Below are 72,089 nucleotides of genomic sequence, written 5' to 3'. Positions count from 1 at the left end.
AAAGATCACCTCTTCATTTCAGCTTTAAGTTCTGTTGTCAAAACCCTGGGAACTACTTCATTACACTGGAGACAACCTCAGCGTCTCCCAAATTAGCATATTGTTGTCATCCCGCAAGGGGGTATGTTGTTCCCACAGCCCATTGGTACCACAGCTTATTCCTGCTGATCCACGTTCCCACATTTTTAAAGAAATTATTCAAATGTAGGCCCTATGTTGCACAACTCCATGTTCCCACATTTCTGAGTAATCTAAGAGAACGTGCCTCTCGCCCCGCCATGGAACATAGGGCCTAAATTTGAAAACATTCTTAGAACTGTGGGAACATGGGGCAACAGGAATATGCTGTGGGACCATTGGGCAGTGGAACCAATGGGGCTAAACATTTATGTTAAAAGTCTTAGTGATGTGGGACAAATAGGTTGTGGGACCAAAGACACGCTCCAAGTCAAGTCAAGTCATCTTTTATTGTGACTTTCTTCATATGCACAAGTCATACAAGGATTTGTCTGCAAGACAAATGTATCAATGCCATACCACTGTGTTCTGGTGAAAACAAGACAACATTGGCAAATCTGTTTCCTAATGTAAACTGAGGCTGGTGTCACCACCTTAATAAATGTTCAGGCTTCTCTATGGACTCACTAGTAGTTGGTCTGGGACTTGTCTTGGAGTCGTCCACTTGTCTTGCCAAATGTGGCATTTGGACTCGCCAGAATCTGTTTTAATTTTGTCTAGAACACTGACCATCATAGATTCTAAAGTGGACCTTGATATCCAGTAACACCCTAGCTTATCTCCATGTACATAACATCTGTGTATCCTTCAAACATTCATGTTATTGTCGTTCATAATTGATTGAATTAATTGATTTAAATGGACTGACATGTGACTCTGTCTTTTTTTTTTGACATTTTTGGCCTCAAACCTCTTTGAAGCCTGACTTGTGTCGGACTTGACCTGTCCTGGTCTTGGGCTGTACAAAGGTGGACTCAACGCAGTCTCACCCCAAGTAGTCAATTTCTGACTACCTTGGACCAGAATGCAATTTTTGACGTCTTGGGTTTACCTTCCACGTCACATATTGACTCTGTGGCCTAAACCTAAACCTATCCCTAAACTTAACCTCAATGACGTTATGCTGCCACAAGGGGGCACCTTTGAGGACAAAGTCAAAATGTGACGTGGAAGGAATACCCAAGACGTCAAAAATTGCAGTCTTGGGGTGTCAAAAATTGAGTAGTCAAAAATTGACTACTTGGGGTGAGACTGTGTAGCGTGGACTTGACGACAGCCTGGTGTGATGTAATGAACGCAGGTCAACCAACAAACTGGCAACCAACTAAAGCCAATGTTGCTGAGTGGACAGGGGACACGCCTCAGCAATCAATAGATATCAAATAGCTCCAACAAATTCAACCTCTGTATGTGCGCACAAGAGAGCTATTTTGCGCTTTTTCAATTAGTATATTGATCGGAGCAAATGCCGCCCTTTGACAGTTCTTGGCCTATTGCATATTTTATTACTACAGTGCAGGAAAATGGAATTAAATTTAAATAATCCATGGAGGATCTCATTCTCTGTTCAGTGTACATTCATTCAAAAAATTGGCACTGACAGTTATCAATAGTTTGCATTCTTTTATTTAAACAAAATTAAATGTTTTGCAAATGGCTCTTTACAGACTTTTGACTGTCTATGTACGTATACTGTCTGTAGTATAACTGTAGTAGTTGACCATTCCTCGTATGTTTACACCAGGGGTCTCCAACCTTTCTGGATCTGAGGGCTACTGAGATGTCTTGACATTCCCATCACTCTATGATTGAATGATAATTTGCTTATAGGTTATAAAGAGATGATCACATATTTAAATTAAGAAAAACATTAACTGTGACTAAAATCTTGTAGTCGTCACTGTTTACTAACATCCTTGGTGGGCACATCAGAAGCTAATGGAGGGCTACCTGACGCCTGCGGGCACCACGTTGGTGACACCTGGTTTACACTGTTTCAAGTAATGCAATGGCAAATGTATAGCTGTAGTAGTAGATATTTAATCCCTCAAACTTTGGCCCCGAGAAATAAGACATGAAAGGGGCTGTGCATCTCCTGCTAGGTTTGGTGTACTGTACTTAATAAGGGTGCTATTTATTAATGATCAGGTCATCACTTCAACCACTTGTTATAAGTGTCCAGCAGCTTGTTGACCTGGGCTACGTTTCCCAAAAACTGAAGTAGTTCTTAAAGGGACACTGTGCAGGAAATGGTCAAAAAAGGTACTGCAACTATGCTGCTCATTGAAACTGGGCTGCCTATTGCCAAATTTGATCTTTACATGAAAGTTTACTAAGTATTAAGCAAATATTTTCTAGTATGGTCCAAGTACAGTCATTTTTGCAGCTAAAAATGGCTATTTTTGGACATTCAAAATGGCGGACCATGGAGAAGATCCCCCTTTTCATGTATGAAAAGTGCAATTAATTAAATAATAAATTAAATTAAATTAAAAATAATAAATAATTAGAATTTGATGCTGGTGGTAAGTATTTATGAAAAAGGTAACATTATGGGCAGTCATGGGTGAGCGGTTAGGGCGTCAGACTTGCATCCCAGAGGTTGCCGGTTCGACTCCCGACCCGCCAGGTTGGTGGGGGGAGTAATCAACCAGTGCTCTCCCCCATCCTCCTCCATGACTGAGGTACCCTGAGCATGATACCGTCCCGCCGCACTGCTCCCACGGGTGAGGCATAAATGCAATTTCGTTGTGTGCAGTGAGCACTGTGTGCTGTGGAGTGCTGTGTCACAATGACAATGGGAGTTGGAGTTTCCCAATGGGCTTTCGCTTTTAACATTAGTGAATGGGCAGCAGCATGAATTCTGGAAATGAACAACTACAAATCTTACACAGTGTCCCTTTAAGCACAAGTAGTACTTAGGTGTGAGGTGCCCCTATAGGCAATATGTATATCAGAAATTAGAAAGGTCTCACATCATCACAGAAGGTTATACATAAACTTAATTTACCTCACACATCCACTTCATTTGCATGTTTGATTAGAAAAAAACTACTGTACGTAGGTCTATAAAATTATTGTATGTATACATTTCTAGTGATGTGGTATATTGCCTAGAGCAGTGGTTCCCAACTTTTTTCTTCAGCGACCCATATTTTTACCATTGTAAGCTTTGGTGACCCAATCGCACGAGCGCCCGCACGAGAGGGAGTCACATAATACTCTGTTTCCTGCGAAAACTTATTAGTTATTTTATTCCTCAATTTGTCTTCAGTGAAATATAGAATAACTGTTTAATGTATCACTTACATTTTGTTGCTTCTATGCATATATTAGTTTAATGTTTTGTCATTTATTCAACATGGCTTATATATGTTAATAAAATTAAACCCCTTAAAATCAAGAGGGCTTCGCGAACCACTGTGGATCTTTGGCGACCCATAGGTTGGGTCCCGACCCATAGGTTGGGAACCACTGGCCTAGGGGGCACCTCACACATAAGTAGGCTACTACTTAGGCGTAGTACTACGTAAGGTTTTTTTTTGGGACACACAGCCCAGGTTGTGAGCCTAATGCTGAGAAAAACCCCTTTACTCCCTGTGGGTATTCTGATAACATGTTCAGAGTAGTTTTCACAAGGAAGAGCACGACACTGCTTCTTCATCGTTCACACTACATCAGCGGTTCTTAACCTGGGGTGCGGGCACCCCCTGGGGGAGCGCAGAATTTTGTTTGTGTTGAGGTTGTGACCAGGATTCTGCTTGCAAACATTATAATTAGGCTAGATTTAGAGCAAATTAAAACACATTTTGGTCCCCATTTAAAGACATTATGGTATTGATTAATTGCTCAAGCAAGAATCATTGTAATAAATCACTTAAAGATTTTTTTCGTGTGAATACACGTGTAGAAGTTTGGGTTGGGGGTGCGCGGCTTGTCTTCCTCACAGGTAAGGAGGTGCGTTAAGAAAAAAAGGTTAAGAACCACTGCACAACATGACTGAGGTACCCTGAAAAGCTACACCTGCTGAAAAAGAAGCCTTCGAGGTGTGCGGGCTCTCTCAAAACTTTGTCAAACATGTTCAGAGTAAAAAACAGTATTTGAAGGAAAACCGTCTTCAGCAGTGTTTAGAGTTTGATTCAGGGGCCGGCCTCTATGGTATCATGACGTCAAGTTGTAACTCTTTAGCAGGAAGAAGGATGACAAGGGGATTGTTGATGTGAAAACAATACAACAAAAATGTATCACTTTATTTCAATGGTTCACTACTACAGTGGATCTACCACATTAGGTACAGTGTAATAACCAGTGTAACAATAGGCCTATTTTATAACATGTAATACTAGTGTAACAATTTTGTAACTTTACATCTAGGGTTAGGGTTGGTACATGGTATTACACTGGTATTGCATGTCATTAAATATTGTCAACCTGGTTATTATTACACTGTACCTAATGAGGTAAATCCACTGTAATAGTGAACCACTGATACCAAGTGATACCAAATACATTACTATGAACTCAAGCCAACTTTCAATGAAATAATCATTTTGAGAAGCCTCCTTCGGATGTCCGGTAAGTTCAGGCCATATAGCAGTGGATTTAGTAATGGTGGAATCACAATAAATTCAAGGGAAATGATCAAAACTAAAACATCTGCAATTTGACCCGGTTCATAACGACTGAGTGTAATGTCAGAAAATATTGCACATGAATAGGTAACAAAACTGACAATATGCGGTAGGCATGTCTGCAGTGCTTTGCCTCGAAACTCAGCTGTGCTTTTTCTGCAGACAATCAGAATCCTAATGTACGTGAACAATATGAAACTTGCAGGCAGAAAGACTGTGGTCAAAGTAGCGAACAATCCCCAGATGTTATTAATAACTGTTGACACGCAGGAAAGTCTTACGACAGACCAATTCGAGCAGTACACACGTGGTATCTGACTGTCACACAAAGGCAGCCTTGCAGACAGGTACACCACAATGGTCAAGAAAAAGACTGACCAGGAAAAGGCACAGAGAACGAGCCAAAATGTCTTTCTCTGTGTCATGATGTCATGATATCGCAAAGGGTCACAGATGGCCACATATCTATCATATGCCATAACAGTTAAAATAGTGTATTCAGAGGTCCCATAGGTGTAAATAACAAATATTTGTGTGAAACATGCAGTGCGTGATATTGTATGCATTGATGACAGAAGATCAGCTGAAAGTCTTGGAAACAGTGCAGAGCTGCCGTACAGAGAGTTGAATAGCAGGCAACACATCAACAGATACATGGGCTGCTCATGAAGAGATCTGTCCTTGAATACAACCAGCAGGATAGTCACATTGAAAAGAATGATGAGAAAGTATGATAATATTGTTAACAGAAAGTAGAGAATTCTTACATTTTCATAACCCTTAAATAATGTGAAATAAAAGTATGATGGTCCTGTGTTATTGTCCATTCATTATCGTTTCGGAGGGCCTCTGGAAAGCAAAAGGAACATACAGAAGCATTAATGGCTGATTATTGGATATACAATGCGCCGTTTTTACCGTATTGTCATTCATTTCCAACGGTATTACATACTCATGCTCATACAAATGGCAGCTTATGCTAACTTCACATATGAATGTTGTTAATGATCAAATAGGCAATCAGTGCTGGTACCTAGTGGTGTAGTCTACTTTTTTATGGTGGGTATACTGTATATGTGAGCATTTTTTTTGAAGTGGGTATACTGTATATATTTGTGCCATTCAAAACAATGGATCAATCAATTTTAAGTGGGTATACTGAAATCCCTGAAATTTAGAAGTGGGTATACTCCTTATCCCCGCATTCTGTAGACTACACCACTCCTGGTACTCAGTAAGCACAACCACAATAGTAATGCCAATGATAATACCCCACACAGTCAATCTTAAACAAATGACAGGTGCAGTATAACAATATTGGTATATGATAAACTGACCTTTAGATAGTTAGCAAGATATTGACGGTAAGGCATGTTTCAGCCTCTGCACTTTAAAAGCCACTCTGAAGAATCTCATCATCAGTTCAGCTTTAAGTTCTGTTGTCAAAGTCCTTGCTAGCTGTAAACTACTTCATTACACTGGAGACATTCACAACATCTTCTGAATTAGCATATTGGCATCCCCCAAGAAAACACATGTACAAATCTGCCCTACATAGGAAATATGCAGTAACTGCATTGTTGTGGAAAAAGAATTAGGCCTACCATGATTTTAATGGCATATAGTATATCGAAATATTAAGTTAAATAAAATGATTGATCTGCAAAAAATGTGATGATGTTGAAGCATCAAACCTACTTGGTTCTACAGGGTATTATTATTATTTTTTAGTATTTTTTGGGGTACCTGGGTCCCCGTGGGCATGCAAGCCCAAATGTGGGGGCCTTAGCGCGCTGAGCCACAGCGCCCCCCCTCTACAGGGTAATTTTAAAGTCTTTTTTCCCCAATTTGGAGCTCTGCACAGTTACTGCCCTTTTTTCTTGTAGAGCAGAAATGTCATGTCTACATTATGCTCTGGTTGAATCAATTCAACAGGCATTGGCCGTGGCCCAAACAGTTGTGGCGTTGACTGTAACGCTGGGGACCTGAGTTCAAATCCGTGGATCCGGGATGAGCGTCTGCGGGTGAAAACGGGAAAATTTGGCCATTTTTTCAGCCGTTTTGTGCCCATAGAAGTCAATGTAATTTGTTGAATTTGGGCTGAATTAAGCGCATTTTGGCGGTTTTTGATACTAGACGGTGGGCTAGATTTCGTAGCTCCTTTAGAAAACGAGTTTCGTTCTCACTCTCGAGTGGCAACTTGATTTTTCTAATATGACCTCCTGACAATATAATAATAATTGCCACACTGAAAAGTTGCACGTTTATATTAAAAAATAATGAAAATAAAAAAGACTGGGGGTGACGTCACATAAAGCACAGTCAATGGGAAGTCTCCGCCCCTCAACGTTGAAAAGGGAATATTTATCCGCATATCGGGCTTTTTTCATGGGCAGATAATTCACCTAATCATTGAAACAACGTAGGTATTTCATTCCTGACCATTTTCCTGTTACTGGAAAAAATAACACAGCTTGCATTTCTTTACTGACACGTAGTTTTTTGGCGAATTGATCTACCCCCCGTCACCTCATTGCTCTATTGCTTTGAGGGAACAGACCTGTCCTCTTTTTGACATTTATCTCTCGTTGCCCAATGATGGTCAGACAGTCGAACACTAACAGCGAAAAAGAGCACTTCTGAAAGTTTGAGAAAAATATATATTTTTGCATGTACACAACAAGTGAGCCCACTTACCCCCCAACTTGTAACTTTTTGCCATGAAATCTGACGGTTCCGGGTAGCATGCACGCGCTAGCTGTATTCTGCCTTGTTGACTTTGCATTGACGTGACGTCACTCGGTCGGCTATTATTTGTTGTCATTTTTATAAATCAATGTGCAAGTTTTGAGGATGGCAACAGCCAAAATATTGATTAATGGGTTGTCAGGGCAGGGGTTATATAAGCAAAAATAAAGCTGCCACTCGTTAACACCAACGAACTGACAAGATATAAGACTGGGCCCACCACCTATAACCCTTTGGGCGGCATTTGGGCAAACACATCTGGCAACACTGCACACAACAATGAGAAATCTGTTCACTGATGTAAACTCTGGCTGATGTTAACACCATGCACCTAAATAACTCTAAAGCTGCTTGGTATACAGTGAAATCAAGAGTACGTTGCTACACAGTCTCACCCCAAGTAGTCAATTTTTGACTACTCAATTTTTGACGTCTTGGGTATTCCTTCCACGTCACATTTTGACTATGTCCTCAAAGGCGCAGCATAACGTCATTGAGGTTAGGTTTAGGAATAGTTTTAGGGTTAGGCCACATAGTCAAAATGTGACGTGGAAGGAATACCCAAGACGTCAAAAAAATGCCATCTGGTCCAAGGTAGTCAGAAATTGACTACTTGGGGTGAGACTGCGTTGAGAGTACTGGTAGGCTACAGATAAATGCAACCCACTGACGATGATACACCTGAAAACATTTCCAGCAATGATGCAAACAGATTTAAAGGAGCACTCCTGCCAATTTCAATCTGCTGTTGTATTGCTCACGCTACCCTTGACTTGTCAGTAGCCGGTGACGCCGCAGCTTTAAGCTAGCTGTAAACTACTTTACACTGGAGACACTCACAACATCTCCTGAATTAGCATATTGGCATCCCCCAAGAAAACACATGTACAAATCTGCCCTACATAGCAAATCATCTGTTACTGGTAACACTTTAGAACAGGGGTAGGCAATTAGCGTCCCGGGGGCCAAATCTGGCCTGCCATCTATTACTTTCGGCCTACGAACTCACTTTAGAATAACATGCGCAAAAAGCTTTGTAAATGGTTTGTAAATGCTTTGCAAATTGTGTGTGGACATTAAAAGATAATTTCAACGGAAATTGTCCATAGTACATATTACCTCGAAGAAAGTTTTCGTACATGCCTTTGTGTTTTCACTTTAGAATAACAGGCGCAAAAAGTCTTGTAAATCGTTTGCAGATTCTTCGTAAATAGTTTGTAGACATTAAAAGATCTTTTCAACGAAAATTGTCCATTGTACATATTGCCTCGACAAAAGTCTTTGTATGTGCCTTTGTGTTCTCACTTTAGAATAACAGGCGCAAAAAACTTTGTAAATAGTTTGTAGATTCTTCGTAAATAGTTTGTAGACATTAAAAGATCTTTTCAACGAAAATTGTCCATTGTACATATTGCCTCGACAAAAGTCTTTGTATGTGCCTTTGTGTTCTCACTTTGGAATAACAGGCGCAAAAAGCTTTGTAAATAGTCTGTAGATACTTTGTAAATAGTTTGTAGACATTAAAAATCATTTACTAACACTTTATGATAGCTTTGTAAGCAGCTATATAAATCATTTATAATAGGTTTTATATTTTATTCCTTAATCATTTACAAACATTTATAAATGTTTTGTTCATTATGAGTTCATCATTAACTAAGTGTTACTAATACTTTATAAGTGATTTATAGTTGCCTGTTATTCTAAAGTGTTACCAAAAAGAAAAGCTACATGCAGGCATGAAATAATCACAATCTGTAACAGAAATTCTGTTAAACAGCATGTGCCCCATTCTGATAAAAAATGTTTCTGTAAGATTCATTCTGCTGAATAAAACTGACTTGACTTGAATTGACAGATTTGCTGAAGTAATATACAGTTCACCGCGGTCATGTGGACACTGTGCAGGAAATGGTCAAAAAAGGTACTGCAACTATGCTGCTTATTGAAATTGGGCTGCTTATTGCCAAATTTCATCTTAACATGACAGTTTACTAAGTATTAAACAAATATTTTCTAGTATGCTCCAAGTACAGTCATTTTTGCAGCTATTTTTGGACATTCAAAATGGCGGACCATGGAAAAGATCCCCCTTTTCACGTATGAAAAATGCAATTCATAATGTCATAATGAATACTTAGAATTTGATGCTGGTGGTAAGTATTCATGAAAAAGGTAACATTAGTGAATGGGCAGCATGAATTCTGGAAATAAACAACTAAAAATCTCACGCAGTGTCCCTTTAAAGCAGGGGTCCCCAAACTTTTTTCTCTGGGGGCCACATTATCATTCCTGACTGTGATCAGGGGCCGGGATCAATCATGTGGGCTGTATACTAGGCCACTGCCTGTTATAGCCATAATTTCTAGCACAAAATAGTTCATCATTACAAGTGATTTGCAAAAGAAGTGAGTACTTCACATGTTGTTCAATTTGAAATACCACAGGTAGTACTTTTCATTTCTAATAACCATGTAAACATAGCAAGGAAAGGTTACAAAAATATGGTGATTGGCAGTTCATGAGTCTGATTCAATAGAAATGGTAGGTCTGTTTACAGTGAGATGTGAAACTATCAAGACAAGAAACTTGTGGTTATTCACACAAGGTACGTGATAATTTAACTGTAGGAAGGCCTGTTGATAAACAAAATAAAATATTTAAAACATATATTTTATCTTTTTTTTCTCTGTGAGGATTGCTTCTTTGGGCCAGTTCAAATGGTGAGATGCAGAGAGGTGGAGGGCCGGTCAAAGGGACATGGCGGGCCGCATCCGGCCCCCGGGCCTTAGTTTGGGGACCCCTGCTTTAAAGGATCCCCATTAGCTTATGCCGTAGCAGTTCGCTAGTCTTCCTGGGGTCCTAATTCCAAATACATATCACACATCACATTTCAGATTAATAACCATACAAATAGACATGCCTTGCAAAAATAAAGAGTTTTTCAAAGATTCAAGTAAATAAAGTACAAGAAGACCTCAAAAGGTCAGGAACAAGTCTAGCAAAATGCAATGCTGCCACATTGCTGAAAGTTCTCCTTCACACATTTAAAACCATAAAAAAACAGACCTTAAAGCTTAAGATGACACCTATATCAACCATTCAAAAGATACCTTTTTAATTTCCTTTTAAAGGTTTTTTTTTTGCATTCGTCTTGACGGATATCCAATGGCAATTTGTTCCATGTCATAATTGTTCTATAAAGCACAGTCCTTTTCAGTGAATTAGTTTTTGGATTTGGAAGTACAATGTCACCCTTGCCCGCTTTCCTGGTGGCATATTTGTGAGTCGTGTTACAAAACACTACTTGCTGGATCAAAAACTCAGGTCTATGTGTTTTTATTGCTTCATTAAGACATGTCGCTGTGCTTAAGGCCAGTCTCTTCTCCACGCTGAGCCATGACAGCGCAGTGTGCATCTTATGGATGCCAGTTCTCGGTGAACATCCAAGGACAAGTCTAGCAGCTCTGTTCTGAACGACTCAGTGATGTAGTATGGCAGGGCTATTCAATTAAACGTCACGAGGGCCAGTTTTTCGAATTCTTCCCATCAAAGGGGCCGAACATGAAATATATATATATATATAAATTATGGTTGCCAACTGTCAATGTAAGGAACACAGGACAGTTCATTGAGGCAGGGGTTTTGGGGTCCTCCCCCTGAAAAAATGTATTTCTTAGATGTAATTTCCTGCATTTTCTGGCCCGTTTCGGCTCAATATGGAACCCGTACTTTTATCTCTAAAAGTTTGCATTTTGTTCTGACCTCGTGGGGGCCAGAGGCTTGCTGTCCAAGGAACACATCTGGCCCCAGGGCCGCCATTTGAATAGCCCTGTAGTATGGAATACTTTGGCCATTGTATTTATTTCATCATTGTGACCAGTGTCAGCATCTTGACTTCTATCAGCATTTTAAGTAGTGGGCCGTTATCAGCGTTAACATGCTGCGATAATATGAGACTCTTATCGGGCGATAAAGAAAATATCACACGTTAATCTATTCTCAAAATATGGATTTGGGGATCGGGGATGCGCGTCACCATAACGTTCTATTGACAGGCGCTTTCAGACTGCCCTCCAGTCGCTTCGCCTCTCCACCTGTTGCTCAGCAAACCTACTAAATATGAACAGTGTTTGCATGCTGTAAACATTAATCTCTCTGCCGTGGTAGGTGTTGTTTTAGTGCTTTTTCATAAGTGGTAGACTAGAGAACAGTCCTGTTCCAGAAATCTTGCCTGTGCCATAATTGCAAAACATTCCGTGTGATATACATTTTGAAGATTATCAAACTGAAACTGTCAATATCTACTCTCATTGAATGTTTGTGTTATGATCGCGCATTTGCGACTCATGTCAGACGTTAATACACCTCGCGGTTGTTGCGCTTGATATAGCCAACCTCGCGGTCGTCTTGCTTGACTTTTTAATAATAGGCCTATATATGGTGGTCATTGTATTTATTTCATCATTGTGACCAGTGTCACTATCTTAAATCCTATCAGCATTTTAAGACAAGTGTATTTGAGTGACATCGTCAACACCTTTCATTGTACTGTATATCTGCCAGAAGTGATAGTAAAAGGCAGGTGATACTGTATGTAGCCTGCATTAACATGAAACCCCATAACCCCTTAAGACACGGCATTATAAATTAGCTGTTACCAGAATGGCAATGACCAAGTTGTAATGCATCTCTAAAGGTCATAGTAGTGTAGTACTATACAGTAGTAGTTAACTTTCAATGTCTATTACAGCGTGCCACAGGAGGAGTTAAAGGTGCACTGTATAATATTTTTAGTGGCTCATTTCCCTGATGCATCCCTGCTGCCCATTCACAAATGTCCTTTTTAACAAATATTTACCACCATCAAAAAGGCAGGTGGTAGGTAACCTGCATTAACATGACACCTATTAACAGAGTATGCAACAATTTTAACACAACAGTAACAGCAACAGTAAGCGCTAACATTACACAGCTTTCTCGAAACAACAGTTTAATATAAAATAACCATAACAGATTTTGCATTTCACTTAAAAACATTACAGAATGTGGAGTTTCTAGCAATCATTTTGCTATGTCTTATGTACATCAATGCATTTCTACTGTTAACTAAATAAAAAATACATCATACTGAAGCGTGAATGTTATATCATGTTCTGCATTTCAAAACGAGTACATGATGAAATATTTTTTTACGTGCATCTCGGATTTTAGTTAACTTTAGTCCAAACATAATGGGATTGAGGAGTGGTGTAATTATTAAAAAATACACAGAGATAATTATGCGAAATATAGGTGGCACATTAATCTTTGATACCCTGCCTTGAAACACTTCAAATGAAACAGCAATTGAAAAATTTAACAATGACACAATATGAGGAACACATGTATTTATAGACTTCTTGTTTGGTCCCTTGCTAAAAGTAACTTTGAATATCCTGATGTACGAGAACAAAATGAGTGCTAACGGACCAGGAATGATAACAATATTCATCAAAAGGCCGTATATGCTGACTATAGTTGTGTCTGAACAAGCCTGCCTGATAAGCAAATAATTGTCACACCAAACTTTCTCCATGATGTTTCCACACAATTTCAAACCGACACTCAGAGACATGTTAACTGCAAACTGGACAAATGAAAACAGCCACGGAGCCACAATTAGAGAGGTGACTTTGGTCGGTGTCATGATGCTATTGTACTGTAGAGGATGACAGATAGACACATATCTGTCGTAAGACATCAGTGCTAAGGTACAAAACTCCACTGTTCCATAAGTATACAAACAGTAAACTTGCAGGTAGCAATATGTGAGCTGGAGTTCATGGTTATCTGAGAGCATGTTAACCAGAAGACAAGGAAACAGACCCAGGCTGCCGTACAGTTCATTGACACACAGGCTGAACACAAACAAGTACATGGGCTCATGCAGAGTCCTGTCCATATAAATAATGCTAATCAAAAGGACATTGGCAACAATGATGCAAACATACAACACTAACAATATAATAAAGTACAAGTATTTCACATTTCCAACATCAAAGTATGCCGTTAAGATCACAGAAGAAAATTCCGTTGAGTTCCGCATGTCTACACTTTCAGGCCAGGGGCGCCTATTTTACAGCGGCACGTGCCTGGGTATTGATTTGCTGTGCCACGGTATGAGTTTCACACACAAAAGAACCTTGCTACCTTGGAATTTAGCTCAAGTTTAGCACACAGAGTAATCTACAGAATGCGCACAAAATAGTGCACATGCACCACTTGCAATAATATAATTAGTTTACGAGCTTTTTTTAAAAATAAATAGCTGCAAAAAAAGTCTTATTTCTTGGTGCCCTACTGTGCCCTTGTATAGCATTGGGTCAGCTGACACCCCTGTTTCAGGCCACACATATGCTGTACATGCATCAGGAGCAAACTTTTACAAGTGGTGTGTTCTTGCTCCTCACCCTACAGAAATGAGCAAGATCAAATGTCCATTCATTTATACAGTGTGTAAGGCGTCTGATTGATTCTAGGTGCCAAGGAAACACATGGTGACGTCAGTGGCTCAGGTAGCGTTTCAAGCCATGCAACACCACTTACTTCAGTATTAGGAATCGTATGATTCCCAAAATGGTGTTTGTAAAATAAAGCATTCCCACAGTAATAAAAAAAAGATGGTTGTCGTATTTCACAGCCGAACAAAAGGGTGCTACTGTGTGGTGAGTGAACCTTGCCGTAGCCCCTTAATGCACGCCATAGGCTACCATCTGAGGCGTCAATAATCGAAAGGTTAATTATAATAGTACTACCATACTCTACTATTACATAACACAGGGCCTTTACTGTAGTGATGCAATACGACTCGATCAGTGACATTCTGGTAACAACAAATGCATAAGGCCATGTTTTAACGAGTGTAGGCCTAGTGAGTAGAGCAGCAGAGGAGGAAAGCAGCAGATAATTACATGGTGTCAAATGACCTTTTGCTTTCCAGATGGCTCCAGTTTGGAGCAGTCCTCAGGGGCTGCTGTTGGTAGAGCTTGGTGTACAGCTAGACCAGGGGTTACCAAACTTGACCATGACAAGGCCGCCCATATACCGGTAGATTCCAGCCAAGGCCCCCATATACAGGTAGATTCCAGCTAAGGCCCCCCTTAAATGGGTCGTAGCACACTATTTTTCCAGGCATCTCCTTTCACAACCATGGGTCTGTTAGTCAGTGCCAGTATACAAAATAATTATTTAATGATAATAATAGTAAAATTCAGAGCTGCAATATATTATTACAATGCAGTTCTTAACTTGTTATTGTTTTATTTTGGTGTACGTTAATTTTTCCATTGATTGAAATGTTTATTTTGTTTTGCTATGCTCCCCAGCGCCCACTTTGAAAACCACTGCACTAGACAGCCCATCTGGCAGGAAGCAGCCAAAGCCCACATAACTGATGGAGCCGTGACCTGAAGGTTATGGAGGTGGCCTTAAGATCAGAGGGTTGCAGGTTCGAACCCCACCCTGTACACCTCCATCAGGGCAGGTGTTGTCTGGGGGCTGCTAAATCCCTACTGGTCACAGGGCAGAATTTGATTTCTCCAATTATGGTACTTTTTATGTCCCCGACGAATATTTTGAAAATTAACTACATATAGTGTTTCACCCACATGTAGTACTTATTTAGGGAACTTGTAAAAAATAAATCATGTCATGGTGCTACAAATTTTTTAATATTTTATACATGATTATAGCCATTTAGGTGCTGTTTCCACGTAGCAGGATATTTTTTAATTTATATTTTTTTCTCCTGTAAATTAGGTGTAAACGCAACAGGTGGATAAAAATAAATCCTCCATTGTAACAAATGTGTTTCAGCCCCCTAAATAGGATATTTTTTTCTCCTGCTTTTTATCCCTAGATTTTAAATATCTGCTACGTGGAAAAGGAAGGCCAAAACCAATGCAAAACCAATGCAACCAGGAGAAAAAAATATCCACATATCAAAATATCTAGCTACGTGGAAACAGCACCTTAGTCTCTGTCCCTAAGCATGGCTTTTGGCCTTTGGCCTTGTTTACCTTAATGATAAAATTATAGACCAGACCACCTCCTGCAGAGGGTTTTTGAAGATGTGCCTTAGCTATGCGTGCTGGCTTGTTACCCCATATGAAGTGCATGATGATGTCTAGCGTCTTAAAGAAAGGGGATGTGAGGGAGATGGGCACAGTTTGGAAAAGATAGATACATTTGGGTGGGTCAGGAATATGAGGGGGGTCCAGACCAATGAAAGAGCTCACAATGCAGCACAATATGTTCAGGCACATTTGAGCAACCATATTAGAATGGAGATAGTGAAAGAAATTTAACTCTGAGTATTGAGTACATGCACGCACACTTTTAGTCAACTTTTAAAATAAATATTAAGTTCGGCCCACAACTTGGTTCCTGATTTTGATCTAGGCCCTCAGTCAACTTGAGTTTGACAATCCTGTATTGTATTGTTACCATATGGCGTACGCAGATAGGGGCGAGATGGTGGTGAAGCACCTGCTCCTTTGCCCTACTGGACTGGGCATTTGCGGGAATTCAGAAAGTACTTGCATTGCTCTTGACCTGACTAGTTGCAACGCCGAAAGTGTTCCGTCACTTTGAGGGTGCGGCCTAGATAAGACGGAAGTTCCACATGCCCTCCACACCAGGGGCGCAGTGGGACGACTTTTCCCACCGGGACAATTTTCCCCTTGGCTGCCCTTTTTACCCCCCCCCCCCCCTCCCAAAAAAACAAAAAAAAAGCGAACAACATGGTTCCCTAACCAAAAAGACAAAAACCATGAATGAAATCTGCAGTCGTACTACATGTGGACATTAGTGTTGTCAAAATATCAACCTGAAGTGAAGAATTGTACCCTACACCTTGATGAAATACACAGCCATCATCACAGTCCAAAGCAATCACCATAGAACATTGGGGTCATTTCACGTGAAATCAGACACTTTGGGACCCGACAGACACAGATTTCAATCATACTTGCTGTGCCTGTTTAGTCGCAAGGTAGCACCCCAGAACTGCATTTGTGTGAATCTGACACCAATATTAAGGGAGAAACAGACTAGTGAAGGTTTACATATGAGGGTAGGACACTAAGCATTCACAAAAATGTGTCCATGGTGTAATTTGAAAGCTCTTTTCTGGCTCTACAAATTACACAAACAGCATGGAACACAACAACCCTCAGAATATGAATTATCATGAATTGAAAAAATGAAAATTGAATATCAAAAAAAGTTATATTTTAAAATGGCCAGTTCCTTGTCTAAACATAGCCTGCAATATCATGAACAGCACCTGAAATGCTGGTGTTTGGTTCTTTTTTCATTTCAGAGACAATGGGACTCAAATATATGCCATCATACAAATCACCTAGTAATAATATGGTGATACCATAGCAATATCACATGACATCATGTCTATGAGAATATTTGAAGGATGGAGATGGTCCATGAGGATGCAGGAAGTTCAGTTTCACCTCTCCAGTGCTCGGCATACCTTCCTCAACACATGCTAGCCACTAGTTGACATCATATACAGCTACAATATACCCTTTGATGCTTGAACATTTAAAAAAAAAAATCCTTTACTGAGATTATTCTTTCAACCCTGCCTTCTCTGAATGCTTAAAATGGTCTAGCTTCCACTGTGTCCATTGACAATGGGCAGAAGCCGTGTAGTTTTTGAGTACCTGGAATAAGGACCGACATGGGTGCAGGGCCCACTGGGAAAATGTCCGTTATGCCAGATGGCCAGTCCAGCCCTGTCCCTGACACTACTCTATTACTACTAACGGTCATGAAGCAGCTCTCAGATGGCCTGGCGAGGATAGACCAAAGCCAACTCCCGGGGAAGTACAAGGTCTGGTGCTACCAATTCACTCTCTACCAGAGAGTAATGTTGCCCCTGAAAATGAGCGAGATCCCCTCATCGACCGTGAGTAAGATGGATGGGAAAGCCAAATCATTCATCCGAAAGTGGTTGGGGCTGCCACGGTGCCTCTCTGACACTGGCCTGTTCGGGAGAAACATGCTCCAGCTACCATTGAAATCTCTGCAGCTGGGGTACAGGCAAGAAAAGACCAGGTTGGTGCTCGAGCTTCGGGAGTCCACAGACGAGTCAGTGAGGAAAGCCAATGCCAGGGTCCTAACTGGCCGCAAGTCGAATGTCCAGACAGAGGTCGACCAAGCTGTCAGTCAGCTGCAACACAAGGAAATCGTGGGAAGAGTCCAGGTAGGAAGAGCAGGCCTAGGATGGGGAGATGCACCACGCTTCTGGTCCAAGGCCCACCGCAAGGAAAGGAAGGAGATGGTGGTGGCGGAGGTGACAAGGATGGAGGAAGACCGCTACAAGATCAAGGCTGTGTCTCAGGGTCGGCAAGGAAGCTGGACAACCTGGGAGGGAATCTCAAACAGAAACATCAGTTGGTCAGACATATGGAAGATCCCACAGGCAAGACTCAGCTTCCTTATCCGCTCAACGTATGACACGCTTCCCTGTCCTCGCAACCTCAGCCAGTGGTTCGAAAAGGAGGAATGTTGTGCACTCTGCAGTGCTCCCAGCGCAAGCCTCCAGCACATCCTGTCAGGCTGCAAAATTGCGCTCTCTCAGGGTCGCTACAGATGGCGCCATGACCAGGTCCTCAGAAAGCTAGCCGAGGTGCTGGAGGAGTGCAGACAGGGTAGCAGAATACCATTGCCTGCAGAGGACTCTACCATCTTTATTGCGGAAGGAGGAATTGGAAGCATCAGGCAAAAAGAAACAAGGTCCTTCACTCCCGGCCAGGAGTGGAGCATGAAGGTTGACTTGGATAGAAAGCTTCACTTTCCCACAGAGATCACCACCACATCTCTCCGGCCAGACATAGTGGCTTGGTCTGCAAAGGCAAGAGCGGTAGCTCTCATAGAGCTCACTGTACCATCGGAGGAAGGGATTGAGGCAGCCTTTGAACGGAAAAAGGCCAAGTACACCGAACTGGCTGCAGAGTGCCGGGAGGCTGGCCGGAAGACTTCCATATATCCAGTCGAAGTTGGATGCCGAGGCTTTATGAGGCTGTCGACCATACGCCTTCTGAAGGATGTGGGAGTCACTGGAGGAAGGCTAAAGAAGGCAACAAAGGAGCTGGCAGAGGAGGCAGAAAAAGGTAGCTTTTGGCTCTGGCTGCGGAGGAAGGACAGGAGCTGGGGGAATAACAACTAACCCCCAGAAAACAGCCGCAGGGATAACATCTATCAGCTGCAGGGGGTGACAGGGAGACATCCCTGTCACTGCCCCGCCAGAGTAGACGTTTCGGGATTAAAGGGGCGAAACGTTGATGAAACGGTGGTTCCCGACTGATGACCCTGCAGCTGACCCATGGACACCGGAGTGCCCAGCAGGATGTAACACCTTCCTGTACAAATCCTTCATTACAACTCATTTCAACCTTTATGTCCCATTATCTCTGAAATGAATAAAGAACCAAACACCCCATTTTCATGTGTTGTTTATGACCTTACAGGCTATGTTTAGACAAGAACGCAGACATTTTAAAATTAGAGTTTTTTATATTCAATTTTGAATTTTTCAATGAATCATAATTCATATTCTGAAGGTTGTTGTATTCCATGCTGTTTGAGTAATTTGTAGAGCCAGAAAAGAGCTTTCAAACAATACCTCAGACATCCTTTTGTGACTTACACTGACTGATATAATCAAGGCTGAATGCATAGTGTCCTACCCTCACATGTAAACCTTTGCTAGTCTGTTTCTCCCTTAACCCTTTAACGCATAACATGGGTCTAAATAGACCCGGCTGAGTTTAAAATTTCTATATCTTTGTAAGAATACAATTTTCTTACTCAGCACTCCATGAATTCCTCAATTGACTTGTTTTTGTCCCTTAGATGACTTAATTTATTTTTATGCATCATAACTTTTTGCGTGAAAACACTTTTTTGGTTACTACCCCTTTAACGCATAACATGGGTCTAAATAGACCCGCATTCATTTCCTATGTAATTTCATCACAAGCTTAATGTCTCTTAGCCATATTGAAAAAGGATTTTGATTCTTTTACTAAAAGTCCAACTTTTTATCATTTATGGAGTATTAGCTCCCAACATCAATACTTATTTTAAATACTTGATGGTTATTCTTTGATATAGAAGTCATTTTATATAACTATATGATATTTAGACACATGGGTCTAAATAGACCCGCATTCATTTCCTATGTAATTTCATCACAAGCTTAATGTCTCTTAGCCATATTGAAAAAGGATTTTGATTAATTTACTAAAAGTCCAACTTTTTATCATTTATGGAGTATTAACTCTCAACACCAATGCTTATTTTAAATTCTTGATGGTTATTCTTTGATATAGAAGTCATTTTATATAACTATATGATATTTAGACACATGGGTCTAAATAGACCCGCATTCATTTCCTATGTAATTTCATCACAAGCTTAATGTCTCTTAGCCATATTGAGAAAGGATTTTGATTCTTTTACTAAAAATTCAACTTTTTGTCATTTATGGAGTATTAACTCCCAACATTAATACTTAATTCAAATACTGTATGGTTATTCTTTGAAATAGACATATTTTTATACAATAATATGATATTTAGTCATGGGCAGTCATGGGTGAGCGGTTAGGGCGTCAGACTTGCATCCCAGAGGTTGCCTGTTCAACTCCGGACCCGCCAGATTGGTGGGGGGAGTAATCAACCAGTGCTCTCCCCCATCCTCCTCCATGACTGAGGTACCCTGAGCATGGTACCGTCCCACCGCACTGCTCCCCATGAGGCGCCACTGAGGGCTGCCCCCTTGCACGGGTGAGGCATAAATGCAATTTCGTTGTGTGCAGTGTACAGAGTGCTGTGTCACAATGACAATGGGAGTTGGAGTTTCCCAATGGGCTTTCGCTTTCACTTTACACACATGGGTCAAAAATGAACCGCATTCATTTTTTACATACACTGTGTGCAGAATTATTAGGCAAACATGTTTTTTGACCATATTGTCTTTTTCATGCTTATTTCCCAACAGGAATCTATATGAACTTGAAAACCTATCGGATATAAGAATTCCAGGCCATGCATATTGTATAAAAATATGGGGCTGTGGTTGAAGGTGCCCAACACTTTATATCAGGTGTGCATAATTATTAGGCAACTTTGTTGTCTTCTTGGAAAATGGGCCACAAAATAGATCTAACAAACTCTGAAAAGTCGATTAACAATTTTGAAGTCTTCTAGAGGGATGTGGCTGTCGTGAAATTGGCAAGACGTTGGTCACTTTACCACAGAATTATGAAATGCATCATTACAAAGTCATCAGTCTCGTAAGAAATGTCACTGCCAAAAATTGAGAAGAATTTAAGGTGGAGCTACAAGAAAGTATTGCCCTGCAGTCCTATAATATTACACAACAGAAACCTACACCAAGTGTCCAGAAGAACAGGGCATTGAGCACTCAGAGATATGGCCAAGGTAAGAAGGGATGACACTAGACAAGTTAATTTAGTCAAGACTGGGTCAAAAATACCTGGGGACAGAGTTTTCAAAGTTAGGCCTATTATGGACTTGGGAAAGTGACTCTTGACAGACAGGGTGGATGAGCCCATGGCTGGATCATTGAGAGGAAGACATTTGCATCTTTTGAAGACCATGGTATTTATGCTGTACTTTGCTGGCATTTGAGTGGAACTCAGGAACTCATGTAAGTGTGCACATTGCTGATCTAGCCATAGACTCATCTACCTGGTCCATTAACAGTCACCTTCACTAGTTCATAAAACCATTGAAAAAACTGTCTAAAGACATTTTTTGACCCAGTCTTGACTTAAGTTTCTTGTTGAGTGGTCTTCAGGTTTCAGCCTGTTTTACCTTGGCCATGTCTCTGAGTGCTGAATACAATGTTCTTGTGGACACTCAATGTAGGTTTCAGTTCTGGAATATAACAGCACTGCAGGTAATAGTTTTGTGGTAGTTTCATCTTCAATTCTTCTAAATCTGGCAGTGACTTTGTGAGCTCATGTCATGTGACACTGATGGCTTTGTAACAGTGCTTTAGACGGATGTGACCAATATTTCAAGACAGCCACACCCCTCTGGAAGACATCAAAATTGTTTATAGTATTTTTGGAGTTTGGTAGATGTCTTTTGTGGCATATTTTCCCATAGGAAAGCAAAGTTGCCTAATAATTATGCACATTAATTATGCCCTGATATAGGCTATTGGGCTCCTCCGATCACACCGTCTCTTATTACACAAATATGCATGACCTGGAATGCTTAAATCCAATAGGTCAGCAGTGGTCAACAGTGGTCAAAAACTGTCCACAGTTTATTTGTTCCTGACTGGAATCCTTTTAAATATATTTTAGTTCCTAACGTGAAACACTTCAGACTTAGGCTATGCCTGCAATAATGGGGAAATTATTTATGTGTTTATTTATATAAGATACAAAAAATAACACCCAGTTTGTGCTTTAAAAACAGCCTAAATCACAATTTTTAATCCATTAGCTATTAAAATACATTAATTGTGGGAGTTATTATAGTGAAAGATTTAGACTTCCATTAGAAATGAATGTGGGCCATTTTCGATCCACGTCTAGAAATTAGTGATTTAATCCAAATTCATGTTTATTTGTAAAATACAAATATGAGAACATTTTTAAAAAATACTTTTTGAATTAAGGACCACCTATGTAATTACTTTTAGAAGAATTATGGGATAAAATGTATTGGTTTTAGAAGTTGTGTGAGAGAATACATGATTAATGCTCAGAAATACATTGGAAATGAATGCGGGTCTATTTAGACCCATGTTATGCGTTAGTGTGAGTCCAATGGCTTATGCATTAAAGGGTTAATATTGGTGTTAGATTCACAAAAATGCAGTTCTGGGATGCTACCTTGCTACTAAACAGGCACAGCAAGTATGATTGAAATCCGTGTCGGTCGAGTCCCAAAGTGTCTGATTTCACATGAAATGACCCATTGCAGGTTAGGCTAGATCACGCTACTGTTCCATGAAAATGTGCACTCCACTGTCATTTTGACAGTTTGTAGGCCTATTGAAATATCGTTTAAGGAAGACAGGATGAGCACGGGCACAAAGTTTTGAGTGTGGGGATTTTTAGAAGAGTAGGCTATAGCTTACAAAAAGTCTGTCTACATTGTGCAATAAACCCATCATGCAGCAACTAAGCCAAACCTAGGCTAATTCAAAGCACAACCATAAGTCAACAAAATTAATAACCAAACAGTGTAGGCCTACCTTAAAACGCTGTCTTCGTCGCAGCAAATGTCTTTGTTTCTTGCAATTAGGCTACACTTTAATCCACAGTTTACACACCCAGCACTGCTCACATCAGTATCTTGTGTGGTAATTATTTTGTTCCATTTCTTCAGACATTACATAGGCTACATTCTAAATGTGCCACATATCAATATATGTATGATAATAACATTATTTCGACTATAAGGAGATATACCAATAGTTCTAACAAATCAATTCCATCACATCAAAACCAGCCTTCTGTGGTGTGTATTCCTGCTTAGCTGCAGTTCACTTCCTTACCAATTGATGGAGTCTGTTCGTAACCCAAGTCTTATTAATTTTGATTAATATTTCCATCCCTTGATAACCAATCTAAATATCGCAGGTTCTTCTAATACTGAAAACGAAACTAAGAGCTAGTAAACTTCGGTGTATGAACATTATCAGCATGATCACTGTTTAAAAGTTCACACCTCACGACTCACGTCGCAGAGTGTAAGCCCAGCTTAAGGAAACTTTAGGGCTGGCAGAGAAAACAATGTGGCCTCTTTGATACATTCCGATGGCCACTCCGCGCCTGCTCCACACCTCCACACCCCCACACTCAGCACCTGCCCCCAAAAATGCCTGTGCACCAGGCTTGTACGAAATTCCGAATTGAATGAATTGAAATTCAAAGTAATGCCATAATATGAACACTAGGTGGTGTCATTGTATTGAATTTCTTTGAATTTAATCTATACCACCCATTGAGAGTACATAGAACACCACCACACAGTGTTAATATTATCGCATTACTGTGAATTTCAATTCATTCAATTCGGAATTTCGTGCAAGTCTGCTGTGCACGCCACTGATTGTTACTGCATGTTACTTACAGAAGTGATTATAAAAGGCAGGTGGTAGGTAACCAGCATTAACATGACACCAATTAACAAAGTATGCAACAATTTTAACACAACAGCAACAGTAAGTGCTAACATTACACAGCTTTCTCGAAACAACAGTTTAATATAAAATAACCATAACAGATTTTGCAATTGACTTACAAACATTGTGTGAAGTTTCAATCAATCATTTTGCTATGTCTTATGTACATCAATGCATGTCTACTGTTAACTAAATAAAAATACATCATACTGAAGCATACATGTTACATCATGTTTTGAATTTCAAAATGATTACATGATGAAACATTTTTTTATGTGCAACTCGGATTTTAGTTAACTTTAGTCCAAACATAATGGGATTTAGGAGTGGTGTAATTATTAAAAAATACACTGAAAGAATTATGCGAAATATAGGTGGCACATTTACCTTTGATACCCTGCTTTGAAACACTTCAATTGAAACAGCTATTGAATAATTTAACAATGAAACAATATGAGGGACACATGTGTTCAAAGACTTCTTGTTTGGTCCACTGCTAAAAGTAACTTTGAATATCCTGCCGTACGAGAACAAAATGAGTGTTAACGGACCAAAAATGGCAACAATAGTCATGGAAAGGCCGTATATGTTGACTATAGTTGTGTCTGAACAAGCCTGCCTGATAAGCAAATAGTTGTCACAGCATACCTTCTCTATGATGTTACCACACAATTGCAAGCGGACACTTAGACACACGTTAACTGCAAACTGGACAAATGGAAGCAGCCACGGAGCCACAATAAGAAAGGTGACTTTGATCGGTGTCATGATGCTATTGTACTGTAGAGGATGACAAATCGACACATATCTGTCGTAAGACATGACTGCTAAGATGTAGAATTCCACTCCTCCATAAGTATATAAAATGTATAATTGCAGGTAGCAATATGTGAGCTGGAGTTCATGGTTATCTGAGAGCATGTTAACCAGAAGACAAGGAAACAGACCCAGGCTGCCGTACAGTTCATTGACACACAGGCTGCACAGAAACAAGTACATGGGCTCATGCAGAGTCCTGTCCATATAAATAATGCTAATCAAAAGGACATTGGCAACAATGATGCAAACATACAACACTAACAATATAATAAAGTACAAGTATTTGACATTTCCAACATCAGTATATGCAGTCAAGATCACAGATGAAAAGTGTGTTAAGTTGTGCATGCCTCTACACTTTCAGGCAACATATATACTGTACATACGTTAAGGACAAAGTTTTACAATTGGTGTGTTCTCGCTCCTCATCCAACAGAAATTAGCAAGATCAAATGTCCATTCATTTATACAGTGTGTAAGGCGTCTGATTGATTCTAGGTGTCAAGGAAACACATGATGACGTCAGTGGCTCAGGTAGCGTTTCAAGCCATGCAACACCATTTACTTCAGTATTAGGAATCGTTTGGTTTCCACAATGGTGTTTGTAAAATAAAGCATTCCCAAAGTGAAAAAAAGATGGTTGTCGTATTTCACATCCGAACAAAAGGGTGCTACTGTGTGGTGAGTGAACCTTGCCGTAGCCCCTTAATGCACGCTGTACCATCTCAGGCTTCAATAATCATTGAAAGGTTAATTATAATAGTACTACCGTACTCTACTATTACATAACACAGTGCCTTTACTGTAGTGGTGCACTACGACTCGGTCAGTGCCATTCTGGTAACAACAAATGCATAATGCCATGTTTTAACGAGTGGAAAAAATAAATCATGTCATGGTGCTACAAAAATTAAAATATTTTATATGAGATTATAGTAATTTAGTCTCTGTCCCTAAGCCTGGCTTTTGGCCTTTGGCCTTGTTTACCTTAATGATAAAATTATAGACCAGACCACCTGCAGTGGGTTTTTGAAGATGTGCCTTAGCTATGCGTGTTGTGACTTGTTTCAAGCTTGAATGGAAGGGCATTGAGAAAAGTGGAATCTAGGCCGTGCTACAGGGGCATGAGCAAACTTTTGTCCCAGTTGATGGTGAAATTGCCCAAATTGCTTAATCAAATCAAGGAGGGGGCACAGGGACGCCTTTGCATTTGAAATAGTCAAACTCACATGGTCAGCATACAAATGCTGTAATCAGTGTAACTCACATCGTCAGCATACAGGCCAAATGGTATAGTCAAACTCACATCGTCAGCATACAGGCCAAATGGTATAATCAGTGTAACTCACATCGTCAGCATACAGGCCAAATGGTATAATCAGTGTAACTCACATCGTCAGCATACAGGCCAAATGGTATAATCAATGTAACTCACATCGTCAGCATACAGGCCAAATGGTATAATCAGTGTTTCCACATGTTATTCCCAGTGTTGCCAGGTTGGGAGGGTGCCTGCCCAATTGGTCTACTTGGGATGAGCGTCTGCGGGTAAAAATAAGAAAAATTGGCCATTTGGAGTCAATGTAATTTGTTGAATTTGGGCGGAATTTAGAATTTTTGAGAAGCTTTTGGGCGGGATTTGGCCAGACACATCTGGCAACACTCGTTATTCCACTCATTTGAGGACATGCTCTAATTGCTATCGCCAGAGGCTCAAGTGCTACAGCTAAAAGCACGGGGGACAGGCAGCATCCCTGTCTTGTACTACGGCCTATCAACAACTAAAGAGAGCTGTCACCAGGAAAGGAGCGTATATATGGAGGTAGTATAAGAACTGGAGAGAGTAAATAAGTCCCGCCTCCAGTCATTTCAATGGGAAATGCTAGGCTAGTGAATTCAGCCAAAATTGAACGAGTCGTTTCCGCCGCCAGTTTACTCAGCCAATTACGTGCCACGTTAATGACTGACTTACGATTGACCAGAAAGATATATGGAAGACCGGCATTGGATGCATGGAGGTGCCCAACCGCACACCTATATCGGTATGTGTGCCCAACACTAAACTTGCGCACCCACCAATCACGTCCACCCTCTTGGAGCGAAGTGGTGGCAGAATTGCGACGAATCAGTGTTTCCAGATGTTTCTACGACAAATAAGCGACTGACGCCTTGAAAACAAACCCAAAAGAAGCGACCGAAGGGGTGTGTTGTCAGTCGCCTGCCTGGTCAGGGAAGACCTTGCTCTTTGTGGGGGTCTGCGTGGCAGCTAAAATCCCCACAAGTGACCACAGAAAGTGGGAGTTAACAATATTGTAGTAGGGTCACTTGTAAGGATGAGTGAGAAAAAATGAGTTGCCATTGAGAAACACATCCAAATTCATTCAAATCACCGGCAGAGCAGGAGAAAAGAGCAAGCCCAACCCTGAAAAGAACAAGCCCCAAAAAAACCGCAACCCGCGACTTCACAAAATTAAAAGCGACTGCTCAGAAAAAGAAGCCCAAGGTCGCTTAAAATAGGCGGACTTGGCAACAATGGATGGAATTTCTAGCACACTGAGAAAGCTTGATATCTCTGCGTCAGAGGCTGTAGATTTTGGTCTATATAAGTTACTGTAAAATTGATACGGTACATGTGTGTTACTCCATCTGCTCTACAATCACAGTTTCCGCTGTTCTCCCCACCAGACTTAACCCCGACCTCTAAAATGTGTCTCCAAAGCAGCGTTGCCAGATGCTTGTGGAGCTGGGTGGACTTCAGGGGTGCATTTCTCGAAAGCGTAGTTGCTAACTACGTTAGCTACTTTTTTGGTTGCAATGCAATTTTCCATTGGCAACTACCCAAGTTACTAACTGCTAAAAACTATGCATTCGAGAAATGGTGACAGCTGGGCTTCCGGAAGTCAGTTGGTGACATGATGCACGTAAATTTAAATAATTCTAGGCAGCGGCTTTCTTTTGGCTAAAAACTAGCACACTGCTACATAACAAGCAAAGATGACCAAAAATAAATTGAAATGAACTACATTCGCTTTTACTGCGCTTTCTGTGTTCGACGCTCACTTCCTGGAACTACGTAGACTGGCAAACCAGCGCCACCCGCTGGGACGCTGAAATCTTTCAGCTGCGAGTGGGTCTGGCCTCGGATCTGAGAATGATTTGAAAGCTGTGCCCTGAGTCTGGCAAACCCAATCACAACACAGAGAATTGTTATGAATCAAAGCGAGCAGGGTTTTGAGGGAGTGTCGACGAATCTCGCAACACCGTTGGGAAAGCACATCAACAGCAAAGATCGCCGATTGGTCAGAGCACCGGCACGGTTTGAAAAAACAACAGGTTGTTCTCATCAACAATCTTCGGAGGTATCGTTCATCGGGGCCAGACTAAATTACTCCGGTCTCACATTTAGGCTGGTTTATCAGGCTAGGAACTACATATTTTGAAACTATGTCAATGGAGATCTGAGGCTTTTTTCCACTGACCGTTTTCTGGTAGGCCTACAGCTCGACACAGCTGGTACTTTTTGCTTAACGATTGAGCTGTGCCGTGGCCAATCGAAACGTAAAAAGTGGCAGCTGAGTCACGCCGTGTGGAGCTGTAAAAACTCCTACTTCCTTGGCTCTGGGCAGAAGTTGTATTCATCTGGCGAGAGTCTGGTTCATGAAGTGTAACTAACAAGTGTTAGCGGAAACCCTCAAAAATTAGGTTCTACATAGTGAGGATGATGAATCACTGAAAAGAAAAACTACATGCAGCCATGAAGTTATCAGAAGTTGTTGTAGAAAATGCACCGGTTCCTGATTTTTAGGATCCTGCCGGATACCGGATCCACTGCTTAAGATCCTGCCAGATCCGGAACTGGATATCGGATCCTACGAAAGGGTTGAAACACATAGCCAATTCGCACACGTGAGCCCTTTTTATTAAATTGGCGCAAACTACTCATTGGCTTACTGCCACACTGCCTTCAACGGCCGCTTCCAAAGGGCTTTCACTCCATGCAGCGATTGGGGCTGTGAAAGACTGACTGAAAAGCCTAGGCTACGTAAAAAGTACAGATGCCCCATATCCTGATTTTTAGGTAACTGCCGGATACCGGATCCGGATAGTCTGAAAAACCCTATTATCCTGCTGGATCCGGAACCGGATCTTGGATCCTGTACATCTCTAGTAGAAAAACTACATGCACTGCAGCCATGAAGTAATCACAAGTCGTAGTAGACATTGTGCTAACCAGCAGGGCCAGACTAAGATAGCCCAGGGCCCCTAGGCTACAAGTTGCGGTGGGGCCCTCCGAAGGACACATTTCATAACAAATCACGTGGACAGTCTCATAATTAGAGGTGTGTCGTTCATGAACGAGCCGGTTCTTTTGAACGGCTCCCTGAAGTGAACGATGGGAACCGGGTCACAGCTGGGGGAGCCACTAGACCGTTATTTCGTTCATTTTCACTCATTTTAAGCATGTGACCTCGACCAGAGTAATTAAATTTGGGAAAAAACACAATTGTTTGCCTGAAAGATAGGCAAAAACGGTCTTTAGAAGCAGGAGAATAATCAGTTGTTGTTTGGACAAAATTACCTTGAGGTGGAGTCAAAATATTACATTCTTAACACTGAATAAATAATTTAAAAAAGAGCCAAAAGAGCCAGTTTTTTGAACGGCTCTTTGAAAGGAACGAGCCACTAAGATCCGGATCCCGAAAAAGAGCCATAAATCCCATCTCTACTCATAATTATGAGCTAGGAATATGAAGGATAACACGTCTACCAGCTGTGGAGAAGACTATTAAATAGAAAGAAAATGGCACTCAACACGACAGTAGTATTTTTGGTAACACTTCATTTTAGGGATACATCTATTAGCACTAATACATGCAATGTTAACGCCTGCATAAGTAACTTGTAAGGCATGTACTAAGCAAACGCTAAGGCCTACTAGGTCATTAGTAAGGTTAAATTGGTAATAAATCCCTTATTGTGCATGAACAAGACATTTGCGAATACATGCCTAACAAGTGTTTGATTTTGCTTTGTACATGCCTTACAAGTTACTTACAGTTGAGGACGATATTATTAGCCTCCCTCCCGAAATTAGACATTTCTCTTGATTTCTCAGTGAGAATGACCATTATGAAACGTTTCTGTTATTCTGGAAACAAATACACTGATGTAGATAATGTCCAATGAGTTGAATTTGCATTTTTCTATCGTTACAATGAGTTTAAACAAAAAAGGGCAAAAATGACAAGGACAAAATTATTAGCCCCCTGATCATTAATAGTCAATATGACGCCATTTATGAACCAAAACTGACAACAGGCACTTTGATCAGTTGTTACCTAGGTTGGCACATGCCCAACTAGGGATTTTGGCCCATTTCTTCACTGCAAAGTGTTCTAGCTGGTCCAAATTGCATGGATGCTGAGCATAGACATTTGCCACTGACTCTCAGTGGGATTGAGGACTGGACTTTGAGCGGGTCATTCCAGTATCATGGTTTTAGTGTCCTTGAAGAACCTCTGAACTAATTTAAATGTTTACTTTGGGTTACAATGTTGTTGGAGGACCCAGCAATCCAGATCCAGACCCAGACTCCCTGTGTCTGAGACTGAATAACTTGATGCCCCCACCACTATGTGTAACTGTGGAAACTGCTTAGTCTCATTAGACCAAAGAAGCATTGGACACCTGCCTAGATGATTGTTATTGACCTGGTCTCACCTGGAGTTTTTATTTCAAGAAAGACAGCTGTTAGGGCTTGTCATCATATTGGGCTTTGGGGCCATCACCACAGAAGAACCCCTTTACTAAAGGCGGTGCATATCAGAGCATTTGAAATGAACATTTGAAAGTCAAAAATGAGTTTTGAAAGTCTCTGCTTTCATCCGATGAGATTCAATTGCACCTGCTTTGATGCATGAATTCTGCTTCTGTCAGGTGAAGAAAGAGATAGTCCTTAAAACTTTATAACATGGTTTCCACAATTAAACATGGTGGTGGAAGCATCATTCTGTGGCAGCCTCAGCCACAGGAAACCTTGTTTGGGTGTACGGCACCATAAAAACAGAAGATAATGATAGACTGTGGAAGGTGACAATGCAAAAATATGATCATAGAGGAAGCTAAGATCTTCACTGGATCTTTCAATAAGATAATAACCCAAAACTGTCATCCAATATTGTTCAAATGTTCTTCAAGGTTACCAAAACCATGATCATGTTGTGGCTCAGATATCAATCCTTTTTAGACAGTCATTGAGGAGTGCTGAAAATGAATGTCCATCCTCGACATCCATGCAATTTGGATCAGGTTAGCTATTTGCAATGAAAAAATGGGCCAAAATCCCTGGTAGGGCATGTGCCAACATAGTCAACAATTAATCAAAGTGCCTGTTGTCAGTTTTGGTTCATAAATGGCACTCTATTTACTATTAATGATAAGGGGGCCAATAATTTTGTCCTTGGTATTGCACTTCTGTTTCAACTCATTGTGAAAATGGAAAAATCCAAATTCAACTAATTGGACATTATCTCCATCAGTGTATTTGTTTCCAGAATAACAAAAACGGTTCATAATGGTCCTTCTCACTAAGAAATCAAAAGAGATGTCTAATTTCAGGAGGGGAGCTAATAATATCGTCTTCAACTGTATACATACTGAGTACTGCATCTTCTCACAATTCTGCAATTTTTCACTTTTGGCCTATCAGGGGCCCCTTTGCAGGTGGGGGGCCCTAGGCTGCAGCTATATCAAGCCTGTGCGTTAATCCGGCCCTGCTAACCAGCATCTGGCCCATTCTGCAAAAACGTTTGTGCGAGATTAATCCTGCTAACTAACAAACAAAGCAACCAATGTACGCTGATACAAATTTGCTGAAATAATATTGCATTTTTATGTGGATCAACGACATGGTATGGAAAACGTGGGTGAGATCAGTAACGTGGTATGGAAAACGTTGTCCATTATATTTATTTCATCGTTGTGACCAGTGTCACCATCTTGAATGTCATCAGTATTTTAAGACGAGTGTATTTGAGTGCCATCATCGACACCTTTCATTACCTCCGCCAGGAGGTTATGTGATCGCCCGATATCTGTGTTATCATGTCTGTCCGTCTGTCGCTCTGTTCGTTCGCTGCTATTTCGTGGCCTGCCACAGGGTGGCCGATGTGAATTGAGCAATGACAGGGCGCGCCTGTGAGGTGGACTGATGGACAGTGACCACACAGCCAGAATGTATTACGCGCGGATTTGCTGTGCCTACATGGCTGCGTAGCCAATAGCACACCAAATGATATAATAGCCGATATGCCGACAATATATCGTCGCAGAGTCAATCAAATCAGCGTTCGCGGAGCTAATTGCTCTCCGAGTGTTTCCCTGACGTTTACGAAGGTTGGAGATATTAACAACGGCAAACAGTGTTTAACAGTGAACAGACAGCGCCAAGGAGGGAAAGGTACTCAGTTCTCTACATGAAAGGTTAAATAAAGTTGTGTGGCGACAGTCACCACAAAGCCAAACAGAATGCACAGCGCGCGGATTTGCTGTGCCTGCATGGCTGAAGCCATAGGTGCGTATTGTCAATAAATAGCACCCAAACATAATGTAAATATGTAGGCTAATGGCATGCATATCGTCACAACTTTCGCGGAGTTAATTGTTCTCCGAGTGTTTTCCATGTCAACCAAATCAGCTTTCTCTCGCCTGTTGAAGTTTGTAGCCAACGGAGGGAGGGAAAAATAGCCTAATAACGGTTAACAGTGTTGGCTATCAATGATGAACAGACAGCGCCAAGGAGGGAATGGTATCCAGTTCACTACAGTACATTTAAGGTTAATCAAAACTTGTGTTTGACAGTGATACCAAATCGTTCTCAAAGGCCAAGGTGCCCCCGTAGTCATATCATTCACTATAGGCAATATAATGGATTGATATTAATAGCTGCGCTATTTAACAGTGTGGCAAAACAATTATGTGATGAAAGGCATAATGCTTCCAATCATCAAAATGTTTATAACAACACAATGAATGATCAATGACACCAGGCTACAGTACAGCGATGGGATACAATATTTTCCAAATTAGGGCCTATAGCCTATGGCATGACCAATCACATTTGCCAATCACACAATGGCAGGTGAACTAATACCAAACTTAACCAGGTGAGGTGACATAAGCCTTAGCTAATAAAAGAGATACATAATTTGGTTAAAATTGAATGTTCACTTCTCTGAACACTGTAGGCCTAGCCTATAAATAGCCTAGGCAATAGGCATGCATGGATTACACCACGACATGTCACAAAAATTAATCAGCTTCCTTGGTGGAGGTTTGCACTCTCAGAGTGCATTTCTAGTTGGACTATATTATTACTGTATGTTAAGTCTTTTATTGTCACTTTCTTCATAGGCACAAGTCATACCAGGAAAAATTAATTACGTTTTCTCTCTATACCATACCATGCCAGGACATAGACATATACAGGACTGACATTTTACAGACTGACATAAGTGCAAGACAGGACAGGTAACTGTGATAGACTGGTAACAATAAGTGGTCAATAATAAATACAGTACAAATGAACATTTAACATTCAACTATTCATGTTACTTCCAGAGCTGATTGTAAAACGCAAGTGTTGGGTAACCTGCATTAACATGACACCAATTAACATAGGCTACCACAATTTTAACGCAACAGTAATTGCAAACTTAACACAGCTTTTTGAACCAACATTTTAATGTAAAATAATCATAACAGATTTGTATTTGACTTTGGAGATTCTAGCAATCCTGTTGCTATTTCTTATGTATATCAATGCATTTCTACTGTGAACTAAATAAAAAGACATCATATATACTGAAGCATGAATGTACTATGAATCATGAATGTTACTGTACATGTACGTATATCATGTTCTGAATTTCAAAACGATCACATGATGAAATAATTTTTTATGTGCATCTCTGATTTTAGTTAACTTTAGACCAAACATAATGGGATTGAGGAGTGGTGTAATTATTACAAAATACACTGAAAGAATTATGCGAAGTATAGGTGGCACATTTAACTTAGATGGTACCCTGCTTTGAAACATTTCAAATGAAACAGCTATTGAATAATTTAACAATGAAACAATATGAGGAACACATGTATTTAAAGACTTCTTGTTTGGTCCCTTGCTCAAAGTCACTTTGAATATCCTGCCGTACGAGTACAAAATGAGTGCTAACGGACCGAAAATGACAACAATAGTCAAGGAAAGGCCGTATATGTTGACTATAGTTGTGTCCGAACAAGCCAGCCTGATAAGCATAAAGTTGTCACAGCAAACTTTCTCCATGATGTTACCACACAATTTCAAACGGACACTCAGAGACACGTTAACTGCAAACTGGACAAATGAAAACAGCCACGGAGCCACAATTAGAGAGGTGACTTTGGTCGGTGTCATGATGCTATTGTACTGTAGAGGATGACAGATAGACACATATCTGTCGTAAGACATCAGTGCTAAGGTACAAAACTCCACTGTTCCATAAGTATATAAACAGTAAACTTGCAGGTAGCAATATGTGAGATGGAGTTCATGGCTATCTGAGAGCATGTTAACCAGAAGACAAGGAAACAGACCCAGGCTGCCGTACAGTTCATTGACACACAGGCTGCACAGAAACAAGTACATGGGCTCATGCAGAGTCCTGTCCATATAAACAACACTAATCAAAAGGACATTGGCAACAATGATACAAACATACCACACTAACAATATAATAAAGTACAAGTATTTCAAATTCCCAACATCAGTGTATGCGTTCAAGATCACAGATGAAAACTGAGTTGAATTGTGCATGCCTACACTTTCAGGCAACACATATACTGCACATGCGTTAAGGAGCAAACTTTTACAAGTGGTGTGTTTGTTCTTGCTCCTCATCCTACAGAAATGAGCAAGATCAAATGTCCATTCATTTATACAGTGTGTAAAGGGTCTGATTGATTCTAGGTACCAAGGAAACACATGGTGACGTCAGTGGCTCAGGTTACTTCAGTTCAGTTTACTTCAGCATTATTAATCGTATGGTTTCCACAATGGTTTTTGTAAAATAAAGCATTCCCAAAGTTTAAAAAAAAAGATGGTTGTCGTATTTCACAGCCGAACAAAAGGGTGCTACTGTGTGGTGAGTGAACCTTGTCGTAGCCCCTTAATGCACGCTGTACCATCTCAGGCCTCAATAATCATTGAAAGGTTAATTATAATAGTACTACCGTACTCTACTATTACATAACACAGGGCCTTTACTGTAGTGATGCACCACGACTCGATCAGTGCCATTCTGGTAACAACAAATAGCATAAGGCCATGTTTTAACGAGTGTAGGCCTAGTGAGTAGAGCAGCAGAGGAGGAAAGCAGCAGATAATTACATGGTGTCAAATGACCTTTTGCTTTCCAGATGGCTCCAGTTTGGAGCAGTCCTCAGGGGCTGCTGTTGGTAGAGCTTGGTTTACAGCTAGACCAGGGGTTCCCAAACTTGACCATGACAAGGCCGCCCATATACCGGTATATTCCAGCTAAGGCCCCCATATACCGGTATATTCCAGCTAAGGCCCCCCATATACCGGTAGATTCCAGCTAAGGCCCCCCATATACGGGTATATTCCAGCTAAGGCCCCCCATATACCGGTATATTCCAGCTAAGGCCCCCATATACCAGTAGATTCCAGCTAAGGCCCCCCATATACCGGTATATTCCAGCTAAGGCCTTCCATATACCGGTATATTCCAGCCAAGGCCCCCCATATACCACTAGATTCCAGCCAAGGTCCCCCATATACCGGTATATTCCAGCTAAGGCCCCCCATATAGTAGTAGTAGTAGTAGCTTTATTGTCCCCCATGGGGGAAATTTCTTCTAGTGAGAGGTGCGTAAGACATGAAAACAAACACAATACAGTCAGATTACCAAGCACATTTACCCCAAGCAACACATTCCCCCATAACACAGACAAGACATTGGACAAAAACAGATGTCATCCATCAACAGTGGTCAGTCCCAGTTAACCCCATAGCGTGGACAAAGCATGGGAGGATGTGCAAGCAGCAAATAAATAAATAGATAAGCAAAACATTATAAAAAAGATAAAGTATTAGAGTGTCATTCATTCCTTCTCAGGCCTGCTGAGACAGGGTGTGCAAATTAAGATCTACCTTTTTGTTTCGCATGTTTGTTAAAAAAGCTAATTGCTTGTGGGATAAAAGATTGCTTGGATCTGTTTTTAAAAACAGCAGGGTGTCTAAATCTGCAGCCAGATGGCAGTAGTTCAAAAGTATAAAACAATGGATGTCTTCTGTCTGTTAAAATTGTGTCAATTTTGCTGAGTGAACGTTCTTCATATATGTTTTCAAGACTTTTCATGTTAGTGCCCATCAGCTTGCAAGAGGTTGTCACAATTTTCCTTAGTTTCCCCTTTTGAGCCTCTGTTGCATTGCCAAACCAACAGAGGACACCAAAGGTTAAAACACTCTCCACAAAGGCACTATAAAACATCCTGGCTATTTTAAGATCCACTTCAAATGAGACAAGTTTCTTTAAAAAGTGGAGTCTCTGTTGTCCTTTTTTCTGGATCATTTCTGTGTGCTGCTCCCATCGCAGCTTGCCATCTAAAACCACCCCCAGATACTTGTATTCGGTAACTGTCTGAATAATCTGTCCATTAATGGAAGTACAGCTGCTTGACTTACTTTTCCTGAAGTCAATGGACATCTCCTTTGTCTTTGCAGTATTAAGATGCAGTTTAGACTCGTCACACCAGTCAATAAAATCTTGAAGGACAGGGCCATGATCATGTTCGTCCTCTGTCAGCAGGCTAACCAGTGCAGTATCATCAGCATACTTGATAAAATGTCTATTGGGGTGTGAGCTAAAACAGTTGTTGGTATATAAAATAAACAGTAAAGGGGATAAAACACAGCTTTGTGGCGATCCAGTGTTAGTGATAATAATGTCAGATAAGTTGGAACCAACTTTTACTCGTTGAATTCTCTGGCTGAGGAAATCTAAAATCCAGTTGATCAACCCCACATCCAAACCAAAGTCCATGTGCATCCTCTGAGCCAGGATGTACGGATTAATTGTGTTGAAGGCGGATGAGAAGTCAAAGAATACAATTTTCGCGTGGGTTTTTGGGGCTTCCAGATGTGTGTAAACCAGGTGTAGCAGGGTTATGATGGCATCATCCACCCCCCTGCTGGGTCGGTAGGCAAACTGCAGTGGGTCTAATAACTGGTGGGTGTGCATGAAAATATGTTTTTTCACTATTCTTTCCAGGCTTTTCATCACAAGGGAGGTTAGTGCAATAGGGCGGTAGTGATTGTGCTCAGTTGGTGAGGGGACCTTAGGAATTGGAATGATGACTGATGTTTTCCATAGTGATGGGACTGTGCACTGGTCTAAGGACCGCTGGAAAATGACTGTAAAAACGGGGGATAGTTGTCCAGCACAGTACTTTAAGATGCTGCCGCCGATGTTATCTGGGCCAGGGCTCTTACGTGTGTGGACGTTCTTAAATACCCTTGTGACTGCTCCCTGTGAGATAGTGATATGCTGACTAGGTGTCAAGTCCAGCCACCCTTTCTCAGTGTTTTTATCAGTTTTTCCTTCTTCAAAGCGTGAGAAAAATACATTCAAGTCATTTGCCAACTCGCAGCCCCCTTGGCCCATGGCACTGATGTTAGGCTTCCCCCTCCCTTTGTGGGGGGCATTGGTCATCATCTTGATGGACTGCCATGCTTGCCTGGCATTACCCTGGGTCATGTTTTTCTCCACTTTTTGTTTGTAAATGTTTTTATCTATTTTAATCTGTCTCTTAATGTCTTTTTGTGCTTTCTTCTTAGCAATTTCATCATTCTGTGTGTGGGCCCATTTTTTAATATTCAGGAGGGATTTAAGTTTTTTAGATACCCAGGGTTTATTGTTGGGATATATCTTTACAGACTTGGTGGGCACAACTGAATTTTCACAAAATGTGATATAGTCTGATATAACCTCCACATGCTCATTTAGGTCCGGGCACTCGAATACCTCCCAGGCGGTACAGTCAAAGCACCCTTGAAGTGCCATGATGCTCTCCTCATTCCAGATCTTGATTGTCTTTGTCTGTGGTTTTTCTCTCTCTCCAGAAGCCTTTGGTAAACAGGCCGGAGATGCACCACATTGTGATCTGAAGCTCCTAGTGGTGGCAGGGCCAGGGCAGAATAGGCACCCTTTATACTGCCATAGCACAAGTCTAGGGTCTTACTCTTCCTAGTGGGGCATGTTACATATTGATAATATGTACGAAGAGTCTTCTTCAATGAGCAATTATTAAAATCGCCCAGGAAAAACTTGGGGGCATCAGGGGAGAGGGCGTCTAGTTTCTGGGAAAGATGAAAAACTACTTCTGATGCCTTAGCAACATTTGCTTGGGGATGTATGTATATCACTGTGAAAAATAGCTGGGGGAATTCGCGTGGCAGGTAAAAGGGACGCAATGACACGCAGAGCAGTTCGATGTCGGGGGTACAGAGGCTCTCCCGTACCACCACTGAACCTCTCCGGCACCAGTCATCCCGGATGAAGAAGCCCACTCCTCCACCGCGGGACTTTCCCGTGATGCCTGGGTCACGGTCAGCTCTGTAGAAGGTGTAGCCGGTCGGTTCGACCTCACTGGAAGCGATGTTATTGTCCAACCAGGTCTCCGTAATCCCCAGAATGCAGGCATCCCTGTACTCGTGCATATATCTTGCGTTGGCTGCGAGTTCATCTGCCTTTCCTCTTAGCGACTGGGCGTTAATTAACAAACAGGTAGGCAAGGGGAGGCGTGATTTAATTTGTTTCAGTCTTTGTCTGATTCCTCCTTTCTTTCCGCGTTTACGTTTACATTTGGTGCGGTTGGGGTACTGATTTTCCCGATCAGGCAAGAAATTTACTTTGAAACGTTCGGGGTTGCACTGAAGAAGAAAGTCTCTAGTGTACTTAATGCGATGTGAAACGCCGCCAGCAGCGTTTCCCACGTTTAGTCCACAGGTAAGAAGTACACTCAAAGTCATCACAGCGAGCACAATAATCCATGTAAGCGAAGCCATAGTAGACGAGGACTGTTGTTGATGGTTAGACGAGTTAAAACACGATTCACACAAACATGGAGTTTAAAAACAATATACCGGTCGATTCCAGCCAAGGACCCCCTTATAGTCTACTTGCCAGCCCATAGGGCCCTATAGTGAACCCGGAAATGTTTGGTACCCCAAAGTTTTTTGATGGAAATGTATAGTATAGGTCCCCAGTACATAGAAACTGCCGGATGCTACTTTGTAAATGTTGAGCAATTTTTTTTATTAGCATAATTAGCATAAATTAACATAATCACCTTTATGGCCTTATTACAGGGACAGTTTGACCAATCTACACAATCTTGGTGTGGTTTTGGGGGTTTTGGAGGATGCTGAAGTCATTTGTGACATTTATAAATGCCTATCAGATTCAAAATTCCTCTTAGTGTCAAGGGTAGACACATTTTATGCCTTGATGAGCTGATTTTAGCAACGTTTTTGGGTAATTTACATACCATAAACCTTACCTATTTCATTTAATTCTACCCATGGCCCTACTATATGAAGTAGATGAGCTACATCTATTGCCAAAGACATAGAATTAAGGTAGAGACTTGAGGTGCTGTAGTACAGCGTATGTGGAAAGTGAGTGAGGTTCTTATTTTCAGGAGTTTACTTTATGCAATCATACGTGAAAGACTATGTGGTTTGTGCTAACTTCAGTTAAGTATTTTAGTTTGAGTTTCACTTGTTTTTTTCTCACTTTTTTGGAGGAGAGGGGGGCACTATTGTATGTCATTTGATTGAATATTAAATGGGGAAGAAATGTCACTTTGCTAAATGCCATGGCAAAGATGACGACTTTGAAATAACTGGACCCACGAGTATAGCGATCATATTCAAAAACAGCAGTTGAAAGATACATCTCTCGGATGCGCTGGGACACATCATCAGTGATGTGATTCCTGGCGATCATTGGGTGTTTCGGGTCTCGCAACATCATACACCCTCACCCAGGCGACCCCGGCCGGAGGTGATCAAGCTCCGGCCTGTGTCCCAGCAGCTCTTGCCCACGGATCTGCCCTCTTGATCCATAGCCACCTTGTGGCCTTCTCTGCGGCTTCAGTCGCGGCTCTGATGGCCTTCTTCTTCGCCTCCCCTGTGAGGCCGAGCACCGAGAGAACTTTGCAGAGGGAACGCCCTGCAAAACCTCGGCAGCCCACCTCCAGGGGCTCACAGATAGTTCCCCAGCCCTGCTTCCTGCACTCGTCTACCAGTTCCTGGTACTTGGCGCGTTTCCTTTCGTTTCCTTCCTCCATACGCTCTTCCCAGGGAACGGTAAGTTCCAACATGATCAGTTGCTTGGTGGATTCTGACATAATGATCATGTCGGGTCGCAGTCGCGTAGATGTTATCCTTGCAGGAAACTTAAGTTGCTTGCCTAGATCTACAGTGAGTCCAATATGTATTTGATCCCTTGCTGATTTTGCCCGTTTGCCCACTAAGCTTAATAAAGACATGATCAGTCTATAAATGTATGATAATATGTATTCAAACATGGAGAGACAGAATATCAAAAAGAAATTCCAGAAAATAACTTAAAATAATATATTTTAATTTATTTGTATTTAATTTAGGCTAATAAGTATTTGACCCCTCTAGATGAAGATAAAGTGCTTTGTGGCAAAGCCCTAGTTGTCTAGCAATGAGGTCAGATGCTTCTTTTAGTTGATGACAATGTTTGTGCATATAGTAGAAAATAGTTTTGCCCATTTTTCTTTGCAGATTATCTCCAAAAACATTAATAGTTTGTGGCTGTAGCTTGGCAAATGGGAGGTTCAGTTCTCTCCATAGAATTACTATAGGGTTAATATATGGAGACTGTCTAGGCCACTTCACGACTTTAATATGGGTCATTTCACGTGAAATCAGACACTTTGGGACCCGACCGATCCGGATTTCGATCATACTTGGTGTGCCTTTTCAGTAGCAAGGTAGCACCCCAGAACTGCATTGGTTTGAATCTGACACTAATATTAAGGGAGAAACAGACTAGGAAAGGTTCACATGTGAGGGTAGGACACTATACATTCAGCCTTGAATATATCAGTCAGTGTTAGTCACAAAAAGATGCCTGTGGTGTTGTTTGAAAGCTCTTTTCTGGCTCTACATATTACACAATCACCTTGGAATACAACTACTCTCAGAATATGAATTATGATAAATTGAAAAATTAAAAATTGAATATCTAAAAAACTCATATTTTAAAATGGCCAGTTCCTTGTCCAAACGTAGCCGGCAATGTCATGAGCAGCACCTAAAATGCTGGTGTTCGGTTTGTTATTCATTTCAGAGAGAATTTGACTCACAAATATGGCATCATACAGACCACTTACTAATAATATGGTAATACCATAGTAGCATCACATGACAAAACAAAAACAAAACAAAAATGGTCAGTGTCCATGGTCCCAGGTTTCAGAAACTAAGGCAGATGTCCATTTATACATACCAAATGATGATATGTGAATGTTTGAACATTCCTTCTCTGTGTACCTGTGCCATCTTCCCTTTACCGTACTTTAAAGAGATAATCAATGGCTACACTCTCATTTTGTACTCTACCAGTGCATTTGAAGCAACAGCTGTGTCTTTTGTAGATAATGTATAAGTATGTCCCGTTGCAGTTACAGGTTCCACTACCAGAAGCACATCCTGATGATCCATGACAAGTCTATCTGGTCTGAAGGGAAAAGTGAAGGATGGAGATGGCCCATGAGGATGCAGGAAGTTCAGTTTCACCTCTCCAGTGCTCGGCATACATTCCTCAGCACATGCTAGCCACCAGTTGCCATCATATACAGCTACAACATACCCTTTGATGCTTGAAAATGTAACACATTCCTTTACTGAGCTCACTCTTTCAACTCTGCCTTCTCTGAATGCTCAAAATGGCCTAACTTCCACTGTGTCCATTGACAATGGGCAGAAGCTGTGTAGTTTTTGAGTACCTGGAATAGTTCTTGCAGATTCAAACCTTTTCAACAAGTTCTCAGCTTCATGATGGTACATCTCTGTTGTGGCAAACTGGCAATGGATGTTCTTGACATTATCCTTGACAAATTCAAACAGTTGGTATGGCGTTACAATTTAATTGTCAATAGGACGTTGCAGACTTCCTGCACAATATAAGAACCTTAAAATTACAACAAATTTGTGCCACCACGAGGCAGATTTTCACATACCTGCAGAGTGGCACTTTTTTGCCACATCACATGGCAAAGGTCCATGTGATGGCGTTGGAGGGACAGTTAAATGGCTTGCTGCATGAGCAAGTCTGCAGCGTCCTATTGACAATTAAATTATAACGCCATACCAAGTGTTTGAATTTGTCAAGGATAATGTCAAGAACATCCATTGCCAGTTTGCCACAACAGAGATGTACCATCATGAAGCTGAGAACCTGTTGAAAAGGTTTGAATCTGCAAGAACTATTCCAGGTACTCAAAAACTACACAGCTTCTGCCCATTGTCAATGGACACAGTGGAAGTTAGGCCATTTTGAGCATTCAGAGAAGGCAGAGTTGAAAGAGTGAGCTCAGTAAAGGAATGTGTTACATTTCCAAGCATCAAAGGGTATGTTGTAGCTGTATATGATGGCAACTGGTGGCTAGCATGTGCTGAGGAATGTATGCCGAGCACTGGAGAGGTGAAACTGAACTTCCTGCATCCTCATGGGCCACCTCCATCCTTCACTTTTCCCTTCAGACCAGATAGACTGTCATGGATCATCAGGATGTGCTTCTGGTAGTGGAACCTGTAACTGCAACGGGACATACTTATACATTATCTACAAAAGACACAGCTGCTGCTTCAAATTCACTGGAAGAGTACAAAATGAGAGTGTAGCCATTGATTATCTCTTTAACACTAGAACTACCAGGATTTTTCTGCCTACCTAGAAGTACCAGAGAGGGGTCATTTGACCCGGTGGCTTTTACCTAATACACTAATCACTCATTTTGTTATGGTAATGAAGCTGTTAGGGGCCGTGTGTGGGGTGAGGGGTGAGGGGGTCACACCTTACAGTGCTAACAGCCAAGACAAACAGGAACAGAAAGCCTCCAAAATCACCACAGGTAAATAGCAACTTGCATGAAGATATCAGCAGCAAAGACAGATAGCACAGTTTGGCGGAGAGTGTGTTACAGTTTTTCTCCATTGGTTTGGATCATTTCTAGAAACTGAGATGTCATTCTCAAAACATGGACAAATCCCAAACTAATTTGCAGTTCCTCACAACAGAATGGCATTTATCATTGCTTTCATCAAATTTCAAATGCTTTTGTACATGTCTCAATCATTTAGTACATCCTTGCAAATGGCTATGTACAAGTATCCTACAGTTAACACAATCAGCTTACATTCAGTAGAATTTTCAAATGAATGTACCTTGCTGATCTATCCCAATTGGTTGATTCTCAGTGTAATGGTTGTCCTGAAAACATGTCAGCACATTTTCTTCATATAAGTCATCAATGAACGTGTGAATGTCCCATGTGATCATGACGAATCATATGACTGCAACCAGATAATGGTTGAATTACAGTTTTTCTCGATTGGTTTGGCTCATTTCTTGAAACTGAGATGACATTCCTATAATCATTGGGTCATTTGGCCAAACATTCTTACACTTCTGCAAAACAGTTCAGATAACTAGCAAAATGTCATATACCTCCCAAAACACCTCATTCTTGCATCAGCACCAAAACCGTCTCACATATAAATAGTCAGTACCATCAAAATGGCATAGATCCTTCTCAATTGCTTTGGCTCATTTGCATTCATTTAGTCCTTATGTCAAAATAAACTGGATGGTTCAGCATAACTACATGGATCCTCATCACTCGCTCATATCACCCCAAAAACAGTTTACCCATGTGTCAAAACTAAATTTCTTCCCCACATATATCATCAGTACCCCCAAAATACATTGTCCCTTTGCCATTGTGTAAGCACTGCCAGTCAAAATGGTTAGGTGTTTTATCTACGTTCAGCTAACAGATTTCGACTATGTATAAAAATGAAAAAGTGAGTGAAACCATTGAAGTTTGACAACACGGATAATTTACCAAGGACATCTATCAGTAACTTTCTTTACTGTAAATTCATATACAGAAAGTATATATACTGTATATCACAGGTTTCTCATGGGTTTGGCTCATTTCTCAAAACAGAGATAACATTCTCAAAATAACATGGACAAATGCCAAAGCAACTAGTAATTGTTCAAAACAGAATGTCGTTTGAAAAAGTGTCATGAAATTAGCCAAATAACAGAGGAAACTGTAGTATACACGGTTGTAAAATTATTTTCCACTAACTAGTAAAGTTACAATACCATCTGACCTGTTGAACACTGTCATGAATTTTACTATGTAATGCAATTCTTAAAATATGATGTCCTTGACTGTTTTGGGAATTGCGTAGACCACTTTGCATATGATGACTTACACAATGAAATAATGCTGACGTGTTTTGGAGAGGGCAACCATTAGACTGAGAATTGTCTAATTCGTTTAGATAAGCAAGGTCAATTTATTTGGAAAATGTGCTAAATGTATGCTGAATGTGTCAACTGAAGGGTATTTGTACATATCCATCTGCAGAGATGTACTAAACATTTGAGACATGTACAAAGCATTTGATATCTGATGAAAGCAATGAAAAATGCCATTCTGTTTTGGGAAATTGCAAGTTGGTTTGGGGATTTGTCCGTGTTGTTTTGAGAATGTCATCTCAGTTTTGAGAAATTAGCCAAACCAATCGAGAAAAACTGTAACTTGTGAATCTCCCATGCCATGTGACCATAACGACTCATGTGAATGTAACCTGGCAATTGTTAGATGGATAAATACCAGTGCATGTGGATTACTGCTTCACTTCCCTCAATAATTTTATGGTGAAAGAAGCTCCTCTCCATGGAACGGAGATGCAGAGATACAGCACTCAACAGGCATTGGAAATGATCCACACACGCACACACACACACACACACTCTGTGTCTCAAGTGACAGCTGTGAGCTGCTAACAGCCACATTTCCACAACAAAAGGAGTGTCCGCAGGGGGTCCAAAGGGTCAAATGACCCTCTTGTGGGGCTTTTAGGTAAAAAGGTCAATTGACCCCTCCGTGGTAGTTCTAGTGTTAAAGTACGGTAAAGGGAAGATGGCACAGGTACACAGAGAAGGAGTGTTCAAACATTCACATATCATCATTTGGTGTGTATAAATGGACATCTGCCTTAGTTTCTGAAACCTGGGACCATGGACACTGACCATTTTTGTTTTGTTTTTGTTTTGTCATGTGATGCTACTATGGTATTACCATATTATTAGTAAGTGGTCTGTATGATGCCATATTTGTGAGTCAACTTCTCTCTGAAAAGAATAACAAACCGAACACCAGCATTTAAGGTGCTGCTCATGACATTGCCGGCTACGTTTGGACAAGGAACTGGCCATTTTAAAATATGAGTTTTTTAGATATTCAATTTTTAATTTTTCAATTTATCATAATTCATATTCTGAGAGTAGTTGTATTCCAAGGTGATTGTGTACTATGTAGAGCCAGAAAAGAGCTTTCAAACAACACCACAGGCATCTTTTTGTGTCTAACACTGACTGATATATTCAAGGCTGAATGTATAGTGTCCTACCCTCACATGTGAACCTTTCCTAGTCTGTTTCTCCCTTAATATTAGTGTCAGATTCAAACCAATGCAGTTCTGGGGCGCTACCTTGCTACTGAAAAGGCACACCAAGTATGATTGAAATCCGGGTCGGTCGGGTCCCAAAGTGTCTGATTTCACGTGAAATGACCCATATGCTTCTTATTGAACCACTCCTTTGTTGCTTTGACTGTATGTTGTGTATTATTGTCATGTTGGGAGATCCAAAAATGGCCCACCCTTCAGTGTAGTGGTGGAGGGAAGGACGTTTGCACTCAGGATTGCACATTACATGTCTCCCTCCATCCATTCGTTGACGATGTGAAGTTGTCCTGTGCCTTGGCCAGACAAACACCCTCAAACCATAATGATACCACTTTCATGCATGATGGTGAGGAGGGTGTTCTTGGTATCATAGACAGCAGTACTCTTTCTCAAAACACATTGAATTGTGTTAATGCCAAACAGCTTGAGTGTGGTTTCATCTGACTACAGCACCTCCTTATCATATCCTAAACCAGTCTGATGTCCGTTGGCAAACCTCAGGTGGGACTGCACAGGTTCCTTCTGAAGTAGAGGTACCATGTGTGCACTACAGGATTTTAAACCTCTGTGGCATTAAGTTCTACCAGTAGTTTTCTCAGTGATTTTGGTCCCAGTAGCTTTAATATCATTGCCTAGTTCATCCCGTACAGGTCTAGGGTGCTTTCTTTCTGTTCTCATGGTTATTATAGAAAAGGTCAAATCTTGTATAGAACCCCAGACAGGCTGATGGATAGTCATTTCGTATTCCTCACATTTTGGAAGAAATGCATCAACAGCTGGGTCATTAATACCCAGTCTCTTTCTTGTGGCTTTGCAGCCCATTTAATCTTTGTTCAGGTCTAAAATCTTGTCCCTGATATCATTTGACCGCTCTTTGGTCTTTCCCATGATGGTGAGGTTGGAGTGTGACTGATTCACTCATACTATGGACTGATTCTTCTGATTAAATGTGTCTTTTATGCATGTTAGTATGTACAGGTGTCTTTCATTCAGATGACAAGTTGATCGGAAGTGCCCATCTGGTCTGTGGGCCCGGAACTGTAATCAGTTGGCAGGGGATCAAATACTTATTTTGCTCGATGAAATGGAAATAAATTAATATATATTCTCTTAAGTTAATTTCTGGATTATCTTTTTGATATTCTGTCTCTCCATATTATAATACATATTATCATAACATTTATTGACTGATCATGTCTTTGTTAGTAGGCAAACCAACAAAATCAGAAATGGATCAAATACTTATTGGACTCACTGTACTTGCAGTTGCCAGTCAGCCGCAGTGGTGAGGAGACCTGACCTTGCCCGTGGTTGTTTTTCAGGCTTCTCTCCCGCTCTGTGGAACTTGATGGTCTGCACCCTGCCATGGCTCTTGGTGGTGTTGATGACTGTGGCTATGCTGTCAGCAACAGCCTTAAGGACCTGGTCGTGGTGCCAACGATAGCGCCCTTCTCCCAGGGCTTTTGGGCAGCTGCTGCTGAGCAGGTGCTCCAGGGATCCCCGTCCTGGACACTGGGGACAGGATGGCGTTTCTGTTTTCCCCCAGACATGAAGGTTACTTGGACTTGGTAGGACGTCATACACAGCTTGGACTAAGAACCTGATGTTATGAACGTCTGCTCTCCAGATGTTGGACCAGGTTACCTTTCGTTGCAGAACGTTCTCCCACTTAGTCCATGCACCTTGCTGGCCCATTCCCACCATCCTGCTGGTCCGCTCTTCCTCCACGCCTGCCCGCACCTCCTCCTGGATAAGACGCTGCCGTTCTTTACCCTGGGCCTTATCCGCCCTGGTTGTTGGGAAATATCCCACGCCTGCGCGCCCTGAGGCTATGGACCCCACCAAGGCTTTCTGCCTCAGCCGTGACTCTGCCACCTCCAGAGCTTTGTCTGCTCTCCATTTTCTTCCTGTTCGTACCTGGATCTTCAGTGAGTCCACTGAACGGGAGCTGCAAGACGTTACTGCAGCCATACAGGGCAGAACTGCTCAAACTGCGGGGCAGGCCAAGCCATCTGCGCAGGAAGCTACTTATCTTCCTCTCCATGGCCTCAACTGTTGTAATGTTGGGAGTGGAGGATGCTATCCTGTATCTTCTTCACAGGGTACATGCTCACTTGGATAAGGGTGGCTGTGCTGTGAGAATCATGTTTTTTGACTTCTCCAGCGCATTCAACACCATACAACCACTGCTGCTGAGAGAGAAATTGGTGCGGATTGGAGTGCAGCCTAGCCTGGTGACCTGGATAACTGATTACCTCACAGAGCGGCCCCAGTTTGTGAGGATGGGTGACATAACATCGGAGACAGTGATTAGTAGCACAGGAGCGCCACAAGGAACGGTTCTCTCCCCCGTGCTCTTCACCCTGTATACCAATGACTTCAGCTACAATTCTGGGACATGTCACATGCAGAAGTTTTCAGATGACACTGCAATTGTGGGGTGTATAAGAGACGGTCAGGAAGAGGAGTACAGGGGATTGGTGGATGACTTTGTAGGATGGTGCCAAAACAATCAGCTGCACCTGAACACCACCAAAACCAAGGAAATGGTGATCGATTTCAGGCGCTCCACCCCGCCCTTGGTGCCTGTTTCTATTGGGGGAGAGAATGTGGAGACTGTCTGTACTTACAAGTACTTAGGAGTGCACCTTGACAATAAGCTGGACTGGTCCACAAATTCTGAAGCACTTTACAGGAAAGGCCAAAGCAGGCTCTATTTCCTAAGAAGGCTGAGGTCCTTCAATGTCTGCAGCCAACTTCTGCTTATGTTCTACCAGTCTGTCATGGCCAGTGTGCTCTTCTACGCTGTGACTTGCTGGGGTGGAAGCATTAGGAAGAGAGATGCTGCACGCCTTGACAGACTGGTGAGGAAGGCGGGGTCAGTGGTGGGCATGGAGCTGCAGTCACTCACCTCAACAGCTGAGAGCAGAACACTGAGCAGACTGGACTCTATTATGGACAATCAGCATCACCCCCTTAACGCCACCTTCACTAACCAACTGAGTCTGTTCAGTCACAGACTCCGTGCTTTCACCTGCAGGACAGACAGGCTAAGGAGGTCCTTTGTCCCTTGGGCCATTCAACTGTTTAACAGTATACAGAAGGACACTAAGAAGGACATCATTATTGGGGATTGGACTGCCTGAGATGCCAGAGCTGGCCCAGATCTGGAACCTCTTCATATGTGTGTGTGTCTGTGTGTGTCTGTGTTTGTTTTTATGTAGCTACTTGACACCTGAATTTCCCCCTGGGGATCAATAAAGTTTCTCTACTCTACTCTACTCTAATGGGCACAGCATACACCAGGAGCAGCCACAGGATTCGGGGCAAGATGGAATGCTTCGGGGCAAGATGGAATGCTGGTAAATCCAAGCTTTGAACCGCCCCGGCAGGCCTGATGTGTCAACGCGCCTCAGCCAGTCCTCCAGCTCTTTGTTGGTTCTCTGGATTGAGGTGGAGTCTTTGAGGCTGCAGTCAAAGACCTTCCCCAGGCTCTTAACTGGCTGTTCTGAGATGGATGGGATGATGGTTCCAGCCAAAGTGAAACGGTACTTGTCCGTCACTTTCCCCCTTTTGAGCACTAGAGATCTAGATTTCACCGGCTTAAAGCTCATCCTTGCCCATACGATGAGCTTCTCTAAGCCTTGAAGGATCCATATACCACTAGATTCCAGCTAAGGCCCCCCATATACCGGTATATTCCAGCTAAGGCCTTCCATATACAGGTATATTCCAGCCAAGGCCCCCCATATACCACTAGATTCCAGCCAAGGCCCCCTATTTACCGGTATATTCCAGCTAAGGCCCCCCATCTAGTAGTAGTAGTAGTAGCTTTATTGTCCCCCATGGGGGAAATTTCTTCTAGTGAGAGGTGCGTAAGACATGAAAACAAACACAATACAGTCAGATTACCAAGCACATTTACCCCAAGCAACACATTCCCCCATAACACAGACAAGACATTGGACAAAAACAGATGTCATCCATCAACAGTGGTCAGTCCCAGTTAACCCCATAGCGTGGACAAAGCATGGGAGGATGTGCAAGCAGCAAATAAATAAATAGATAAGCAAAACATTATAAAAAAGATAAAGTATTAGAGTGTCATTCATTCCTTCTCAGGCCTGCTGAGACAGGGTGTGCAAATTAAGATCTACCTTTTTGTTTCGCATGTTTGTTAAAAAAGCTAATTGCTTGTGGGATAAAAGATTGCTTGGATCTGTTTTTTTAAAAACAGCAGGGTGTCTAAATCTGCAGCCAGATGGCAGTAGTTCAAAAGTATAAAACAATGGATGTCTTCTGTCTGTTAAAATTGTGTCAATTTTGCTGAGTGAACGTTCTTCATATATGTTTTCAAGACTTTTCATGTTAGTGCCCATCAGCTTGCAAGAGGTTGTCACAATTTTCCTTAGTTTCCCCTTTTGAGCCTCTGTTGCATTGCCAAACCAACAGAGGACACCAAAGGTTAAAACACTCTCCACAAAGGCACTATAAAACATCCTGGCTATTTTAAGATCCACTTCAAATGAGACAAGTTTCTTTAAAAAGTGGAGTCTCTGTTGTCCTTTTTTCTGGATCATTTCTGTGTGCTGCTCCCATCGCAGCTTGCCATCTAAAACCACCCCCAGATACTTGTATTCGGTAACTGTCTGAATAATCTGTCCATTAATGGAAGTACAGCTGCTTGACTTACTTTTCCTGAAGTCAATGGACATCTCCTTTGTCTTTGCAGTATTAAGATGCAGTTTAGACTCGTCACACCAGTCAATAAAATCTTGAAGGACAGGGCCATGATCATGTTCGTCCTCTGTCAGCAGGCTAACCAGTGCAGTATCATCAGCATACTTGATAAAATGTCTATTGGGGTGTGAGCTAAAACAGTTGTTGGTATATAAAATAAACAGTAAAGGGGATAAAACACAGCTTTGTGGCGATCCAGTGTTAGTGATAATAATGTCAGATAAGTTGGAACCAACTTTTACTCGTTGAATTCTCTGGCTGAGGAAATCTAAAATCCAGTTGATCAACCCCACATCCAAACCAAAGTCCATGTGCATCCTCTGAGCCAGGATGTACGGATTAATTGTGTTGAAGGCGGATGAGAAGTCAAAGAATACAATTTTCGCGTGGGTTTTTGGGGCTTCCAGATGTGTGTAAACCAGGTGTAGCAGGGTTATGATGGCATCATCCACCCCCCTGCTGGGTCGGTAGGCAAACTGCAGTGGGTCTAATAACTGGTGGGTGTGCATGAAAATATGTTTTTTCACTATTCTTTCCAGGCTTTTCATCACAAGGGAGGTTAGTGCAATAGGGCGGTAGTGATTGTGCTCAGTTGGTGAGGGGACCTTAGGAATTGGAATGATGACTGATGTTTTCCATAGTGATGGGACTGTGCACTGGTCTAAGGACCGCTGGAAAATGACTGTAAAAACGGGGGATAGTTGTCCAGCACAGTACTTTAAGATGCTGCCGCCGATGTTATCTGGGCCAGGGCTCTTTCGTGTGTGGACGTTCTTAAATACCCTTGTGACTGCTCCCTGAGATAGTGATATGCTGACTAGGTGTCAAGTCCAGCCACCCTTTCTCAGTGTTTTTATCAGTTTTTCCTTCTTCAAAGCGTGAGAAAAATACATTCAAGTCATTTGCCAACTCGCAGCCCCCTTGGCCCATGGCACTGATGTTAGGCTTCCCCCTCCCTTTGTGGGGGGCATTGGTCATCATCTTGATGGACTGCCATGCTTGCCTGGCATTACCCTGGGTCATGTTTTTCTCCACTTTTTGTTTGTAAATGTTTTTATCTATTTTAATCTGTCTCTTAATGTCTTTTTGTGCTTTCTTCTTAGCAATTTCATCATCATTCTGTGTGTGGGCCCATTTTTTAATATTCAGGAGGGATTTAAGTTTTTTAGATACCCAGGGTTTATTGTTGGGATATATCTTTACAGACTTGGTGGGCACAACTGAATTTTCACAAAATGTGATATAGTCTGATATAACCTCCACATGCTCATTTAGGTCCGGGCACTCGAATACCTCCCAGGCGGTACAGTCAAAGCACCCTTGAAGTGCCATGATGCTCTCCTCATTCCAGATCTTGATTGTCTTTGTCTGTGGTTTTTCTCTCTCCAGAAGCCTTTGGTAAACAGGCCGGAGATGCACCACATTGTGATCTGAAGCTCCTAGTGGTGGCAGGGCCAGGGCAGAATAGGCACCCTTTATACTGCCATAGCACAAGTCTAGGGTCTTACTCTTCCTAGTGGGGCATGTTACATATTGATAATATGTACGAAGAGTCTTCTTCAATGAGCAATTATTAAAATCGCCCAGGAAAAACTTGGGGGCATCAGGGGAGAGGGCGTCTAGTTTCTGGGAAAGATGAAAAACTACTTCTGATGCCTTAGCAACATTTGCTTGGGGATGTATGTATATCACTGTGAAAAATAGCTGGGGGAATTCGCGTGGCAGGTAAAAGGGACGCAATGACACGCAGAGCAGTTCGATGTCGGGGGTACAGAGGCTCTCCCGTACCACCACTGAACCTCTCCGGCACCAGTCATCCCGGATGAAGAAGCCCACTCCTCCACCGCGGGACTTTCCCGTGATGCCTGGGTCACGGTCAGCTCTGTAGAAGGTGTAGCCGGTCGGTTCGACCTCACTGGAAGCGATGTTATTGTCCAACCAGGTCTCCGTAATCCCCAGAATGCAGGCATCCCTGTACTCGTGCATATATCTTGCGTTGGCTGCGAGTTCATCTGCCTTTCCTCTTAGCGACTGGGCGTTAATTAACAAACAGGTAGGCAAGGGGAGGCGTGATTTAATTTGTTTCAGTCTTTGTCTGATTCCTCCTTTCTTTCCGCGTTTACGTTTACATTTGGTGCGGTTGGGGTACTGATTTTCCCGATCAGGCAAGAAATTTACTTTGAAACGTTCGGGGTTGCACTGAAGAAGAAAGTCTCTAGTGTACTTAATGCGATGTGAAACGCCGCCAGCAGCGTTTCCCACGTTTAGTCCACAGGTAAGAAGTACACTCAAAGTCATCACAGCGAGCACAATAATCCATGTAAGCGAAGCCATAGTAGACGAGGACTGTTTGTTGATGGTTAGACAAGTTAAAACACGATTCACACAAACATGGAGTTTAAAAACAATATACCGGTATATTCCAGCCAAGGACCCCCTTATAGTCTACTTGCCAGCCCATAGGGCCCTATAGTGAACCCGGAAATGTTTGGTACCCCAAAGTTTTTTGATTGAAATGTATAATATAGGTCCCCAGTACATAGAAACTGCCAGATGCTACTTTGAAAATGTTGAGCATTTTTTTTCATTTGCATAATTTGCATAAATTAGCACAATTGCCTACATGGCCTTATTACAGGGACATATGACCAATCTACACAATCTTGGTGTGGTTTTGGGGGTTTTGGAGGATGCTGAAGTCATTTGTGACATTTATAAATGCCTATCAGATTCAAAATTCCTCTTAGTGTCAAGGGTAGACACATTTTATGCCTTGATGAGCTGATTTTAGCAACGTTTTTGGGTAATTTACATACCATAAACCTTACCTATTTCATTTAATTCTACCCATGGCCCTACTATATGAAGTAGATGAGCTACATCTATTGCCAAAGACATAGAATTAAGGTAGAGACTTGAGGTGCTGTAGTACAGCGTATGTGGAAAGTGAGTGAGGTTCTTATTTTCAGGAGTTTACTTTATGCAATCAAGACTTTGTGGTTTGTGCTAACTTCAGTTAGGTATTTTAGTTTGAGGATCACTTGTTTTTTCTCACTTTTTTGGAGGAGAGGGGGGCACTATTGTATGTCATTTGATTGAATATTAAATGGGGAAGAAATGTCACTTTGCTAACTGCCATGCCAAAGATAACGACTTTGAAATAACTGGACCCACGGGTATAGCGACCATATTCAAAAACAGCAGTTGAAAGATACATCTCTCGGATGCGCTGGGACACATCATCAGTGATGTGATTCCTGGCGATCATTGGGTGTTTCGGGTCTCGCAACATCATACACCCTCACCCAGGCGACCCGGCCGGAGGTGATCAAGCTCCGGCCTGTGTCCCAGCAGCTCTTGCCCACGGATCTGCCCTCTTGATCCATAGCCACCTTGTGGCCTTCTCTGCGGCTTCAGTCGCGGCTCTGATGGCCTTCTTCTTCGCCTCCCCTGTGAGGCCGAGCACCGAGAGAACTTTGCAGAGGGAACGCCCTGCAAAACCTCAGCAGCCCACCTCCAGGGGCTCACAGATAGTTCTCCAGCCCTGCTTCCTGCACTCGTCTACCAGTTTCCTTTCGTTTGCTTCCTCCATACGCTCTTCCCAGGGAACGGTGAGTTCAAACATGATCAGTTGCTTGGTGGATTCTGACATAATGATCATTTCGGGTCGCAGTCGCGTAGATGTTATCCTTGCAGGAAATTTAAGTTGCTTGCCTAGATCTACAGTGAGTCCAATATGTATTTGATCCCTTGCTGATTTTGCCCGTTTGCCCACTAATAAAGACATGATCAGTCTATAAATGTATGATAATGTGTATTCAAACATGGAGAGACAGAATATCAAAAAGAAATTCCAGAAAATAACTTAAAATAATATATTTTAATTTATTTGTATTTAATTTAGGCTAATAAGTATTTGACCCCTCTAGCTAAAGAAGATAAAGTGCTTTGTGGCAAAGCCCTAGTTGTCTAGCACTGAGGTCAGATGCTTCTTCGAGTTGATGACAATGTTTGTGCATATAGTAGAACATATTTTTGCCCATTTTTCTTTGCAGATTATCTCCAAAAACATTAATAGTTTGTGGCTGTAGCTTGGCAAATGGGAGGTTCAGTTCTCTCCATAGAATTACTATAGGGTTAATATTTGGAGACTGTCTAGGCCACTTCACGACTTTAATATGGGTCATTTCACGTGAAATCAGACACTTTGGGACCCGACCGATCCGGATTTCGATCATACTTGGTGTGCCTTTTCAGTAGCAAGGTAGCACCCCAGAACTGCATTGGTTTGAATCTGACACTAATATTAAGGGAGAAACAGACTAGGAAAGGTTCACATGTGAGGGTAGGACACTATACATTCAGCCTTGAATATATCAGTCAGTGTTAGTCACAAAAAGATGCCTGTGGTGTTGTTTGAAAGCTCTTTTCTGGCTCTACATATTACACAATCACCTTGGAATACAACTACTCTCAGAATATGAATTATGATGATAAATTGAAAAATTAAAAATTGAATATCTAAAAAACTCATATTTTAAAATGGCCAGTTCCTTGTCCAAACGTAGCCGGCAATGTCATGAGCAGCACCTAAAATGCTGGTGTTCGGTTTGTTATTCATTTCAGAGAGAATTTGACTCACAAATATGGCATCATACAGACCACTTACTAATAATATGGTAATACCATAGTAGCATCACATGACAAAACAAAAACAAAACAAAAATGGTCAGTGTCCATGGTCCCAGGTTTCAGAAACTAAGGCAGATGTCCATTTATACATACCAAATGATGATATGTGAATGTTTGAACATTCCTTCTCTGTGTACCTGTGCCATCTTCCCTTTACCGTACTTTAAAGAGATAATCAATGGCTACACTCTCATTTTGTACTCTACCAGTGCATTTGAAGCAACAGCTGTGTCTTTTGTAGATAATGTATAAGTATGTCCCGTTGCAGTTACAGGTTCCACTACCAGAAGCACATCCTGATGATCCATGACAAGTCTATCTGGTCTGAAGGGAAAAGTGAAGGATGGAGATGGCCCATGAGGATGCAGGAAGTTCAGTTTCACCTCTCCAGTGCTCGGCATACATTCCTCAGCACATGCTAGCCACCAGTTGCCATCATATACAGCTACAACATACCCTTTGATGCTTGAAAATGTAACACATTCCTTTACTGAGCTCACTCTTTCAACTCTGCCTTCTCTGAATGCTCAAAATGGCCTAACTTCCACTGTGTCCATTGACAATGGGCAGAAGCTGTGTAGTTTTTGAGTACCTGGAATAGTTCTTGCAGATTCAAACCTTTTCAACAAGTTCTCAGCTTCATGATGGTACATCTCTGTTGTGGCAAACTGGCAATGGATGTTCTTGACATTATCCTTGACAAATTCAAACAGTTGGTATGGCGTTACAATTTAATTGTCAATAGGACGTTGCAGACTTCCTGCACAATATAAGAACCTTAAAATTACAGCACAAATGTGTGCCACCACGAGGCAGATTTTCACATACCTGCAGAGTGGCACTTTTTTGCCACATCACATGGCAAAGGTCCATGTGATGGCGTTGGAGGGACAGTTAAATGGCTTGCTGCATGAGCAAGTCTGCAACGTCCTATTGACAATTAAATTTTAACGCCATACCAACTGTTTGAATTTGTCAAGGATAATGTCAAGAACATCCATTGCCAGTTTGCCACAACAGAGATGTACCATCATGAAGCTGAGAACCTGTTGAAAAGGTTTGAATCTGCAAGAACTATTCCAGGTACTCAAAAACTACACAGCTTCTGCCCATTGTCAATGGACACAGTGGAAGTTAGGCCATTTTGAGCATTCAGAGAAGGCAGAGTTGAAAGAGTGAGCTCAGTAAAGGAATGTGTTACATTTCCAAGCATCAAAGGGTATGTTGTAGCTGTATATGATGGCAACTGGTGGCTAGCATGTGCTGAGGAATGTATGCCGAGCACTGGAGAGGTGAAACTGAACTTCCTGCATCCTCATGGGCCACCTCCATCCTTCACTTTTCCCTTCAGACCAGATAGACTGTCATGGATCATCAGGATGTGCTTCTGGTAGTGGAACCTGTAACTGCAACGGGACGTACTTATACATTATATACAAAAGACACAGCTGCTGCTTCAAATGCACTGGTAGAGTACAAAATGAGAGTGTAGCCATTGATTATCTCTTTAACACTAGAACTACCAGGATTTTTCTGCCTACCTAGAAGTACCAGAGAGGGGTCATTTGACCCGGTGGCTTTTACCTAATACACTAATCACTCATTTTGTTATGGTAATGATGCTGTTAGGGGCCGTGTGTGGGGTGAGGGGTGAGGGGGTCACACCTTACAGTGCTAACAGCCAAGACAAACAGGGACAGAAAGCTTCTTCCCAAGGGCGGTCAGCCTCCAAAATCACCACAGGTAAATAGCAACTTGCATGAAGATATCAGCAGCAAAGACAGATAGCACAGTTTGGCGGAGAGTGTGTTACAGTTTTTCTCCATTGGTTTGGATCATTTCTAGAAACTGAGATGTCATTCTCAAAACATGGACAAATCCCAAACTAATTTGCAGTTCCTCACAACAGAATGGCATTTATCATTGCTTTCATCAAATTTCAAATGCTTTTGTACATGTCTCAATCATTTAGTACATCCTTGCAAATGGCTATGTACAAGTATCCTACAGTTAACACAATCAGCTTACATTCAGTAGAATTTTCAAATGAATGTACCTTGCTGATCTATCCCAATTGGTTGATTCTCAGTGTAATGGTTGTCCTGAAAACATGTCAGCACATTTTCTTCATATAAGTCATCAATGAACGTGTGAATGTCCCATGTGATCATGACGAATCATATGACTGCAACCAGATAATGGTTGAATTACAGTTTTTCTCGATTGGTTTGGCTCATTTCTTGAAACTGAGATGACATTCCTATAATCATTGGGTCATTTGGCCAAACATTCTTACACTTCTGCAAAACAGTTCAGATAACTAGCAAAATGTCATATACCTCCCAAAACACCTCATTCTTGCATCAGCACTAAACCGTCTCACATATAACTAGTCAGTACCATCAAAATGGCATAGATCCTTCTCAATTGCTTTGGCTCATTTGCATTCATTTAGTCCTTATGTCAAAATAAACTGGATGGTTCAGCATAACTACATGGATCCTCATCACTCGCTCATATCACCCCAAAAACAGTTTACCCATGTGTCAAAACTAAATTTCTTCCCCACATATATCATCAGTACCCCCAAAATACATTGTCCCTTTGCCATTGTGTAAGCACTGCCAGTCAAAATGGTTAGGTGTTTTATCTACGTTCAGCTAACAGATTTCGACTATGTATAAAAATGAAAAAGTGAGTGAAACCATTGAAGTTTGACAACACGGATAATTTACCAAGGACATCTATCAGTAACTTTCTTTACTGTAAATTCATATACAGAAAGTATATATACTGTATATCACAGGTTTCTCATGGGTTTGGCTCATTTCTCAAAACAGAGATAACATTCTCAAAATAACATGGACAAATGCCAAAGCAACTAGTAATTGTTCAAAACAGAATGTCGTTTGAAAAAGTGTCATGAAATTAGCCAAATAACAGAGGAAACTGTAGTATACACGGTTGTAAAATTATTTTCCACTAACTAGTAAAGTTACAATACCATCTGACCTGTTGAACACTGTCATGAATTTACTATGTAATGCAATTCTTAAAATATGATGTCCTTGACTGTTTTGGGAATTGCGTAGACCACTTTGCATATGATGACTTACACAATGAAATAATGCTGACGTGTTTTGGAGAGGGCAACCATTAGACTGAGAATTGTCTAATTCGTTTAGATAAGCAAGGTCAATTTATTTGGAAAATGTGCTAAATGTATGCTGAATGTGTCAACTGAAGGGTATTTGTACATATCCATCTGCAGAGATGTACTAAACATTTGAGACATGTACAAAGCATTTGATATCTGATGAAAGCAATGAAAAATGCCATTCTGTTTTGGGAAATTGCAAGTTGGTTTGGGGATTTGTCCGTGTTGTTTTGAGAATGTCATCTCAGTTTTGAGAAATTAGCCAAACCAATCGAGAAAAACTGTAACTTGTGAATCTCCCATGCCATGTGACCATAACGACTCATGTGAATGTAACCTGGCAATTGTTAGATGGATAAATACCAGTGCATGTGGATTACTGCTTCACTTCCCTCAATAATTTTATGGTGAAAGAAGCTCCTCTCCATGGAACGGAGATGCAGAGATACAGCACTCAACAGGCATTGGAAATGATCCACACACGCACACACACACACACACACTCTGTGTCTCAAGTGACAGCTGTGAGCTGCTAACAGCCACATTTCCACAACAAAAGGAGTGTCCGCAGGGGGTCCAAAGGGTCAAATGACCCTCTTGTGGGGCTTTTAGGTAAAAAGGTCAATTGACCCCTCCGTGGTAGTTCTAGTGTTAAAGCACGGTAAAGGGAAGATGGCACAGGTACACAGCGAAGGAGTGTTCAAACATTCACATATCATCATTTGGTGTGTATAAATGGACATCTGCCTTAGTTTCTGAAACCTGGGACCATGGACACTGACCATTTTTGTTTGTTTTCTTGTTTTGTCATGTGATGCTACTATGGTATTACCATATTATTAGTAAGTGGTCTGTATGATGCCATATTTGTGAGTCAACTTCTCTCTGAAAAGAATAACAAACCGAACACCAGCATTTAAGGTGCTGCTCATGACATTGCCGGCTACGTTTGGACAAGGAACTGGCCATTTTAAAATATGAGTTTTTTAGATATTCAATTTTTAATTTTTCAATTTATCATAATTCATATTCTGAGAGTAGTTGTATTCCAAGGTGATTGTGTACTATGTAGAGCCAGAAAAGAGCTTTCAAACAACACCACAGGCATCTTTTTGTGTCTAACACTGACTGATATATTCAAGGCTGAATGTATAGTGTCCTACCCTCACATGTGAACCTTTCCTAGTCTGTTTCTCCCTTAATATTAGTGTCAGATTCAAACCAATGCAGTTCTGGGGCGCTACCTTGCTACTGAAAAGGCACACCAAGTATGATTGAAATCCGGGTCGGTCGGGTCCCAAAGTGTCTGATTTCACGTGAAATGACCCATATGCTTCTTATTGAACCACTCCTTTGTTGCTTTGACTGTATGTTGTGTATTATTGTCATGTTGGGAGATCCAAAAATGGCCCACCCTTCAGTGTAGTGGTGGAGGGAAGGACGTTTGCACTCAGGATTGCACATTACATGTCTCCCTCCATCCATTCGTTGACGATGTGAAGTTGTCCTGTGCCTTGGCCAGACAAACACCCTCAAACCATAATGATACCACTTTCATGCATGATGGTGAGGAGGGTGTTCTTGGTATCATAGACAGCAGTACTCTTTCTCAAAACACATTGAATTGTGTTAATGCCAAACAGCTTGAGTGTGGTTTCATCTGACTACAGCACCTCCTTATCATATCCTAAACCAGTCTGATGTCCGTTGGCAAACCTCAGGTGGGACTGCACAGGTTCCTTCTGAAGTAGAGGTACCATGTGTGCACTACAGGATTTTAAACCTCTGTGGCATTAAGTTCTACCAGTAGTTTTCTCAGTGATTTTGGTCCCAGTAGCTTTAATATCATTGCCTAGTTCATCCCGTACAGGTCTAGGGTGCTTTCTTTCTGTTCTCATGGTTATTATAGAAAAGGTCAAATCTTGTATAGAACCCCAGACAGGCTGATGGATAGTCATTTCGTATTCCTCACATTTTGGAAGAAATGCATCAACAGCTGGGTCATTAATACCCAGTCTCTTTCTTGTGGCTTTGCAGCCCATTTAATCTTTGTTCAGGTCTAAAATCTTGTCCCTGATATCATTTGACCGCTCTTTGGTCTTTCCCATGATGGTGAGGTTGGAGTGTGACTGATTCACTCATACTATGGACTGATTCTTCTGATTAAATGTGTCTTTTATGCATGTTAGTATGTACAGGTGTCTTTCATTCAGATGACAAGTTGATCGGAAGTGCCCATCTGGTCTGTGGGCCCGGAACTGTAATCAGTTGGCAGGGGATCAAATACTTATTTTGCTCGATGAAATGGAAATAAATTAATATATATTCTCTTAAGTTAATTTCTGGATTATCTTTTTGATATTCTGTCTCTCCATATTATAATACATATTATCATAACATTTATTGACTGATCATGTCTTTGTTAGTAGGCAAACCAACAAAATCAGAAATGGATCAAATACTTATTGGACTCACTGTACTTGCAGTTGCCAGTCAGCCGCAGTGGTGAGGAGACCTGACCTTGCCCGTGGTTGTTTTTCAGGCTTCTCTCCCGCTCTGTGGAACTTGATGGTCTGCACCCTGCCATGGCTCTTGGTGGTGTTGATGGCTGTGACTATGCTGTCAGCAACTGCCTTAAGGACCTGGTCATGGCGCCAACGATAGCGCCCTTCTCCCAGGGCTTTTGGGCAGCTGCTGAGCAGGTGCTCCAGGGATCCCCGTCCTGGACACTGGGGACAGGATGGCGTTTCTGTTTTCCCCCAGACATGAAGGTTACTTGGACTTGGTAGGACGTCATATACAGCTTGGACTAAGAACCTGATGTTATGAACGTCTGCTCTCCAGATGTTGGACCAGGTTACCTTTCGTTGCAGAACGTTCTCCCACTTAGTCCATGCACCTTGCTGGCCCATTCCCACCATCCTGCTGGTCCGCTCTTCCTCCACGCCTGCCCGCACCTCCTCCTGGATAAGACGCTGCCGTTCTTTACCCTGGGCCTTATCCGCCCTGGTTGTTGGGAAATATCCCACGCCTGCGCGCCCTGAGGCTATGGACCCCACCAAGGCTTTCTGCCTCAGCCGTGACTCTGCCACCTCCAGAGCTCTGTCTGCTCTCCATTTTCTTCCTGTTCGTACCTGGATCTTCAGTGAGTCCACTGAACGGGAGCTGCAAGATGTTACTGCAGCCATACAGGGCAGAACTGCTCAAACTGCGGGGCAGGCCAAGCCATCTGCGCAGGAAGCTACTTATCTTCCTCTCCATGGCCTCAACCGTTGTAATGTTGGGAGTGGAGGATGCTATCCTGTATCTTCTTCACAGGGTACATGCTCACTTGGATAAGGGTGGCTGTGCTGTGAGAATCATGTTTTTTGACTTCTCCAGCGCATTCAACACCATACAACCACTGCTGCTGAGAGAGAAATTGGTGCGGATTGGAGTGCAGCCTAGCCTGGTGACCTGGATAACTGATTACCTCACAGAGCGGCCCCAGTTTGTGAGGATGGGTGACATAACATCGGAGACAGTGATTAGTAGCACAGGAGCGCCACAAGGAACGGTTCTCTCCCCCGTGCTCTTCACCCTGTATACCAATGACTTCAGCTACAATTCTGGGACATGTCACATGCAGAAGTTTTCAGATGACACTGCAATTGTGGGGTGTATAAGAGACGGTCAGGAAGAGGAGTACAGGGGATTGGTGGATGACTTTGTAGGATGGTGCCAAAACAATCAGCTGCACCTGAACACCACCAAAACCAAGGAAATGGTGATCGATTTCAGGCGCTCCACCCCGCCCTTGGTGCCTGTTTCTATTGGGGGAGAGAATGTGGAGACTGTCTGTGCTTACAAGTACTTAGGAGTGCACCTTGACAATAAGCTGGACTGGTCCACAAATTCTGAAGCACTTTACAGGAAAGGCCAAAGCAGGCTCTATTTCCTAAGAAGGCTGAGGTCCTTCAATGTCTGCAGCCAACTTCTGCTTATGTTCTACCAGTCTGTCATGGCCAGTGTGCTCTTCTACGCTGTGACTTGCTGGGGTGGAAGCATTAGGAAGAGAGATGCTGCACGCCTTGACAGACTGGTGAGGAAGGCGGGGTCAGTGGTGGGCATGGAGCTGCAGTCACTCACCTCAACAGCTGAGAGCAGAACACTGAGCAGACTGGACTCTATTATGGACAATCAGCATCACCCCCTTAACGCCACCTTCACTAACCAACTGAGTCTGTTCAGTCACAGACTCCGTGCTTTCACCTGCAGGACAGACAGGCTAAGGAGGTCCTTTGTCCCTTGGGCCATTCAACTGTTTAACAGTATACAGAAGGACACTAAGAAGGACATCATTATTGGGGATTGGACTGCCTGAGATGCCAGAGCTGGCCCAGATCTGGAACCTCTTCATATGTGTGTGTGTCTGTGTGTGTCTGTGTTTGTTTTTATGTAGCTACTTGACACCTGAATTTCCCCCTGGGGATCAATAAAGTTTCTCTACTCTACTCTACTCTAATGGGCACAGCATACACCAGGAGCAGCCACAGGATTCGGGGCAAGATGGAATGCTTCGGGGCAAGATGAAATGCTGGTAAATCCAAGCTTTGAACCGCCCCGACAGGCCTGATGTGTCAACGTGCCTCAGCCAGTCCTCCAGCTCTTTGTTGGTTATCTGGATTGAGGTGGAGTCTTTGAGGCTGCAGTCAAAGACCTTCCCCAGGCTCTTAACTGGCTGCTCTGAAATGGATGGGATGATGGTTCCAGCCAAAGTGAAACGGAACTTGTCCGTCACTTTTCCCCTTTTGAGCACTAGAGATCTAGATTTCACCGGCTTAAAGCTCATCCTCTCCCATACGATGAGCTTTTCTAAGCCTTGAAGGATCCATCTGCTGCCTGGGACGGATGTGGTGGTGACAGTTAGGTCGTCCATAAAGGCTCTTACAGGGGGCTGCCGTACTCCTGATGTTGTCAAAAGTCCCCTACACTCCACCTCTGCAGACTTGACAATCATGTTCATGGCAAGGGCAAACAAAATGACAGAGATAGTGCAGCCAGTTATTATGCCCTTCTCCAGTCGATGCCAGTCTGATGTACCTGACCCAGCAGTGGCTCTTAACCTGAAATTGTTGTAATAATCCAGGATAAGATCTGCTACTTTGCTGGGAACATGATGCCGCAGGAGTGAAAGCTCAACCAGTTTATGCGGTATGGAGCCGTACGCATTGGCAAGATCCAGCCAAAGCACGGTCAGGTCTCCCTTTCCTTCTCGCGCTTCCCTGATGAGCTGTGTCACCACTCCTGTGTGCTCAAGACAGCCAGGCACTCCAGGAATCCCGCCCTTCTGCACAGAGGTGTCAATGTAGCCATTTTTCAGAAGAAACTCTGTCAGCCGTCGTGACAAGATACTGAAAAATATCTTTCCTTCGACGCTTAGCAGCGAGATAGTTCTGAACTGGCTGATGTCCTTGGAGTTTTCTTCTTTAGGGATCCAAACGCCCTCCGCATGTCGCCATTGGCCTGCAACTTTTCCCCTACGCCTTATCACCCTCAAAATCTTCCACAGGTGTCGTAGAATTTGAGGGCAGCGCTTGTATACAGTGTATGGAACACCACTGGGGCCGGGGGCTGAGGCTGTTCTTGCCCCCTTCACAACCTCCTGCACTTCCGTCCAGCTGGGCTCTCTCATTGCAAAGTCCACTGTTGGAGCCTTTGGGGTTATCAGGGCCCTCTGCGGCCCTAGTTCCTGATCTCTCTCCGGGTCGCTGAGGGTGTTAAGGAGGAAGGCATTTACCTCCGCAGGTGAACAAACGAGGCTGCCACTACGCCGGTCCCCTAGCAGCTTCTTGGTGAAGGTGAAGGGGTTAGAGATGAAAGCAGCTCGCTTCCTTGCTCTTTCCTTTGCCCGCCTTCGGTGTCCTTCTGCCCTGCGTAGCGTCATGAGCTTCTTCCTCAGTATGTTGCGGAGCTCAGCGAGTGGATGTTTCTCTTCCTCTCTAGCTGCCGCTCTAGCCGCTCTAGTTTCCGGAGACTCCAGAGTTCTTGGCGCAGTTTGTGGATCTGGCCGGCTCTGCGGTTCGGAGTGTAGCTGTTCCTGACGCTCCTGCTGTCAAGGTGGCCAAACCTCTCTGATGATAATCGCAGTCATGGTCTCCAGCCGCCTGTCCACCTCTCCCTTGGCGGTAGTCTCCAGGATCTGGCTCACATCTGAATCAAACTGTTCCCACACTGTGTGGCTGTTGGCTGAAGGCCACTTGATCCGCTTTGGTTGGACTGTTGGGCAGGGATTCAGAGGCTCTACTGCTCGGAGGGGCTGGGCACTGTGGGGTGCTTCCGGGCCCGGCTCCTCCTGCGTCTCACCAGGATCAGGTTCTGTGCGTTGCAGTATACATTCTTTGTCCCTACACTTCATCCTGGTCAGATGTATCTTTAGGCCTCGTGGATTTTTGCATACTTTTCCGCAGATGCATCTTGAATTCATGGTTGAAAGTCCGTTGTCCTGTGTCAATGCCGTAAGGTCCGTCCGGTTGGGGTTCTCATTCTCCCCTCCTCTCGGGCTCCCCTGGGGGTATATCTTAGAAGGCTTCTTCGAAGGCTTCTTCGTCTGGTGACACAGCTCTTTACAAGACCTTGTTGAGTATTACTGCCAAACATGGTGCAGCATCAACCTCTGCAACATGTCACAAATCGTATAGCCTACCTCTACATCTCACAAGGCACAAAAACGAAAGTCAGAGTCAGGTCATAGCCAGGTAGGAAAATGAAATGTTCGACCACCAACAGCAGGGTTCCAATATTCAAAACAATGTCTGCTCAGTGGAGAGATGTGTAAGCTAATGCAGCTATTGACCTCCATACTGCGTATAGTCAACCCATACAAGGCCTCTGGTCCGGACAGGGTGGGAGAGTGTTGAAAGAATGCTCCATCCAGCTAAGTGGTGTTCTCACCAGGCTTTTTCAGCATCTCCTGGACTCTGGCTGTGCCCCTGACCAATGGAGGGAATCCACCATCATCCCCATCCCAAAGAAGTCAACTGCTAAAGATCTCCAGGACTACAGACCAGTGGCATTAACATCTGTGCTGTGCAAGTGTATGGAGAGAGTGATGTGTGGCCTTCTTTCCTGTATGGCCCCCATACTCAAATAGCGGCTCTTATTTTGAAATCGCGCCACAGACGCAATGAAGAAGCGTGCCGTGCCCCGCCCCCCCAGGCAGTTTCTCCCTCTTTGTGTTAGAGGTGCTTAACTCGAATCTTTGAGGCGTCCGGATTGATTGGATCATTCCAAGGAGGGTACCCGGATTAGACGGATCACTCGGATCATTCGGATCACTTATTTAAAATAGGCCTAAATAAAAAATAATAATAATAATAATGTATTTTTTTAAAAACGTTTCTGCCGTTAAGTAGCTATGCGCCTCGCCTTTGTTGTTCCATTTATCAATTCACGTGGATAAATCAAAGAGTAAGACAGTTTGATCAACAAAACTCACTTTATGAATGTCACAGTTCCTAAACTCATGCTGCGAGCCGACCCACCTGGGTCTCCTCACTAAACATGCAACCACAACTCGAACAGCCTTTGGCAGCAGTGAAACGGCATGTTCCTGATTTTGCAATAAATAATGTGTGTGTTTGTATTTAAGAAGACTAAAAGTCAAATATTTGGGAGCAGAAGTCTAGTTAAGCAGGGACAGTCAGGAGGCGAGCAGCAGATGACCACTCGCTTCCGCTGCCGAGTTGCCTTGCGACTCGCACACTCGTGGCAAAAACGAAACTTAAGCATTGATCCGATCCGTAGGGGATTCGCTGCTACCAACAACTCAGTCAGGATTCGTCTCACCGAGTCGCCGACAGCTCCCTGTCTTTCTCACAGCACTTGGATTCGATATTTTAAAAAAGCACAGCAACACCTTCACCTACTCAGTAAACTCAGGACATTTCAAGTCAGCAAGGACGTACAGTTATTAGTACTACCATTTCATACCTAGACACTCACTTAATAACCTTGGCATGAGGTACAGTGACATACTTTTGAAATGCAGCTGAACATGATTGTCAGATCAAATGCCGTGATCCATAAAAATGGTCATCAGTCATACTGAGACCTGGGATGATGCAAAACCGCATGTCATTAATTAGCTCATTAGGTCAACTGGCTTGGAGGAGCTCATAGTGGCTGCATATGGAGGTATTACCTCAATCTTAAATGGCAGGCCTGGCTCACGAACCGGCTATGGGCAGATTGCTTCACCACCCCAGCATTCATAGCTCACAGAATTGGCTCATTCATATACATTGTCTTCAAGTTGTCGGGTTTTTGTATAGGTTTTGTTTGGGTTTTCAGGTTGCTCGTTTCTGGCTTTTTGGCTTGGTTTGGACCCCTGTGCAATTTTCCCCAACTTGAAAAGGAATGTCTGATTGAGGTGTAAAGTGCAGGATTCCACTCAGAGGGACTTGACAAGACAACAGTTTTTCCTTTTCGATTTCCTCTCTCTTTTTTCTTTTTATTAAAGTTCAGTGGTTATTTTCCAGTGAAAGGCACAAGGAACAATCAAGGACAATCACGCTTGTGGGTCCGTCTTTCCCCTAGGTAAAAAACCTAGAGGGAGACGTACAGACAGATGACAGAAAATGAAAACAGAAATTAGTCACGGGTAATACATGTGCAAAATGTTTGTGCAAATGCAAGCAAATGTGCAAATATGCTGTTAATAAATAATTTATCAAAAATAGACATTGCAACATTATTACTCTACAAACCCAGACTATAAATACAAGTTACTGATTTTAAGATGGCTATAAATAAGACTGTCCATAAATAAGCATATTGCATTTTTGCCCATAAGAAACCCCACTATAAAAGTGCCACATGCACGCAGGTCTCGGAGCCAAGCCATTTCCGCAATATAAACATCAAACACCGAGGTCAGACATTACTTGTGCCCGGCTATTTAGCTTACAATTACAAGACTAGAGAGTTGCAACAGTGAACAGTCTACATATTGACAAAACATTCAAACAGAGAAACACACCTGGAGCACAACTGAACACATTATGGCTCGCTAGTAACGCTACAGAGGAAAAATAAAACGGCGCTTACCGGCTTCCCCTCAGTTTTCAGACGTGGATTTGCACAGTGGTTCACAAGTGTTGAAACCAAGCAAACCAACCTGCGTGTGCATCTCATGCTGTGCCTTTTCAAACTGAACCTAGCCAGTTGATTAGGCACCTCTGCGCTAGGTTTGCCAAATTACTGGAAACGAGCGCAGCTGACGCTAATCAGCTGCCTCACGCATCTACTATGTAGATGCATTCCTCACCAATCAGCCAATTAGTGATTGCTGTGCTCTAACACCCATTTTTTTCCCAATGTTTTTTTTCCCAATGTTTTTTTTTCCTGTGTGATTAAAAATTAAACTTTAAACAAACAGCCGCAGACCAGGTCTGACGCGACACCTCCCACTCGAGCTTCCTGTACTTGGACAGGAAGGTCGCCCACAAACATCACATCTACACTAGAGGCCCTGCTCCTCAGCAAGCAATACAAACCACCTCTTCTCTCTGCAGTTCTATACAATTGAGTGTCTTGTCTTCTGGTCAACAGGGGTGTGTATTTCTGGATGCTTATGCGTTGAGCCGGCCTCCTTTCTTGCACGACTCAGGCTTTTTGCTGCACCTCCTTCGTGGCTTGCCTGGTGACTGGTGCGCCCGCAGATTGGCCAACCGTGGTTCGAAGGAGGAACAGCTCGTCCATCTTCTTTGAGGTCCTGGGTCCTGCCACCACACATCAGCAGGCTGCTTGCTTCGTCTCTGCACGCAACCGGTTTTCCTGTTGTGGTGCTGGAGCAGGAGCCTCCTTGTGCCACGAGCCAGGGATCTCGGAAGGGGTTTTTCCTTTTGACTGAAATGGTCATTGGGACTGCCTCCCACTTTGGTTTTCTTCGGGCTTTAGAATGGCGGGACTTTGCAGGGGCTTTGTTGTTCTCCTCAGGGAGTAGTTTTGGAAGGGCCATCTCTGAAAGGTTCTCCTGGGGGTTATATGGCTCAGACCTCCCACTTTGGCCTGAGTGGGACCATGGCTCCGTGTAGAATGTCCCGGCTTTCTGCTCAACTATTGCTGGTGTAGTCACAGAGTGAAGGTTTGGAGTGGTCAAGAGGCTGGCATTCCTCACAGGACCATTCCAGCAAGCCTCAGCTTTAGACAGTTGCACAACAGCTGTTCTTTCGACCATCTTGCGGACAGACGCTTTGCTGGTTGCCTTCCTTTTCGGCTCCTTTGCCAACTGCTTTTTTGTCCACTGGGGTGTCACTTCAACAGCACTCATGTCGTTTGCCACTGTTGCCAGATCTCTGGCATGCCAATATTGGCTCTCATTTTGCCACTCTGCAGTGGTGGACGTCCGACCACACTTTGTCTTCTCCAGTTGCTGCTCTTCAGAGGTTGACATGTTCCTCCCTTCAGGCTGGTATTCTCCACATCTGCAGCAACCGCACCTGGACTGGCACGTGGTTCTGTTGCGGTCTGGTTTGACAGACATTGTGGCATCGATACATTGAGCAGGCTGAACTGGGCTATGGCTGATCTCTTTGTACTCGATCAGTGCTGTTGTGTGCGTCGAGCGAGCAAAGTGGGTTCTGGAGCCATGAGCCGTGACTGCTTTGACCCCCTCTTGGAGATCAGGGTGAGAGCCGCCAACCGTTTTCCCGAGGGGGCCGTCCCACAGGACGAGGTCACCGATGGAGCGTACCTTCTGTGGGACGAGTTGCCCCTCTTTGTGGCTGATGAGCAGCTCGATTTTAGTTGGACGGGTCAGTTCATGGGGCGCAACATCAGGGAATAGTCTCTGGAGGGTCTTGGGTGGCACGTGACGACTGACCTCTGCGATGCTGTCTAGCCCATAGCACACGAGCTGGTGAGATCTGAGAGTTCCTTTTGATGTTGAGACACGGATCTTTAGGAGATAGCGCTTGGTCTTCACCGTCACCTGCATCCCACCAACTCCATGAACTATGAGCGTCACATCTTCACTTCTCAGGTTCAGTTCACCAGCAGCTTCATGAGTGATATAGTTCGTATCAGAGGCCAAGTCTATCAACGTGCCAATTTTTTGACCTGCGTTGGCAGTGACCTCCAGGATCATCATGATGACCGGGTGCTCCTCAAGGCCGTTTTCTTCCAGCAGACTCTTCCCTGGTACTGCAGAACTGAGTGTCTTGGAGACGGAGTTGCAGAACGCGTTGCGACATTGTTGAGCAAGGTCGGGGGGTAGGCTCTTCAGGAATTCCTCTTGGGCTTCTGTGCGCCTTCTCCTTCCAACTCTTGCTGGGCTGGGACTTTGCCGCCGTGTCCTGGAACCTTGGCTTCCTGCCTTGGGGCAAAGGTAGTAGTGATGTCCGGGGCCTGGGGCATCCTTACACCCCTCGTTCGTGCACAGGAAGGTGGTCTTGCACTCTGCGTATACATTGTGGACCTCGAGACATCTCCCACATGCACCGATCTGCTCCACTGCTTCCTTCCTCTCTGGAACTTCGAGAGTCTTGAATTTTGGGCAGTAGTACAGTTTTTTACGGTGGCCCCTCTCTCCACAGACAATGCAGGATGTTTGGGAGCTTTGGCAGTGGGTGGTCCTTGTATTCGCATGTTTTTGCAGGACTGTTGCTTCTCTGCTGCAGGGGTCATTGTCTCCAAGCTGGTCCAGTTGCTCATAAATCTTTTCCTGCTTCCTCAGAAACTTGAAGAGCATGTCGAACCGGTCTTCTGGAGTGGCTTCTTCATAGTCTTCCTCTTCAGAGGCATGGAACAGCCACTCTTTCTTCAGGCCCTCCGGCAGTTTGCTTTCTATGGACTTTGTGACGATTGGGTTCTTCAGAGCACCAGTGTTTCCCAGTGCACTGAGGTCGTACAGTGCCTTTTCCACAGTTTGTATCAGGTCCACGATTCTCCTGGGCTGATTACTTTTTACTGGTGGTAATGCCTGTAGCTCCTCGATAATTTCAAGCGCAATCGCAGTCTTATTGCCAAACCTGTTTTCGAGGACCCGGAAGACGTCCTCTGCCGTCCCGTATGTTGACAGGCGAAGGTCTCTCGCTACTTTGTCCTCCAGGCTGCCCAAGAGCTGGATTTTCTTCACCTCTTTGGACCCGGTTGGTTCTCCTTGCCGTTGGAGTGCCTCCCATTCCTTCCTCCAGAGGTAGTAGTTTCGCTTATTTCCATCGAACTGCGGCAGCGCTGTTGGCTTCAGCTTGATGGTAGGTTGCTGGTGTGGTGTTTCCTCTGATGACTTGCAGTCCAGCTTGGTTTGCAGGAGGCCAGCCTTCTCAGAGGTCAACTCTTGCAGCGAGCCCTCTACGCTCCAGATGCGCTGCTGGAAGTCCGGTCGCTCTTCTTCCGGGGCCCACCGAGTCCATTGGCGCATGGAGGTTTTTGCTGCCTTGACCAGCCGCTCGAGGTTGCTGAGCATCAGGTCATACACTTCCAGCTTCACTTCAGATTTTCTTCCAGCCAGCCGCTTGCAGTCTTTTTCGGCTGCCTCCAGTGCAAGTGTGAGCTCAGAGCAGCCAAAGCTTTGCCACAGCACCTTTTGCACCACATCCTCCACTTCGTCCAGTTTCTGCTCACAGTCCTCAGTTGTTTTCCTCACCTCTTCTTCAAGTTCTGTTCGCGCAGTGGCTTCGAGCTCCACCTCGTCAATGAAGACCTCCACCTGCTCATTTGCCTCCATTACCTTTTCGGCCTCAAGCTTGACTTTGTCAAAGGCCTCCATCAGTTCTTCCGCCGACATCTTTTTGCATGACTTCAGTAGTGCGTTTGATTGTCGGCTAAACCTCTGTTTGGCGGTCGTTCTTGCTCTCTTCAGCTGCTGTAGAGACGTCGATTCTGCCATTTTGGGCGTACAGAAGATTGATGGGTTTGGCGGGCTGGGCGTGGACTCAGCGGCAGGCGGGCTGGGCGTGGACTCAGCGGCAGGCGGGCTGGGCGTGGACTCAGCGGCAGGCGGGCTGGGCGTGGACTCAGCGGCAGGCGGGCTGGGCGTGTTGCGGCGGCGGGCTGGGCTGGCTTTTACGCGGCGCTTCAGGTTGGCTGGATTTCCAACCAGCTGGTCGCCGGTTTTTTACTGTCAAGTTGTCAGGTTTTTGTTTTGGTTTTGTTTGGGTTTTCAGGTTGCTTGTTTCTGGCTTTTTGGCTTGGTTTGGACCCCTGTGCAATTTTCCCCAACTTGAAAAGGAATGTCTGATTGAGGTGTAAAGTGCAGGATTCCACTCAGAGGGACTTGACAAGACAACAGTTTTTCATTTTCGATTTCCTCTCTCTTTTTTTTCTTTTTATTAAAGTTCAGTGGTTATTTTCCAGTGAAAGGCACAAGGAACAATCAAGGACAATCAAGCTTGTGGGTCCGTCTTTCCCCTAGGTAAAAAACCTAGAGGGAGACGTACAGACAGATGACAGAAAATGAAAACAGAAATTAGTCACGGGTAATAAATGTGCAAAATGTTTGTGCAAATGTGCAAATATGCTGTTAATAAATAATTTATCAAAAATAGACATTGCAACATTATTACTCTACAAACCCAGACTATAAATACAAGTTACTGATTTTAAGATGGCTATAAATAAGACTGTCCATAAATAAGCATATTGCATTTTTGCCCATAAGAAACCCCACTATAAAAGTGCCACATGCACGCAGGTCTCGGAGCCAAGCCATTTCCGCAATATAAACATCAAACACCGAGGTCAGACATTACTTGTGCCCGGCTATTTAGCTTACAATTACAAGATGGGATTTGCAACAGTGAACAGTCTACATATTTACAAAAACATTCAAACAGAGAAACACACATGGAGCACAACTGAACACATTATGGCTCGCTAGGAACGCTACAGAGGAAAAATAAAACGGCGCTTACCGGCTTCCCCTCAGTTTTCAGACGTGGATTTGCACAGTGGTTCGCAAGTGTTGAAACCAAGCAAACCAACCTGCGTGTAAATCTCATGCTGTGCCTTTTCAAACTGAACCTAGCCAGTTGATTAGGCACCTGTGCGCTAGGTTTGCTAGGTTACTGGAAACGAGCGCAGCTGACGCTAATCAGCTGCCTCACGCATCTACTATGTAGATGCATTCCTCACCAATCAGCCAATTAGTGATTGCTGTGCTCTAACACCCATTTTTTTCCCAATGTTTTTTTTCCCA

The 72,089-nt window shown here is 42.8% G+C and overlaps 4 protein-coding genes and 1 pseudogene across 4 annotated transcripts; all 5 read right to left on the bottom strand.

The window, feature by feature from the left end:
- Positions 1-4,531: 4,531 nt before the first annotated feature.
- On the bottom strand, positions 4,532-5,476 carry LOC134453995 (putative gustatory receptor clone PTE03). Its single transcript, XM_063204738.1, has one exon. It carries the CDS (start codon positions 5,474-5,476, stop codon positions 4,532-4,534), a length of 945 nt encoding a protein of 314 aa, XP_063060808.1.
- Positions 5,477-12,546: 7,070 nt separating this feature from the next.
- On the bottom strand, positions 12,547-13,485 carry LOC134453994 (olfactory receptor 2K2-like). Its single transcript, XM_063204737.1, has one exon. The coding sequence runs from the start codon at positions 13,483-13,485 to the stop codon at positions 12,547-12,549; it is 939 nt and encodes a 312-aa protein (XP_063060807.1).
- Positions 13,486-23,861: 10,376 nt separating this feature from the next.
- Positions 23,862-24,800, bottom strand: LOC134453993 (olfactory receptor 10A6-like). The gene has a single exon (XM_063204736.1). The coding sequence runs from the start codon at positions 24,798-24,800 to the stop codon at positions 23,862-23,864; it is 939 nt and encodes a 312-aa protein (XP_063060806.1).
- An 8,566-nt stretch (positions 24,801-33,366) lies between these two features.
- On the bottom strand, positions 33,367-34,308 carry LOC134453992 (olfactory receptor 2K2-like). Its single transcript, XM_063204735.1, has one exon. The coding sequence runs from the start codon at positions 34,306-34,308 to the stop codon at positions 33,367-33,369; it is 942 nt and encodes a 313-aa protein (XP_063060805.1).
- A 19,081-nt stretch (positions 34,309-53,389) lies between these two features.
- Positions 53,390-64,307, bottom strand: LOC134453991 (uncharacterized; annotated as a pseudogene).
- Between the last annotated feature and the right edge of the window lie 7,782 nt (positions 64,308-72,089).

The sequence above is a fragment of the Engraulis encrasicolus genome, chromosome 8 (assembly GCF_034702125.1).
Source record: "Engraulis encrasicolus isolate BLACKSEA-1 chromosome 8, IST_EnEncr_1.0, whole genome shotgun sequence".
In the NCBI taxonomy this organism is placed as follows: Eukaryota; Metazoa; Chordata; class Actinopteri; order Clupeiformes; family Engraulidae; genus Engraulis; species Engraulis encrasicolus.
Note: the sequence above shows the minus strand (reverse complement) of the source record. Positions and strands in the feature narration are given on the sequence as shown.

Excerpts from the sequence above, each read along its gene's own strand:
- LOC134453995 (XM_063204738.1), bottom strand. The coding sequence starts at position 5,476 with ATGGACAATAACACAGGACCATCATACTTTTATTTCACATTATTTAAG.
- LOC134453994 (XM_063204737.1), bottom strand. The coding sequence starts at position 13,485 with ATGCGGAACTCAACGGAATTTTCTTCTGTGATCTTAACGGCATACTTT.
- LOC134453993 (XM_063204736.1), bottom strand. The coding sequence starts at position 24,800 with ATGCACAACTTAACACACTTTTCATCTGTGATCTTGACTGCATATACT.
- LOC134453992 (XM_063204735.1), bottom strand. The coding sequence starts at position 34,308 with ATGCACAATTCAACTCAGTTTTCATCTGTGATCTTGAACGCATACACT.